This window comes from Harpia harpyja, chromosome 18 (genome assembly GCF_026419915.1).
Source record: "Harpia harpyja isolate bHarHar1 chromosome 18, bHarHar1 primary haplotype, whole genome shotgun sequence".
Lineage (NCBI taxonomy): Eukaryota > Metazoa > Chordata > Aves > Accipitriformes > Accipitridae > Harpia > Harpia harpyja.
The window spans coordinates 3,161,325-3,233,413 of NC_068957.1; the positions used below are offsets into that span (position 1 = coordinate 3,161,325).

General features: G+C 41.8%; 2 protein-coding genes across 4 annotated transcripts; one reads left to right on the forward strand and one right to left on the reverse strand.

Annotated features, from left to right (window-relative positions):
- Window positions 1-5,059: 5,059 nt before the first annotated feature.
- On the forward strand, window positions 5,060-23,571 carry LOC128153640 (uracil phosphoribosyltransferase homolog). Its single transcript, XM_052813110.1, has 7 exons — window positions 5,060-5,423; window positions 12,088-12,130; window positions 18,206-18,275; window positions 20,553-20,615; window positions 21,387-21,548; window positions 22,322-22,420; window positions 23,153-23,571. The coding sequence occupies exons 1-7, from the start codon at window positions 5,125-5,127 to the stop codon at window positions 23,257-23,259; spliced, it is 843 nt and encodes a 280-aa protein (XP_052669070.1). The 5' UTR covers window positions 5,060-5,124; the 3' UTR covers window positions 23,260-23,571.
- A 989-nt stretch (window positions 23,572-24,560) lies between these two features.
- ZDHHC15 (zinc finger DHHC-type palmitoyltransferase 15) lies at window positions 24,561-54,543 on the reverse strand. Of its 3 annotated transcripts, XM_052813107.1 has the most exons (12): window positions 54,379-54,543; window positions 50,818-50,844; window positions 48,283-48,377; window positions 46,669-46,789; window positions 45,740-45,809; window positions 45,396-45,428; window positions 44,166-44,286; window positions 42,704-42,836; window positions 41,398-41,524; window positions 39,819-39,928; window positions 33,541-33,623; window positions 24,561-32,418 (listed from the first exon to the last, which is right to left on the reverse strand). In XM_052813107.1, exons 1-11 carry the CDS (start codon window positions 54,494-54,496, stop codon window positions 33,580-33,582), a joined length of 999 nt encoding a protein of 332 aa, XP_052669067.1. In that variant the 5' UTR covers window positions 54,497-54,543; the 3' UTR covers window positions 24,561-32,418; window positions 33,541-33,579. The 3 variants fall into 3 exon arrangements, 2 of the variants coding, with proteins under 2 accessions (XP_052669067.1, XP_052669069.1); XM_052813109.1 differs by lacking the exons at window positions 24,561-32,418; window positions 33,541-33,623 and adding an exon at window positions 34,518-37,578; XR_008239044.1 differs by lacking the exons at window positions 24,561-32,418; window positions 33,541-33,623; window positions 39,819-39,928 and adding an exon at window positions 42,057-42,227 and having other exon boundaries at window positions 41,403-41,524.
- Between the last annotated feature and the right edge of the window lie 17,546 nt (window positions 54,544-72,089).

A 72,089-nucleotide genomic window follows, 5' to 3' on the forward strand; every position in this document is an offset into this window, starting at 1 on the left:
AGGTGCAGAATTTTAATATATGGACAGGAAACTCAGCAGAACGTAAACAGGGCTTCGAGAGCTTGTGCCTGCTTACTTCCCTGTGGGCATAGGGCATGTTTCTTGTGCCCAGGTGGGAAGCTGGGATGTTACTGGCTCTGTTGCACACAAAAAGTTAGTAGCAAACCCCCACTCTTTCTGCTTTGGTTACAGGAGGGGAAATGAACCAGATCATTTCTTTGTCTCTTCTTGCTTTTTATAGTAAGGTGTGACTTTTGTGTGTACAAGTTTGAGAACTCCAAGTAGGAGTTTTAGAGGATATCTTTCTTTCTAGGAACAAAGAATTTCCAGCTTTTATTTGTTCCTATCACTTGTTCTGTGTTGCTTTTCTTTCCAGGGTGAACTGACGAATGGACGTTCCAAATTTCATGTCCTTTTCCTTCTCTTTGTTGCGGTCATGTTCTTTGTAACATGGTGGCAACGGTAGGCATGATGCCCTGCCAGAACCAGGGGCTCGGCCCGCTGCCACAGGATGAGCAGCCTGTGGCAGTGACAGCAGCTGCCCCAGAGTATGGGGTCATGTTCTCTGAATGCTTATTTTTAACCAAGTACTGAAATTTCTGCATTCAAACTTTTAATTAGCTGACGCTGCATGGCCAGTAGTAAATGTCAGTATATCAGACCTCAACTGCCTCCTTCATAGTTAAATTTAATATTTCTGGTCCCCTGTGGACAAGAAAATATATTAAAGAGAATGGAAGCAAGATAAGACAGAGATGGGGACAGTTAAGGAAAGACGGGAAGACAAATCCATTTGTTCTACAGGCAAATACAACAATAAAAAAGCTTCTAAACGTTTTCTTCAGCATTGCCCTTCATCTCTGAAAGTCATTTCTTAGTACAGTACAGAAAGACTAACTGCATAGCGCAGACAAACTCTACTCATTATTAGTGCAATAATTGCTTATATACAAGTACCGAAACTGTCTAGTTGTAAAAGGTTACACCCTCTGTGGTTTCACTAGGTGTCAATAGTTACAAACGCGCTGCGATCCCTCAGCGTGCAGTCACCATCTCCACTGCCTTGCTGAATTCTAATGAGCTTCCACCTAATTTAACCACAGAAAAACATCTCTTCCACATCAACACCTATTACCAGCTCCAAAATTGGTTTGTGAAGCTTAGTAGAGATATGCCCATACTTTTTTAGCTGCTTGTAAAAATTGGATGTCACACCAGGCACTGTAAAATAGAGCAATAAGATGGTCTTGAGGACCATCAGATCATGCCCATACCAGGGAATTGTCTTAGTGTTCACCAAATACCTTGAAATAATTCCTAATGCAAGACAGAGAGAAGGTAAAAATGAAGGAAGAAACTACATACGGAAGTCCATATATTAACAACACAGTTACTATATTTAGAGGCAGGCATGAAGCGTTATATTAAGGACATGCTTATACCTAGCTATGCTTTAGGTCAGCTCTGAGATTTTTCTCCCCTTCCTCCAGCTATCCCACTCACAGATGGTGTCGTAGTTTTGTGGCTGAGATCCAGAAGTGAAACTCTTTTCTGGGATTTAGCTTTCATCAAAGGGCATCCTCAGTTAGGACATATATATATCCAAGCTGTCCCCAACTTTTTATTCAGACCTCTCTCTTCCAAGAATTTCCTGGGATTTGTAACTTTGGATTCATAACTTATTTTAACATTTCCTTTGAAGGCTTTAGCGTACCCCAACCCTATCTTTAGAAATGCTTTTCTCCTTGGATGGAGCGAGCTGGAACTGTCTTGTCCACACAATAAATGGGATTTCTTAATAGTTCTTCTGGTACTTCAACAGAAAGCATTCACAAACCCATTAGCAATTTACCTATTAGCAATGCTCCCTCCACTTGGGAGGGTTTCATATAAGCATGTAATTTGCCAGCTCTACTTCTTACCAGACTATAAATAAGCATGTGGCTTGTTACTATTTCTTGATCAGGATTAAATGCAGTCATAATCAAACATATTCAGGATGAGAATTGGTTTATAAGGAACGATATCAACCTTGGCTTTGAGGATTCTGTGATAAAAACTGATGCTTCAAAAGGCGTGAATTAATATACCTATGGGAATCATTTGAACCAATTTTTATAGTTTTTTATAAAACCTCTCGTTTTATTGCAGTTCATTCTGCCCTACATTTCACAGTTCACATCCAGCTGCAAGTGTTATTTTTTTGTCCATTCTGACTACATTTTCCCCCATTCATCTATTTTGAAATAAATAGAATAAATTAATTCCAGTTTATTGCCACTGAAATGTCTTGATTTAATGAGGTATAAAATACCTCCACACTGGAATTTCTGTGCTTCTGCACTACACCCTGATGTATCGTTCTTACATGAAAATACTATCTAAGTACCCAATTCCAGTATCTTTCATTAGGCAGATGATGCTTTCAAAGTGTTGAGGCAACACGAGCAAATTAGTCTTCACGCCAACACCCCATATGTCAGGGGTGTCTTCATTTTTTATCTTCATTTTGGCGTTGGGGACGCTGAGACATCCCCGCCACAGCTGTACAGCATGTTAGGGTATAACGTGCTATCGTTCAGTACACTGACCTTCTTCTCAAGCCCTGGTTTGCTGACTGCACAGCTCTTGGAAGGACTGGTGGCCGTACCCCAGAGTATATATACCCAAGGGCACCCCTCCAGTTAGTACAATATTAGTTTGCCACAGTATTTCAGCATTTAATATCTTAGTATTGGCAGCAGAGTATCTTATGGTGCTTTGGGAAACAGTGTGGAAAAAGCCCAGCTTAGATATCTTTTAGGATTCTATTCACAAGTCTCCTCTGTGGTGAGTTATTTCATTCCCAGTGTTTCTTCTACCGAGCTACTTCTGTCATCTTTTCTGAGTGCCAACTCTGGAGCACGCATTGATTTCTGTCTCCAAGGAGATCCTTTGCTTCTACAGCTAAATCTGCAGAGACACAGATTTTTTTCTTTTTTTTTTTTTTTTTTTTTCTTTGTGGCAAGCTACTTTAAGCAGTGTAAGTTTATAAAACTCGTCTGTTGGCTTTCTGTGTCTGTAGCGTGAGCTTTATTCTCCTGGTTAGGTCACTCAGAGAAGGGGATGTCATGTTTCTGACCACTATAGGTAGGTATATGGCCTCTTTTTCTTTCTGTGTCTCTCTCAGGGTTTGTGCAGTGCCTTGTACAGGTATCAAGAATCTGGTACCATGTGAATAAACTGGTATCAAAAGGAGAAAGGGAAGATCGGAACTGGAAAGAAGACTGAAATAGTAGGGGGAGGAAATAAAGCCGGCGGCATTGGAGAGTTGTTAAAGAAAGAACAGCAGGTAAAGGCAAACTTTGCAGGGAAAATATTAATATCAAATATATTAAGTAAGTACCTTATTACCCTTAAAAGTGTATAAAAATTAAAATGATATGCATTAGCACAGAAAATGGGAATTCTAAAGCTGATTTTTTGCTCAGTTCATGATAATGGAATATTAAAATGACTAATTATAAAATTTTCCATCAAATACCACATGGCCATTTGATATTGTAAGTATATACATATCTATGTAATGCCAGATTTTTCAGTGGAGGCAATTTTCTCACGTCTTAGCCATTTTAATTCTAAATGTCCTAAATGAGGGGATACCAACTATCCTATCACATTTCCATTGTGACAATGACATGCCAGGTATTTATCTTTAGCTTTCCCATATTTAATGGGATCCCATTACTTCCAGCACTCCTTCCTTCTATCAGCATTAATAATTTCTCACCCTTCTTAAATGTTTACAGCGTGGGCTATAGCCACCCCTTAGTTATCTGTAAACTAAGCTGCTAGCATTTCGCGCTTTTAATCCCTTTTTCAGAACTAATTGCCTCCTCTCCACCAGTCTGCTGATGTGTTTTTTCAGTGTTAGGTGAATGACAGAATGTTATTTTCAATATTCCATCAGAACACTAAACATTCCTCTTCGTATTTCATGAGAGGAATATGTTTATTTCTTATGCCGTTGGGGCTTGCTTCAGAACTTTGAAACTACGTTCGTCAAAAAATTAGTGCTGGTCTGTACTAAAGACAGCATGAACTGAATGATCAACCGCGTTTTTTCCATCTTCAATTTGAGGGTCTTATTGGAAGTATGTAACAGCTTCTATCGCTGATGCAGCGTACAGGCATATGGAGCCTGCTCTTCTCTCCCTGTTTAATGAAGACGAGACCGTAATAATACAGTTGTCTCAGAACGGTGTTGTGAGGTTTAACAATACGTGTTTGTCGAGTGATTTTGTAAGCCTCCATTAGAGAGGCACCAGAGCTGCGTCAAATATACTGCGCTACCGCAAGTCAGGGTTCTTTTATCCGCGCGCAGGATATTCCGTGTAGCGCACATCCAAAGAGCTCGACGGGGTGGAAATACTGGACACGTATCACACGGCTGAGAGCCTGTGCTGCAGGGCTGAGCTATCCGGGATGTCTCTGCGTACACACACGCACACAAAGCTGACAACTGGGCATTTGTATTCAGGAGAGATTCACAGTTTCGTAATCGGACTTCCTCACATCCTACCTCTTCTTCTCCCTGAACCTGCACTAATCTTACATCTATTAGTCTTTCCACTATCTTGAAAAAAACAGTATCCCTCATAAAACAATCAAAACCCAACCAAACAGATAAAAACCTTGCAGCAGACCTTTCGTGCCATGAGGCGGGGCGTCATTCAGCCCCTCGCCGAGTGGGCCCTGCAGCCGACAGCGGGTCTTCGCCGAAAACTCGCCGGAAAGCCGGAGGAGGCAGAGGGCGAGGCTCCCCCCGCGGAGCGCTGGCTGCCGGCGGACCCCGACAGGCCGTTACCGCCTCACAGAGAGAGAGAGAGAGAGGCGCGAAGCGCGGGAAAGCTGCCGCGGCGCGACGTCACCCCTCCGGGAAGCACCGATAGGCCCGCCGCGCCGCGCCCCGCCTCCCCTGCCTGCCCTCCCGCCGCGGCTTTGAGCGGCGGCGCCCTCAGCCAATAGAGCGACGGCGGGCCGGCGCGTTCCCTCCCCCCTCCCCCCCGCCGCGGCGGCGGCGGCGCAAGCGGAGCCGGCGCGGCGCGTGGCGGCAACGGTCGGCGGGCGCGCGCGCCCCGGCGCATGGAGGCGATGCCCTGCCAGAACCAGCGGCTCGGCCCGCGGCCGCAGGACGAGCAGCCGCCGGCGGCGACGACAGCGACAGCGGGCGGCGGCTCCCGGTTGATCCGCTTCGCGGAGCCCGGTGAGGACAGCGGCTGCCCTAGCCCGGACAGCAGCAGCAGCAGCAACGGGCTTTCAGCGGCGGCGGCGGGGCCGACGATCCCCGCGGGGGAGGGCGGCGCGCCGCCGATCGGGCCGCAGCTGAAGCTGCTGCCCATGAACGACCAGCTCCGGGAGCTCCAGACGATCATCAGGGACAAGTGAGCGGCCGGCGGGCCCGGGGAGGCCGCGGGGCGGCGGGAAGCGTGGCCTGAGGAGGAGCCGGGGCGGGGCGGCGGCTGAGGTGCCGGGGCGGGGGGGGGGGGGGTGGTTGATCTTCCCTCAGGGAGCCGCCGTTTCGCCGATCCCGCTCGGCGCAGTCTCCTGAGGGGATGCGGCCGCCGCTGCCCGTGGCTCTCCCGGCGCGGCGAGCCCGGCAGCGGGGTGGCCGAGCCCGGGGTGCGGCGGGCGGGTGTCTCGTCGGGGCGTGCTCCCGTGCCGGGCTTAACGCCGGCGGTTCGGGGCGCTGCCGCCATTGCTGCTGACGTGTGGCCGGAGGGGAAGGGGGGGGGGGGTGCGCCGCCGCTGCGCCCGGCCCGCCCCTCGCCTCAGCGGCCGGCAGCGCGCCGGGGGGCTTCGGTAGCCGGGGCCGTCGGTGACAAAGAGGGGAATTCGGCGGGTTTTAAAAACCTCTTCGAGATTTTTTTTTTTTTTTTGCGCTCCCTGATGGGGGGGGGGGGGGGCGTTGCGTACCCCCACGGCGTGGACGGCTCGGAGCTCGCTTGCCACATCATCTTCAACATACAAAAAGGAGGGTAAAACCCTTGAGAAAGGCAGCTGTAGCTCATTGTCCCACCGTCGTGCCCCGGGAGGAGCTGGGTCTCCTTACCGGCGTCTGGATGTGGTGTACGGTACGCAGGATGGGGCAGGGATCCCTTCCCAGTCTCTGTAGGTAGTTGTGAGCACTGTGTTCCACATCGCATTAGCAGGAAACTTGCCTGCTCGCAGCGGCAGGCCGGCCTGTACCAGTTTCTGAACCCTACATCAAATAAGCATGTGCAAACGTCCCACAATGTTGAGCGCTGACGAGATCGCCGTTGTGCTGCCTTACCAGCCTTAAAAGTACGTTAACATCCCTGTGCCCCCCTCCCCTCGCAGACGTTCAGTGAGCTACTGAAGGAATAGCGACTGGATCTGTAGCGTTCTTGTAGAAGTGGATTAAGACAACAACGCAGGTATAGGAGCACAGCCTGGATTTAAAGGTTGGCAAAGGACAGGTGCTAGGTTTGGGAATAAGTGGCAGGGAAATCACACAAGTTTGCTGAAGATGGGGACTGCCATGGTAAGGAAAACATAAGGGCTAAGTCTTTGCAGTCGGTATTAGCGGGGGGCGGGCAGGTGTTAAGGATTTTGGGACAAGGATGGCCAGAAGAAAACAGATCACAAGGGCAGCCTGAGAGAGCTAGAAATAAGAAAAAGATTGGAGAAAAGTGGGATGAGCTGAAATGAAAGTGAACTGGAATCAGATGTTTGAGGAGCAGGGACTGGAACAAATTAGGCAAAAAGAATAGTTTTGGAACAAGAAGTCGGGGATAGCGTAGAGACTAGACCATGGTGGGCTGGGAGGAATGGGAGAGGGACTGTGTTAAGGAGGGAGGCAGGCAAGGAGACAACAGTTTGTTTACTTAGGGCACACTACCTGCAAAGGAGACTGCCTTTTTTGAAGGCATTATTTTCCATTGTTGTCACTTTGTGTCACCAAGAGTCCTTGCTGCCACGGTATCTTGTGAGACATGAAAGCGTTATTCCAGTCTTACAAATCTTAGGCTGAAGTGCAGAAATCCATGCAAAATTGTGCCCCACTGCTGAACATCCAACGTGAGACACTTAAGACCAAATGTTTTATTATGCCTTACATAGCGTCTCAGATGTTGAAACCACACCTTCCACTGATCACATTTGTAGCTTTGATTGTTCAGCACTTGGAAGGTGATATTGTAAGGTATTAAATTTAGCATGCAACATATGACAAACATAAGTAGCTGCCATCTATTAAAAGCACAACTTGCCTCCTGTGATGGAAGAACCACCAGCAGCACAGAGGTGTGAAATCAAGTTTATCGACAGAGTGATCAGGTTCTGAATAAAACCTCTTCCTGCAATGCATTGGCTTGCTAACATCTGCAATAACTAACGCATAGCACGGATAGAGTTCTTCCCCTTGTTTCGTATCTGCTGATCTGTGTAGTCTACGTTTTGCTATTTCCTGGTTCTCAAGTGCTTAACTTTGTAGCTAGTAACACAAATACATTTTTATGTAGAACTAATCATATTCTCTCAAAGATAATACCTACATTAATTTTATTAGCTTACATGAGCCTTGTTACCTTAAACTAGTTTTTTTTTTAATCTTCAAAGCATTGTGGAAAAACATAATCTCATTGCAGGCAGAAGCACACAGAGGTGGTGCAGTCTTGATGTAAGGAGGGCAATTGTGGCAAGACCACACAAAAGATCTCTGCAGGTGAGAATGTCTGCCTGGCAGCTTCCCTGCAGAGCAGAAAGGGAAGTTGTGAGTGGGCTAAGCAGAGAGAGAGAGGGGGAGGAAATCTAGACTAGGCTTGGTGATGGCCTATAAAAGGTTTTGAGGTTAGTGAAAAGGAAATAGCATATAGTTTTGATATCTAGGTGAATGCTAGCAATGTGGTTACTGTACCCAGCTAGGCTTTTTTATTACTATGTTGTTGTAAGTATCTTGCAAATGTTGATTAAGTTTCTGGTTATAGTGAGCTTATCCAGAAACCAGAAGCTGATATTTTAACTTTGAAGAGTGTTTTTTTTAGAGTTGCATCAGCTTCATTGCACAAGACTTTGGTAAGGGGAAGTACAGAATAAGACTTGTAAATAATGAATTAGTCATAACAGCTGCAGTGATAGCAAACCATGCTTTATTCTGAGCGTGACACTGCCCTGGCAGTGGAGATGTAATTGTCACTTCCAAGCTCCCTTCCCAACCAGTGATGAAAACTGGACAACAGCCTGCTCAGAAAGGCAGGTGTAGGCTTTGTACGTAAGGACAGTAGGGAAACGTTATTTTTACATTCTGTCCCAGAAAGTCAGCTGCATCTCAGTAAATAAGAGACCTTGGACTGGCCTATTTTAGTGCCTGTCATTCAGAAAGATGCTAAAACATGCTCAGCTGCAAAGGTGAGAGGATCTTTTCATAGAATCATTTAGGTTGGAAAAGACCTTTGAGATCATTGAGTCCAACCATCAACCATTTTAACGCACTGGTTAGAAACTATTGCAGTAACCTTTCCCTGGGCAGATATAATCTGCCTTAAGACAACTGTATGACCACTGTAGCATTCAAACCAAGTGCTAACAGAAACTCCTCCTCCTCAGAAGTATTGTATTTGTGAATAAGCAGCTATATGGCTAAGAGGAGCTACTGGTCAAAAAAATCCGATTTAAACTGACAAAAGGGTATGTTCACATACACTGCTTGGGGAAGAGGGAGAAGCTGTGTCATCTACAGGGCAATTAGATACCTATCACTTAATCTTTCTTTCTGGATTAAAAAAAGAACAGGTAACACCAGAGCTGCCTTAACTCAAGGAGGATATTTGGGTTACTTAATGCTGCAGAAGATGGATGTTCCAGGTACAGCAATCACCTGAAAAGTGCAGAAATTAAAAGGCAAGCTACTGGGCGGAGAGAAACAGAACAAAGGTAGGGAAAAAACCAGTCAATTTAGAACTGTTACTGTGAAGTAAGGAAGGGATAGATACTCCCAGTGCAATGCAAGTTAGAATCAGGCATGCTTTCATGGAGCTAAGGGTGATCAGGCCAGATGCAGAGGACCTTGGGGACTCTGTGTGAGCTGCTGAGAAAAGTGGAAGGCTCTTTCCTTGTTCCTGAGAGGATTCAGAGAAAGACATCACAGCCTTTCAATTGGAATAACTGTCCAGTTTATAAAAGAAAAACCCACCTTCATGTGGTAACCACATCTGGTTATCATGTCCTGTGGTGGGTTCAGAGACAGCTGGCTGAATCAGTAATGGCCATCTGATAGACTAAAATGGCCATGTATTTCTTTTGCTTCATTAAAGTTAACAGGAACAAGGTCTGTGTGCCAGAATCGGGGAGATGGATAGATCACCTCAACTTGAGGGTGCATGGGTTTGCTTGTTTTTTTCCTCAGGCTTGTTCAGTTTTCCATCTAGTGAATGCTTAACAGGTGGGCAGATGCCTTTTACAGTGTGTGTGTTGGATATGAATTTTGAGTCCTCTAATAGGATGTGAACTGATGCATTTAAGTATTGAACGTTTGGGAACAAACAGTTAGAGCCTCTTTCTACGGAGGGTGTGATTGCAAAGTCATTTCTGGCCTGCACAGATTAGAACCAGGGATCTGGAAGCTGAAATAAGTAGTGCAGCAATTTGTAATGTAGAGCTGTGGTTTCTGTAGAAGCAAACTCATTAGCTCAGATTGGTAGTGTCATTTTAACTCCTGATTTAACAATAGACATAATTTAAATACAGGTATTTAAAGGTTATTGTGTCTGTTATGCGAGATCATTCTGTTGTGTTCTGCTAAAGCTTCTTATTCCCTAGGGAACTGAGTGAACAATATGGAAATGAAGACACTAAAGCGGTAGGACACACGCAGTCCTGACTGCTATACAGAGTAGGATGATTCAGGAGTGTGTAACTCGCCTGTGATGAGTAAAGATGACTACTGCAGGCAAGAAGGCTGGGATCCCTTTCACATACCACCCCCCCAGCCCAGGCACTGAAAAAAATCAAGTACTGAAGTACATTAAGTACTGAAGTGCTGCAGGTAGAACATGGTCCCGTTTCCCAGCTACATCATCTCCCCCTAATTGCAACAGTGGTGCCTTAAGTTTTCTTATAAAGGGCTTTTACAAATTCTGTTTAGGGAAGCGGCTTTTTTTCAGTCTTGCCTTCACAGTACCCTGGGTGTTTTTCAAGAATTTCTTCTATAAGGTAACTAGAGAAACAGGAATTACTAATGCATGTCAGACCATGACCCACAGAGCCTACAGCCGTATCAGTGGTTGTAACTAGTACCAAGTGCTAAAGCAGGAAGAAACCGTGCAGTTAGCTTGTGTTATGGTACGTTCCCAAAAAACATTTCTTCTCCCCTCTTAAGACATGCACGTGACTTTAATTGTACACCAGCCATGCTTCCATACCTTCAGAAACAAAATGAAACTAATTTATATTGTTTAACACAATGTTCATATTGTTAGCTGTGTGCTACAACAGTCAGGTTTTAATGCCTCACTTTTTCAGATGTTGTCTTGTTACTTGATTAAAAAGGTGGAAAAGTTGCCAGTCTGCCATCCATCATTACTTTCTATGCTTCTATCTGGTATTTAAGGTGAACAGTTACAGTGTTTTCACAGAAGCTTTTTTTTCTGGCCCCTAGCAATTCTCACATGATGTGGGGCTTGAAATCTGGTCACAGCTTTCCAGCTGCCGGTGTACAAGAGGTCTGTCATTTTCAGTATTACTATTATTTGTCTCTCATTTTTATGCACTGTTGTTTTCTGTTGTCCTCCTCCCCTCAAAAAACCAGGCATAACTGACTAAGGGTGTTCAGTGAACTGTGCATAAAAACATCTGTGTCTCTCTGTAAGGACAGAGTAGTTAATATAAAGCCTAGTAATCTGTATTAATAACTCATAGTATTCACTCTAAGCACGTATGCTTTGCAGTCAAAACCGCAGTCTTGACGTTGTTGGGTTTGTCTTAGCACCCATTCATGAAATAAGGCTATATTTCCTGAAACATCATAGTCTGGAAGATTAAAACTGCTTTTTTTAGTGGCTAAGTTACCAGTTGCACAGGAAATAAGCAGACAAACCTCTTGACTTTCACTCATGTAAATGTAAGACGTTGCAGAATCTTGGGGATTAAATGCAAAACTCTCCTTATGGTATTTAAGGAGACATCCAGAGTATCATGGTTTGAAAATGAGAGAGGGGTATGCCTGCTGTGATTAATAGAAAATTTCATTTAAAAGTACCTGCTTATGATGTTGATGCTTTGACTCCTTAATTGGAAATTTGTCCTACTCCTGTGTAGTGAGAGTTGGCCTTGACATGGGAAGCAAGGTGTTAAAAACTGCTTTTAAAATTGAGGCTTTTAACATGGCATATTTACACGGTATGTAGCAGGAGGAAGTGAGCTTAGTCTGTCTTCTGAATGGGCCAAAAGCCATGCAGTCACAGGAGCAAAAAGTTGCACCCAGGCTAATAAAATGGCAGAGAGGTGTTTTCATGGGAATACTTGTTAGTTCCTGCTCATTTTAGTCTCAGGTTCACTAATCTAGTCACACTATGGATGAACTGCAGATAAGGTATATATATATATCCTGCTTATCAGGTGCGTTAACTCGGTCTCAAGGCTAGGGATCTGCATTGTCATTGTCCCATGGTTTCTGATTGACTTAAGAATGGGCGGAGCAAAAGTCTCTTGCTCAGAGCTGTAGGGAATGTACCAGCTTGGTGCACATCTAAGCTTGTGAGGTGTTTTGGAACTGAGCAGGAACGGTAGTACAATGGAAAACCTACAGAATATCATCCTTATGTTTTCATGCTCTAATTGCTACTGGTACAGCGCAGCAATGTTGCTATTAGTAAGAAGCAAACCTCTGTGTTAGCTCACTGCATCTCAATCTTTGCTACCAAGCAGGAAACCCATGAAGCAGAATCTCTGTGGGATAAATTTTGTATATGGTAGGAGACTTTTCTCTGAACTGCCTTTAGAATATATTGTCCTTGAATTAATAGTATATTTAAGCAATGTTCTTAAAATCACTCTCCAATTTAAAATATAAATTATTACCTTTTTCAGGAAATCCAGTAGAGGAGACTTCGTATTTTCTGCTGATCGTCTGGTAGGTGAAGAATTTCTTCTTCTTGATATTCTTCTTTGTAACTCTTCCATAAAATGGGTCTTTCATGATAGAATAATGGTGGTGCGAGAGCAACTTTTCTACCCAAAGAAAGTTGCTGTTTGACAGCAACTTTCTGTATAGGGCCTTCTGTTCTCTATTATGGTCTGCTTTCATCTCAGAGGGTTCCAGAAACCATGTTGTTATTAAACACAACTACTTCAGGACAAAGCGTGGTAGTAATAAGAGAATACTGTTTAAAAACAGATGCACAGAGGCTAGAGATAATTCAGTTTTACTTTGAAACAGTACTTTTGATCTTGTGAACAGAGCTGTACAATTTCTTATAGTCTAGATCTTAACAATTGCTTGCATGCAGAAGTGCCTCCTGGCACTTATTGTGTATTAGATTAGTAGCTCTCAGTGCACCCACACTGGGAATATGTTTTTAGCCATATGGTAGTTACTAGCAGGGACAAAGCAATTTGAAGTTTTCACACGTTTTAGTAAGTCAGAACAAAGACTGTTGGGAAAGCAACCTTTATCTCATTTAAATTACATGCTTAAAGAAAACCACACCACTCATGCCCACACATGCACTTCCTTGTATTCATGAGGGTGTTTGCTGTTTGCAAAGCCACACTGATTAACAAGGAAAGTCTGTCTTTCCCCCTCTAGCAAAGACGAGTCCCACGACCATTCAATTACCAGCACCATTTGCTACAGCAGGCAGGTTTCCTGTGATGAGCCCAGTCTTAATCCATGCCTGATCCAGGCTTGCTCAGGGCTTAGATATGACCACAACCTAAGATTGTGACTGCAGTGCTTTTTATCTTTGCAGCTTTTCCACTTTCCCCCTTGCTTTTCCCTTCTTGAGGATGTTTCTTGCATTCCCATTCACCGAGAACAGTAAAGGCCCAAGCCAACAAATCCTATCACTCATAACTCGTAGATCAAGTGACTGACTGGAGTGCCACCTTTGCCAATAGTACTTCATAACGGACAGGCAGAAAGTCACAGCCCCAACTTCATTCCGTGGAGCAGTTCTCAGCAGATACCGTTTAAATAGATACATGTCCTTTATAGTTCATTGGACGGGTAGGAACAGCCCAGGACACATCCACCATCTGTGATAGATTAGCTCAGCTATGTGCCGTTCTTCCTGCCGTTTGTAGTTTCAGGTTCTTCACGTGCTTAAATATGCAAGTAAGATTCAGGAAGCCAACAAAGGTCAACACCAGCAATCCCACACATTTACAAGGGTATAGGGCTCCAGTGCCGGGGTCAGGCCCCTTCCTCACCAGTACTACTTTCACAGGAAGGGTTTCTGGTTAACATTCTCATTTTACCTTGTATTAGGTTCCCATCACGCTGCACCCTTTAAGGAGCATTCATTCCTGCCAACTTCTTTGAATTAAAGAGAAGCAGTGTGTTCCGAATCTGTATTTTAAGAAAGAGATAAACAATGGCTATTCTAATACTGACAGGAAAACCCTTAACGGTCTTGACTGTACCTTATTGTCATTAATTAGTGCAAAGGACGTCTCCCACTTACCTTCTCACTTTACTTGGAGGTCCTGTGCCATTCTGAGGGAAGCACTGATTTTTTGCCCTCATTGCTGAAAACTGCAGCTTCCAGGCAGTGACTTAAATTCAGGCCCTTGTACCAGCAGCATCTTCTATTGGCTGGCCAGCACTTGCACAGATAGGGAGCTGCTCTTCACAGAAACGCCTCTGTTTGCTGGTTGTGCAGATGTTTGCTACAGAACCTGCTAGTCTGTTTTCCATTTTGTAGGAGGAATTTTATGCAAAATAATGTGTAGGACTATCTCATTTTCTGTATGCTATTCCTAGGTGTGGTGAAGAACAGTTACAGTTTCATGTGGGAGGTGGTCTCTACTAAACTTGGTGGGGTGCAAACATAGTTAAGACTTGCTATGTTTTCCAGCCAGTTAGCAAACAGAGCTTAATGGCATGATGCAATACATGAAGAGAAGAAACATATGCATGAGATTGTAGGGTAACAAAATACATCTTGCTGCAGATTAAAAATGAGAATGAAGTTAAGTTTGCTACTAGCTTGGCAGTTGTTAGTGGCAGTATATCATAAGGTCACCATAGGAAGAGGTCTTAAGGAGGGATTCTAAAGCTGATGAATTTCTGGTGGTACAGTTTTTACTTCTGTCGGTTTGTTTCACACAAAAGAAATGCTCGAAGATACAGGCGGTAAAGGTTAGCAGGGAGTTTCTGAAAGCCACTGCCAGTGCTGTGATCCTGAAGCTGAAAGATGTGGGGTTAAAGTCACGAGGATGAAGACAAACTGTCTTGTGTTTGTGAAGGAGGAGAGGCAGCTGTGGGAAGTCAGCCTGTAACACAGGAGACGATCAATCATTATGACTTGTGGTAGTAGACATCTGGACAGGTAGACCTCAAAGTGGTAGTGAGACCAATTTGAGAAACACCGGCAGGCAACTCCTGTCAGTGCAAGAGGCTCACACTGAACCCTTGTATGAGTGCTGCCCAGCACCCAGGCACTGTGGAAGCATTTAATTGATGTCACCTTGCAGGACTGCTGTAGAACTAGTGAGATGCTCACAAAGCCCACAGCAGTTTTACTGAGACCACCTGAGATTTTTTTTTTCCAAGGCCTGCTCAGTAGGAGGTACACAGTAAGCTAGGTCCAGCTCTGTGAAGTTAAGCTGGTGCTGCACACCAGCTGAGCAGTGTCTTGTGGGCTAAGAGACCAGGCAAGTAACAGGAAGAGGAGCCATCTCCCAGAGGTGTCGAGGACATTGCACGTCTAGAGTTTTGGCAGGGACCAAGCAAAATTGACTTGCAGCCTGGATTCAGGCAGGTGTTTGTCATTTACAGCACTGACCTACAGCCTCAGTTCACAAGTACAGTGGTGCTTTTCAGCAGAAGGTAGATTTTGTGGTTTGACTGGAGGTCTGAGGTTGTGGAATTAATTAGTTTCTCAGCCCTAACAGCAACTCCCTGCATAACACTGAACAGGTCACTTCACCTTTCTGCCCACCTACCTCTCTTTCAGGGGGGTGATAACACATACTTCAAAAGTGGTTTGAAATCCTGAGGTGCAGAGAGCTGTATAGATACAAAGTATGGCTGACAGCCCCACTACTCTGCCTTCCCTTCAGCTTCCAAGAAAAGCTACAACATAATGGGTTAGAGGATCCCTCTAGGAATTACGGTGATCTTGGAAATTAGGGTGATGCATGGCTATCACATAAAATACAGTTAGACTACTGTCTTCCCACAAACAGGGGAAGATAATAATGGTCACTCCAGAATTTACTTGAATTCTGGTTTCTTGGCATTTAAATGCTTCACCTTTTTCCAAACTACAGGCAGGCAGAAGAGTTGTAACATGCAACTGCTGAGGATCACGGATGCCTCTTGGGGGGGCTCTGAAAGGGCTCCCATTTTTCCAGTTTTTTCTGGTCAGAGCAGCACTACCTCTCACAGCACCCTGGCTGGTTTCCTTACTTAGTGATTACACCTCTTCTAAATGAGAGTACTGTCAGCCTGCTTTCTGTAGTTGCCTGTATCCAAATTTCTCTGTTCATGGATTTTGAGGAACTGGTCAAACCTGATTTCTTCAGTAGTGTTTGAGTGTGGTAAGGAGACTTTATTCATGTGCTTAATTGGCTGAGAAAAGGTAGATTTCACTAACATTTTCATTTCCTTGAAATGTTTATGTGGTAGTTAGCTAAAACGCCTTGGACGTCTATTAACTGGGGTGTTTTTTTGCTAACAGTTCTAACAGATCTTGTACTAATGAAGGTTCGAAGCAAACAGGATTTCCCTTTGCTTACTGCAAAGGCTCTGGGGCAAATCTTAAACGTAGAACTGTAATAAATGAGCATGTTGACATATAATTTTGTATATCAGCATTAAATGCTTAATCTAAAACTTCAGCATAACTCTGTAAGCCTTAACAGTTTAATTAGGCCTGCTAAAATTTAACATCCCTTTTAGCTTTTTTTTTTTTCCCCCCAATTAAAAATAGACTTTATTTTTGTTTATTGATAACTTTAATTCATGGTTTTAATTTCTGGTCAGACTCTTCTACCTTGGGACCAAAGCTTTACTTCCCTGCTTCATGTGGGGCCATAATGATACCTGTTTTAGCTTCCAAGCAATGACAACCAACTCTCTGGGAGAGAAGCAGAGCTGCTGGTTCTCGGGGCCAGAAAGTAAAGCGGTGGAAATGATAATCCCTGAGCGTGGGAGCAGCAGAAAGCGTAGTGCAAAAACAAATGTTTTATCAACACCGACAAGTTTACAGAAGAATCCTTCCCAGCCTCTGCATAAAACATTGATACATGTAGTAAAACTAAGGAGATTATTTGACTATAGACCTTCACTGGTTTACTCTAAACTTTTGGCAGATAATGTAGAGCGATGCTAACCCTGTCAACGTGACAGCAGTATGAAGAAATGTGTGTCTTCCAAACCTGGCTCATACGTTGGCTTTCTTTGGTGAAATAACTTTAAAAAAATAAAATTGTCTACAAATGTCCCAGAAACCTAAAATTAAATCAAGGATTTCTTGGTTTGTTTATGTGAGAAGATGTGTCTTTCAGTAGAACACTGGTGCTGTCAGTCTCAGGATTAAAGTGACTGAGTCAAAAACCCACTTGCAGAGAGACAGGAGGAAGAAGAGGAGGAAGGTAGTAGAGGTGGCTTCTTTATGTATGCTTCCTAGAGCCACCAGACATGCAATGAGTCAACAGAAGGACCTGCTTCCCATATGCAGTTTTGCTGCAGTGGAAATACTACCGTGTGAATTGCTTTTTCTGTCTTTTGCTCCCGTTATACGTCAGTTGCACCATTTGACCCCTTCACTGATTTAGTCTGACCACCACCTCTGAATATGGCCGCCACAAACCCAACTCTAGGAAAAAATTGTTGTACTAAAATGACTAAAAATATCTTCAAAGAGGGATTGTAAATCTAGGGGACTGTTTCTAATTTCTAGTAGAGGCTGCCTGTATGCTAGGAACTAGGGCAGAATGGAAGAACAGAAAAAAATCTTCCAGTCTGCTCTGGCTTGTTTCTGAAATAAGAAACGTCTGAAGTGAGCAGTATACTTGCTCGGTCCCAGGAGCAATCACCTCATTTCTGCCATCCTACAGTGACTTTTGCTTAACAGGTTTCATCTTTGGCTTGGCAGTAGCTTTCCTTGAGCCGCCCTGGCCTGTGAATCTTTGGCTCACTAGCAGAGAGAATTTCTACATCTTTAATACCCAGAGCATCTTTTATGGACAATCATTCTGGGTTCAGATGAATACATTTCGGTAACTTTGCCTGCAGTACAGCTGCAGGGCCAGCACCAGGGGAGAGCTGGAGGTTTTCTGGCCACTTGAGGCTGGAGGGGTGTGTGGCTTACTAGCTGCATCTCCAGTAGAGATGTCCCTGCTGAACTGGGATGTCTGTACTGTGTGAAAGCACAGGCGCTTGGCAGAGCATCCCATAGTAACCACAGCTGGCAAGTGCCAGAAGAAGGTGGCGATAAAGAGATTTCTGTATCTCCTGACTTGTCTTTGGGCACTTACTTGGTGGTGTGTTTACATTGCTGCAGCTTCTGTGGCTGTTCTGGCAGCCCCACTGCCATTGAGTCATAGAAATACAGATGTGAAAATAGACCTCAGAGCCTAGCTGGTGGGGAACTGAGAGAGGGTGAATTTTCCCTTTTTCTCACTAGTATTTTCTGTCAGCAAAGTGAAGTTGCATTGGTACTTCACTCATTTGTTGAGAAAAATTGGTCTGGGATGCCTGTGCCTGCCAGATATAAATGAAGTCAGTTTTATGATTGCCGATGACACACCCTCCCCCCCTTCCCCCAATTTTGTTTTGTAATGCCTTCATTTGATTTGTGGACAAAATGTAGGCATTGCCCCCCAAAAGTGTCTAAATTAAATCCCTAACTGCTATTAAAGAGACCCTTTTAGACCCTTCAGGCTGTTAAATGTTACTTGTAAAAACTACTAACATTTGGTATCTTATCTCCATAGATAACAAATCTCTTTAAGCTGACTGATCTCTTTGGTTCTACAGATCAGACTTGTGGTTGAAGAGGGACTGAATCAACTGCCATACACAGAATGTACCGTCACCACTCCAACAGGTATGTGGGAAATTACTCCTGCCCTAGGTAGGACTGGAAGTGGAAGCTTACCTAATATAAAAGAATACGGAACTGTTACAACAATCATAGAATATCTCGAGCTGGAAGGGACCCATAAGGGTCATCGAGTCCAACTCCCTGCTCCTCTCAGGTCTACCTAAAATTGAGCCATGTGACTAAGAGCATCGTCCAGACGCTCCTTGAACTCTGTCTGACAGGCTTGGTGCCGTGACCACTTCCCTGGGAAGCCCGAGGCTGAAACCATTTTAACATTCAGGGTAGAGTACAGAGTTAGGGTCCCTTCCGGTATTTAAAAAGCTAGAAGGTGCGTAACACCACAATTGAGCAAAACATACAGTCACATAGTTGTTATTTTACTAAGGTTTTCGATTGGTCTTGCAAAACCATGATGAAAACTTATCAGTGTATGTGTAAGATCAATTTACTTGCCCATACTGCAATGTTGAATTAAAATGGATGACATTTCACATGCCCATTAAAGAAAAAGTACTTGGCACAAGCAGTTTTGCAGTGCCAGCCTAAATCTGTCTCTGCTTGCAACTGGGGGCCAGCTGGGAGTGATGATAAGCAGGAAATAAAAAGTGGCTGTGTTGACACTAGAGGAAACCCACTGCAGTAATTTTGGTTTGCTCCCATTAACTGTAAAGATACGTGAGGTTGCATGCATTACTCGGAGGTAGCAGCTTACTGCATCAGCAACTTCTTGGGAACCGCTCAAGTACATGCTGTGAACCCACAGCACACCTGTAAGACATACACCAGGCGAGTCCTCTTCCCCCTGAGAATTTCACTGGCATTTCTGCAGGGTGAGCGCTGCTCTGTACATTCACACCCCTTCCCCTCTGACCTTTGCAGTAAACCATTCGTATGTCTTTTAATTAGAGAAAAGATGGACTGAAAACACTCAATTCTGAAACCAGACAGAGTTTAGGAAGGCACTCAGGAGGCACCATCACTTACCTTTGCTCCTTTCTAAATAAAACAGCAGCTACTTTACTTCTTGAGCATTGGCATCACATCCGTTCCAGGTCAGTCGGTGACAGATTGATGACCGTCTTCTCTCTGTGTTACACAATTTGACTAGCAGGTCTCCTGCAAGTAACATCCCTTGGAAGCTCTACAGTTCTGTTTGAGAGGGCCACTGCCCTGGCCATGGGCAAAGAGAGTCTCAGACCTTGCCCTCTGAGCACACGTCGCCTTGGTGAAAAGACTTTGTTTCCTGCCCTTACTCCTAGCCAGGCTGTAGGTGGTCTCACTGTCTGAAACTGTCCTAGCTCTGCAGTCAGTGTGTTTGCCCTTTCGCTCCAACACCTGTGCCCAGCAAGGGAGCTAAAATGGCCTCAGCCGAGTTCTTCCAGTAGGAAGCGTCCCTTGAGAACTCAAATGCTCCTGCATGAATTCCAGCTTACCTATACGGAGTTCTTTCCGTCCGAGCATTTCTAAGATGCCACAAGCACAGGTGATTTATGCTCTTCCAGGCTCAGAGGCAGAACACCTCTCAAAGGACATCAGTGAAACACCCTATTCTTTCTCCTTTAAGGGAGACTGGACCTTTTTCAGTCAGGCAGGGGAATAGGCAACACCTGTGAGGAACATCACCACGTGTTCTTGTTCTTCCCAGCAGTGGTGCTGGTCAAGGTCGTTACGAGCTTCTGGGGTTAGCCCTGAAGAACTATGACTAGGACAATATTGCTTTGCTGTCTTTATGTTTGAATTAACAAGAGACCTGAGCTCACAGTACTGATGATTGTATCTCTCTCATGTACGTACCACTGCCCACCTTTTTCTTTCAGTGATGAAGAATACAGTGACAGTAGCATTGTAGCAGCATTCTAACTCTTCCACTTGCAGCCCTGGACTGCATTTACCAGGCTTCTTAGGGGACATACTGTTTACCTTTATTTTGCGTAGTGTCCTTCATTTAAAATAATCACAGAATACCTGAGTTATAAAATGCATACTTTGAAAGGCTCACTTCTCTGCCACTTTCAAAGGTAAAAAAAGCACGAGTTCTTTACAAATTACAATTTTGGCCCTATTCCCATTGCTAGTTTGAGGGCTGCAGGATATGGTGTGCAGATTGGTTCATGCCACCTGTTGAGAGGTGTGGAGCTTGCTGTTGTCCCCTGGGTATCTGGGGGATCTCGGTTCCATTCACACCAATGTCACTTAAAACACCGTCCCTCAAAGGGGCATTAAGATGGGGCAGAAGAGAGCAATCACTGCCACTGACATCTGGTTTCTTTCCTCTCACAGGGCACAAGTATGAAGGAGTGAGATTTGAAAAGGGAAACTGCGGAGTCAGCATAATGAGAAGCGGTAGGCAGTTTCTGGTTGTTGAATGAGCATGAATTAAACGTTTTGGAAACCTGTAAGCAACTTCCTTTCAAAAATGTGCAACAGCACTTCTCTATGGCAAAGTTTTACGCAAACCTGCCAGCTGTTATTCCTTCTTAGGTATCCTTGGTCACAGAATGTCAACTAATATGTTTCGTTAACTTTTTAGGAGACACCTAGCTGCAACAGATTTCATCTGGCCTTTTCTCTAGCAGCTGTTAACGGAGAGGGGCCAGGCCAACTGTCCGACCTTGTTTGCCGCTAACTACTTCTGCTCAGAGGCAGGTCTCCAAATAAACCCCGCTCAGCGGTGGCAGAGTCGCTGTTATTTTGCCCAGTGCTGCAGAAACCTTTGTATCTGTGGTGTAAAGTCCTGTGGCTCCACAGCTTCCCGCACTACGTTTTGCACTGCGGTGTCTCTGGGCAGAGCTCGAAGATGTTCTCCCAACCCTGTACGTCTGTTTTGACGTTTCCAGCTCTTGCCTTCGAGAGATTAGCACTGGTGTGTGGCAACACTAATACCCAGGAGCTAAGTAACACCAAGCAGACTCATTTTTCTCTCTAAACCGAGAAAAAAGGAAAATAGCTTCAAGTGTTTTTAACACTTAGAACAGAGAAAAAAAAAAAATCTTCTTTTTAGAACTCTCCACCAATACAGTATTGGGACTATCTATTTAATTGTAGCATCTTGCAATTGTGCCGTTTCCTAGCGTGTAACAATCTGTTGTTGGTTTTTTCGCTGCTCCTTTTGAGGCGAGGCAATGGAACAAGGTTTACGAGACTGCTGTAGATCAATCCGCATAGGAAAAATCCTGATACAGAGCGACGAGGAGACTCAAAGAGCGAAAGTGTACTATGCTAAGTTTCCACCAGACATTTACAGGAGAAAAGTTCTTCTTATGTACCCAATACTAAGTAAGTGCCTTTCATCATCATGTACAGTTAGACTCATCTGGACAGTGAGTGCGCTGAATTTAAAGGAAAATTTCCAGATTTCAGGGGCTTTGATTAGGTTTTTTCCTTGGTTTAGGTGACATAGTAGGGAAATTATCAGCCTGTGCCAGAATACATATTAGTCAGCCTGCACCAGCATGAATGCAGAGCAAATCATTTGGGCATGCCTGTGTTTGTGAGAAAGGTTGAAGCATTAAGACTTGATATAAATTCAATTTTTTTAAATTTTTCCATGAGAAAATACTCAAACAGTATTTTTCTCATGCTATTAAAAGACATTTTTGGATTAATATTATAATCCTAGAAGTAAATTACTTCAAATACAGTTAATATTACCAAAAAAAATTATAATCTGGAAAGCGTGGTAAGGAATTTGTCAGGATGAAGTAACTTTTCCAGTCTAAGATTTAATTCTGGTTCTAGACATGGAGCTCGATTGCCATTTTACTATTTTAGATGAGCTTTTTTGCCTCAGGGCTTTAATAAAATCCACCGACTCCAGTGCTTAAAACCTGGCAGAGTTGGCTGTCTCAGAGTAGAGTTGAAGTTCCTTCATCAGGAGACCAGAGTTTTCTACAATTAATCCATGCAGAGGTGATAGTTTTCCGGTGGGAAAGGACAGTCCCATCATTCAGTCACCCACCAGTGTTAACATGGATAGTCTCGGATGGCCTAGGGCAGGTTCTTCAACCAGGGGAAAAGAAAAAAAAAAATCTCACTTTTTCCCCTTTTAGGTACTGGTAATACTGTCATTGAGGCTGTCAAAGTTCTTGTAGAACATGGCGTACAACCAAGTGTCATTATCCTGCTAAGCCTATTCTCCACACCGCACGGTAAGTTGAGGGGGGGCGAGGGGGACAGAAGAGCAAGCACAGGTATGTTTACTGGGGAAGCGTTACATTAGTCACACACTTCAGACAGCAGCGAAGAGCTGTTCCTTGGCAAATAACGATAGCAGCATCACTTTCCTCAGAAGAAAGGTGTTTGGGGGGGGGGGGGGGGTTGGCTGAACTGTAAAACTGAGGGTGAACAGCGACATGTTTGGTGTGGGCACTGGAGTGGGCTAGCAGAAAGTAAAAGGCCTGTTACACCTAATGGCAAAACTGCAAATGGTAAAGTATTCCTAAAAGCGGGAATTGGCAGCGCTGCCAGGTACACAAAATGCTTCAGTGGCTCACAGCGCAATGCCAGTCCTGCTGTTGCTCTGGACTGTAGCAGCCCACGGATGGTGTTGAGTCAGTCCGCCAACAGAAATCACTATCAAAAAAGTCAACTGAACTGCAGAGAGTTACCCCTGGCAGTCTGCAACCACTTTGGTGATTAGATTGGGAGTATACGTGTATGGTAAAGAAAAGAAAAATCCAAATAAGAAAACCCAAAGAAGCAATCCACTAAATTCAGGAAGTTTCTCCTCAGAGACAGTCAGCTAAGGCAGAAACGTGAAGCGGAGATGGAAGAACAGAGCCTGACTTATCTATGGAATTCTGCTAATCGTGATTTAACATGTGGTGCTGAAATACAGCTGCTGTGCTGTAGTCATTATTGCCTTTGCCCTCTCTCAAAAGGTGCCAAATCGATCATCCAGGAATTCCCAGAGATCACCATTTTAACTACAGAAGTTCATCCTGTTGCACCAACACACTTTGGACAGAAGTATTTTGGAACAGACTGACACACTTGGAACAAACGGATATGACTATATGAGGTTTTTTTTCTACATTTTATTATTGTTGAGTTGGTTGAGGGCATGTTTAAAAATCTTTTTGGCCAAAGGGGGAAATACTTGACTTAGATTAGATCTGGTCAGTTACTGCCTGAACACCGAATCGGGTACAGTAACAAAGCAGTCTGTCGTTACAAAGTCAAGCATCTCAACGTTGGGGTTGTATAAACTGCTACACTCTCTGCTTAAGTTAACTTATTTATTCTTCTATAGACTGTCTTGTGGCTGCTTGCAAGAGCGAAATAAAACAACTAAATCACAGAGGTGTGTACTTCATTTCTGATGGTAATGTTTACATCACGCCAGGTCAGCTGGTACAGCCACTCCTAATGCTTCCAAAACGATGGGTGGACTTGGAACTCGCTGTAATTCTTAGCAGCCACATTGAATTTTTGGCAGAATTTTCAGTCTTTGGATGGTGGCCAAGAACTAAAGAGAAAACTCTTTGAATTTTGCTCTGTATAGATTATTTTCAAATAGTAAAACATCTGCAGTAGTCTTGCTCAATGGTACCAAATAAAGAAGTGTCCTATTGCAGTGCGCATGCCCTGGAAAACTGGGTGGGAATTGAGGGTGGGAGCAGCACTGTTTACAGAAATTCTACTCGTACAGTACTTAAGTTTCGCCTCTTAAAACTTCTGTGGTTGAATTGGTATTGCTTTCAAAAGAAAGGAAAGCCGTGGCAAAAAGTTGAACTCGATTTCTAGCTCTGTTCGCAGAGCAACAGGGCTTAAAGCCAAAAGACAAATACGGCCCTCACAGCTTAGCGCCCTTTCAAAATACTCAATGCAGTAATTGTATCGATCAGATTAAACATAAATCTGCAGCCAAATATTTTCTTTGGCTTCAAATCCCCTCGCACCAAGTACACAATACCCAACTCTTAAACTAGCTAGTATCTTACCTTACTATAACTTTGGGAAGATTTATATATAAAGACAATATAGCCCATTATTATTTTTTAAATATATCCATATTTTAAAAAGTGCAGGATTACAGAATGTCATCGTGAGTAGAGTGCTTCATACCTCTCATCAGATGAGCAGAATGCAAAGGCCTGGGCTGCCCCGAGCAATACCTCCTAAGACAAGGGGCACCATTTCATGAATCCTTGTTTTTGACACAGATAAAGAACATTCCCCACTCCAAGCAGTAATGTCAATTAATTATAGTTGTGTAAGGCTTCCAGAGAGAGAATGTTTAGCCTGAGCATAGGCTAAGTCATAGGAAATCACCATTCACAAGTATGATAAATTAGCCAAAAATGGTTTTAATGCAGTCCTTGCCTGCAGTACAGTATAAACCGTGCAGGCTTTCTGGTATAAATCATAATAGAAAACGATAGAAGCAGAACATACAGGATATTCAGCTGTAGAAACCATACAAACACTTGGAAAATGCTAGTGAAACGTACACAAAGCATTCATAACAAAGTCAGAATGTTTGTTGGACAGTAAAAACGAGTATCCAAAGCTTTTGTAAAAATCCATTTGATATCAAAAGTCTCAACGCTAGCAGCAGCATTAAACCCGACTAAATATCCCAAATGTTGTCAGCAGACCGTTTGTGACCTTCCTATTAAATTAAGTGGTGAGGAATCAGTATTGAACAACGTGGCTCCAAGTGGCACGTCCTTAGCTGAACAGTGTTGATTGTATGTAAGATACTTACCCACAGCAGGCCATATCGGTTATCTAAAGAGCAGCTGAACCTAATCACCAATTGATACAATGAAATTTATTTTACTATTTCCAGTGATTTAGCAGTTACTGGCGCAGAGCCCACCAAGCCAGTCTTCCTTGATAGGAAAAGGGCGTTGCACTGCGGTGGTTTATAGTGAAGGGAATTCTGACCCAGTCGAAGAGGTAGCGTATTGGTTCCTGAACGGAGCTTTCCGAGCCCAGCACAGCTCTTGCAGTTAAATGTTCTGCTCCACCCAAGTTTTCCTGCCTGGACAGTACACCAGTGAGTGAAACCCACTCGCTTTACTTTGAAGCAAGGTAAAAAAACTCCTTCCAATGCTGAATGCTAACATACAGATAGCTCTGCAGTTACCTGATCCTGAGGTTTAATTAGGTTTTATCTTTGAGGGACCTATTTTCACAGCAAACATACGTGAGTTACTTTCAGATGGAAAACAGCTGGACAGATAGAATAATTTATAAAATAACACGACCTTTTCTATTTTATAGAAGCAGTTAGAAATTTCCTACTCCAACAAAGCAATTTGGAATTACTCTGGAATAGCTCCTGCTTAGACTGTTGGTGAGTACAGCAGGAAGCTACACGCTCATGTAATTACTGCAGAAGAATGCCCACACGTGGAGTTAATTCAGAAGGGCACAACAGGTTCCACCTACCTCCTCACACAAGCTCTTAGTCACAAAAATCGTACCTCCTCCTCAGGGTAGGCCACCTCTGCACCAGCCCAGGCGGTTCATTACATCACCAGGGTACCAGATGCTGATATAAGGAATTTCTTTCTCCTACACATCCTGGAGGCTCCTGCATCCTCCAGAAAAAGGCAGGGAAAAAAGTAAAAAATACACCAACACTTTGAAGAATCCACTGGATTTTCATTTCTCTTACGAAAGGAAGTGCTGGTCCGGGGAGGAGCAGCACACACCTTCCCCAGTTTAGAAAGGAGATAGGGAGGACATTTTGTTCATTTGTTTCCAGGCTTCCTGTGGGATTTAGCCCAAGGTTTAGCTCAAGAAAAGTTCAAGTCTAACAAGTACTGAAAGAACAGGAATGCCTTCAGGTAAAATACCCACGTGTTGTATGAGCTGTTTGATACTAGTATTTGATGCAAGCAGGCATTTCTTCTTAAGCAAAGATAATCCCTTTGTCATTTTTGTTGGGTTTTTTGGGTGGTGGTTTTTTTTTTTTTTACTCCTTAACATAACTCTTCTAGTTTTTTTTAACAGTGGCTGTTAGCCACTAAAGTTTTACAAATGCTGCTGTAAATCTTAAAACTTCATACAGAAAATAAATATTTTAAGCAGCATGAAAGCATAACCAACTTACAGGCTCATATTTGAAATGTAAACTTAAATTTTATTTCACAAGGTTTACATTCCAAACTGAAGCTAGAAAATGAAGAAGTAAGATTTTTAGGAAAGACAGAAAAGCGATGCAGGAAGTTGGATCCCACTGCTCTGAGCAAAGCAAGCTGAGCCTGAATGATGAGAATCACAAACCAATACCTGACAAACATTAAGATCAGTTACAAATAAAATAACGTGGCACAACTGCTTAAAATGACACTTACTCACCTTCATAGTATTCAAAAAAACGGTACAAACAGCTGAAAGCTGATAATATTTCAACTATATATTCAGGAGGAAGAGGAAGGACTCACACTCAAAGGGAGATGGAAAAAGGACAAGAAGAATAAAACTGCATAACAGTGGGTATGATCTCAATGTTAATTACCAGAAAAGGAAATAAAGCATTAAGCAGGAAGAGTACATGGTGATGCCGCAACCTTGCCATGCTTGTTGCTGCCAAGCTGTTTGACAGACCATTACTTTTCATGAAAAAAGCCACTCTACCATGCAAATGCTTTAACTGATAGTTTCAGAATGAGTTTAATTTTGCAAGTGTTCTGTAACAAAACAGAAGCTGATAGAATTGGAAAAATAGCAATAAAATCAAGGTATTTTCAAGTACTATGGATCAATTTCAAAAATCTGTACCACAGGAGTCACTGAAATGAAAATGTGACCCTTTGAGTTAATTAATTCTGGCTTAATAAACAAGGTCAACAGTACCTCCTTAGCCTGCTAATTTGACACTCCGTGAATGAGCAGCTATGCAAACAGTAAATCTGTTCTGCGGGCGTAATGACTACGTGGGAGGCAGCAGGTCCCTGAATACATCTTAGCACATCATTCTTTATATGCAACGTCGGGGAAGAAAAGGTAAATCCTTTTTTTTTTTCTCCCCCGACACTTTACATTCATATTATGTTACAGACTTTACGCGTCACGTTTGGTAACTAAGACTTAAGTTGTGCTTTCAGTCCACACCAGCACAGAGAACTAAAAAACTACAGCTAGTATAGATTTTGCTGAATCACATTTCTGGTTTGTTCCAGGAAGTAAACATTCATTGCTGTAGTGCTGTTAGGAAGCTTCCCGGTTCTTCTCAATGACAGTACACTACGTGCGCTAGGTACAGCCTACTAAAAACATACAGTTCTGCTTCCGGTTCAAAGGAATACAATCTTATTCTGCTGCAAAAACATACTGTAGCAATTCAGCAAGAGACAAAATTGCAGTGCACTGAGGCTTACAGAAATCCTAATTCCTTGGGCAGGACTCACTGGCCAAGGAGAGGACTTCCCACAATACTATCCATAGAAACATCAATATGATGTTTTCTCTATTTTTTTTTTTTTTTTTTTTTAAAAAGAGTACAGTGTACCTGAATGTCAGTGGGAGAGAAGGGGGAGAGGCGAGGAGGTGGCTGTTAGTTATTTTGGAGCATTAATCTAGGAGTACGGGGAGGAGACAGTGGCAGGTATCACAGTAAAATCCAGCAAGAGCGTTCGTTCGTTCTTTCGCACAGTGACATCCACTTGGACAAGTCACTTGTAGCTGAGAAAGTCCTCGCTCTCATGAAGGACGTGAAATGCATTTGTAAAACGCTGAAACGCAAACAACAAACGGGCCAAAGGCAAGGTAGAACATGCTGTACTGGGGTTGAACTCTCACGCTTCTGTGCCCTGATTTAAGCTAACAAAACCATGGTTGTGCTCCACACTTTCAGATGCTCCCAGTGAGTCTCTGACACCTGCAACGCTGGTTGTCACTCAAGCCATATATATTACTACCTGATGACTGTTGGTAGAATTACAGACAGCATCTGGTGGTCCTATTCCAGCTTCCACGGTCTCATCGAAATAACCCCGACAGTAACTGGCACCACGGCTGGCAGTGGGAGGCCTGGTCTGCGCTGCAGAGCAGCCTCGTGGCCGTGGGAAGAGCGCTCTCTCGCCGGCGGTCAGATCCACCTCCCTTGGCTACATTAAGCTAAGCCAACAAAACCTTTTTCTCCAAATACAGGTGCTTCTACACCTCGGGCTCTACTGGCAGTATGAGATGCGCTAAGGACAAAAGCTGTTTCTGACCCTGACCTGAAAACCACTTCTTTTCTGCTTTATTCTGTAGCATAGATCTGATGCTAAGCCAGAGAAAACAGACCCCTGGATGGGGTTGAGACAGTTGCCTTGCTGCTTCCACGCTGCACCAGGCTGCAGGTCAACAGCTTAACGAGCACTGCAGTCACACAACTTACACCAGCATCAGAACTGAAATTCAAGCCTTAGGAGTTTACTGAATTTTTTGGGTGCAGCTGGATTTACAGCACCTAACTAGGTAGAGACTGACAGTAAATGTCATGAGGTGGCAATCCTAGTGGGAACATTTACACGGCTCCTGGCCGCACGGCAGGCTCAGGAGCATATCTGAAACGCTTGTGCACCAATGCAGGCGGTATGAGAAACAAAATGGGAGGAACTGGAAGCATTTGTCAGCTCCCAGAGCTATGGTATCACTGGTGTTGGTGAGACTTGGTGGAAGGAGTCCCTGGGATGGAGGGCTACAGGCTGTTGGGGAGGGGCACCGGGACAGGCGAGGTGGGGGTGTCACACTGGATGTAAGGGAGCGGTTTGATTGCAGAGCCCTTAGAATTTGTGATGATGTGGTGGAGAGCCTCTGGGTGAAGATTAGGGAGGTGGAAAACAAAGGAGATTTAGTGGGTGTACGCCTTAAAGAGCTATTCGCATGTTAAAAAAATCTACCACACACTCAGCTGAATACTTCATCTCTTTCGTTACCTGCAGCAGTGACTACAGCCAGCCTGAGGAATTTCTGTTTTCCAGTGCATTTACCTAGCGTATTTGACAGAACTTTACACATCCTGCATTTATCACGTTCTTTGTATGCAACTTTCTTTCAGAAGCTAAGGAAAAAAAGTCAACTTAAAAAGTAAATAGCAGCCCAGCTTTAAAACCACAGGTAGCAGTGTGTGCACTCAAATTACTGCTTTTACGCTGCCCAGCTCTCTAGTTAACAGCCTTTTTAAAGGCCAAAAATACTAACTGGAAAAGCTGTATCCTCCTTAGTAGGCCATCTGCAATTATGTTTGTGGCATCAGCTGCAATAATGCACTGAGCAAAAAGGTCTCAGCAGCAGTATTTTGAGAAACACTAAGTTTCCCCAGAGGGATCTGACTGTTCATTTACATGCTGCCTTGAAGAACTCGGGCACATGAAGTCTTCAGCAAACGCCGCACGGATGCCGTACTCCTGGACACCCACCTTCCACTGCAGCTTTCTGCACTCAGCTTTAATCCTGGGACGCAGAGGAACCTGCCCGACTATTCCGTGGCACTGGAATGCAGCATGAACGGTACCAATACAGGCGTAGCGTAAGGATATCTCCCTTAAGTAAGCAGAGGAGAACAAAATGGAGCTTGTTCAGTCACTCAGACACGGGGTTTTTCCACATTTTGTTCTGCCTCATTTTTACACAGCTTTTGTATTTCTTTCACGTTTCATTCTGAAGCTTTCAAAAATATGACATGTGAATATTGATTTGAAGTGCTTCCGAAGCTATCAGACTATTTATTGTTTCCACCTGGACAAGAGTTTGTTATAACCAAGTGAGGCTGAGCTGCTTTTAAGGAAAGGGAAAAATCACCATACCTAATTACAGGAAAAGTTACTGAATAAGAGCCTTTAAAAGCTGTTTCTAAACCTGAGCTGGATAGCTGCGTTATCGTAAAGATATCTGTTTTAGTAATAATTAGAAGACAATATCTACCTAACGAACAGTGCTGCAGCTGGACAGCAGGCAGGGATCCTGCCTGCAGATCTTGTAGGCAGCTCTTCTGCTGCTGCTGCTGCTTGGCAGAGAAACGACACTGGAAGGATGACATGGCTGGAAACAGAACCAAATCCAGAAAGGATACAAGAACCTGCTCAGAAAACTGTAAATCCACACGGCTTCAGACACAGCTCTGATACTCCTGTCTTAACAGGTATCCTCTCTTCAGCTGACAGAATGAAACAGAAAGTCACCAAATCATCCTCCTGTTTTTATATACAAGGAATTTAGAGTTTCAAAAGGCACCAATAGCACCTCTGTTGGTGCTAAATTCCTATACATTTCCTATTGTGTTTAGCTGCCATCTTCCTCTCAAGATCCCCCTCCAGAACAGATTTTGCCAGAAATTAGGTGATTAATTCTACTGCCATCTTTCATCAAACACAGCTTAAGGCCCACCACAAGATTTACATTAGGAATGCAGGTTTAGATTGATAGGAAAAATAGGTTCAGCACTCGACAACGGTTTGAGGACAGAACCCCCCCAGCAGACGTGGTTGAAGTGGTTGAAGTGGTTGAAGCAGGACCATTCACTGTGTCCAGTACCGCCCTGAGGAGAAGAGAGGGTAACCTCCGCTAAGCCTGGGAGAGCCCACCCTGAGTCCTAACGACTAAACTTCAGCAGTAAGACATTCTACAGAGGTCACTGCCTGCTCGACATCCAACTACAGAGGCTGATGTATAAAATATCTGTTGGCAGGGCACAGTTTGTACCAGGTAGTTAAACATCTGCTCTTATAGACAGAAAATCTCTGAGAGACTCTCTTCTGTCTCACAAACACACTTCCACTGGTAGCAGCAGCAGAGTAAACAGAGGGAAAAAAGGATTTAGTATGTAGGCAAGGCCTTTGTCACCAAACAGATACTTATCAGGTAATTTCTCATGACATGCACAACTGCTTCTGTAGTCACTGTCAACACAAGTGGGCTGATAAACAAACACAAAAACGGGATAGAAAATGGTAACAAATGATCTTAAAGGCAGTATACTAATACTTTAAGCATGCACCTAATTCAAACATGAGTGATGGAGTTGCCAGGTCTGAACCATGCAGATAAAAAAAAGACTCAGGTCTAGAAAAATGCATATAATCCTGCCAGCAAATTCTCAGTTCCATTCCACAGAATAAAAACAGCGATACATTCCTTTGACTGCAAATGGAGCAAAATGAAGAAAAAATCTGATCACCTCTTTGTGCTGAAAAACCTTTAAACCACCAGTCAATACATTTACTTAGGAAGAAGTTTGAAAAAATTCAATACGTCAATTGTCTCTTCAGCATTATGGGACTAAAACCACCTTTGTGGAGCGTAAACTCCAAACGCTACTGTTGGAGCTAAACTTTCAGTGCACATTTCCAACTCGTGTTTTGAATTTACATCTTCCTTCCTGACTCCATAAACACACAAACTTCCATCAAACACTGATCCAGGAATGAGTTGATACTTTAGCCCTACGAATTAATGCAAACTGTCTAAAGTTCCCTTTTGCATTTTAGGTGCCTGCAAGTAGGATTGGGCTTAAAGGGCACTAAAACTCTAAGACAATTACACCATCCTAAAAAAATTTTTACAAAAATCTATGGCCACAATATTCTTGAATCTTGATACTGGCAATGTGAATATTTTATTTTCACATACAGCTGCACATGTATATATGCATGTTCAGCACTTTTTCTTTCAACACACTTGCATCCAACTATCGATTTAGTGCCAAATTTAAGTGGGTCTGTCTCTCATCGAGTTGCACCGACTCAGACAGAACTTTAAACACGTTAGAAAATGCCACTTGTCAGAGAAGGGTGGAGAATCAGTCTGAAAATAAATACCATCCCCAAGAATATTATGGCTTGGAAGAATTTCAAGAACTCAAGTCCCTGATGTTTGCAAAATGAAAAGGCCTTTGGAAATGCGCTCGCATCAATATTTTTACCTATTTTGAATAAAAAATATATATTATTTATAAAATAAAGAGAGCAGGCCAAAGAAGATTGGCCAGAATCACTCTATAAAACTGTTCTGTTCACTCTGTAACTTAAACTTATAAAGCCTTGAAACATCTGGATAGCAGGATTTCTGGAGAAGCACTCTAGAATGCAGATTCCAATCAGACAATACTTCATGATGTTTTCTCATGTTGAAGATCCTCTTGTTTTCTGCCCCCCAAAGCTGAAGTCCATGCCAAGAGAAGGGGTGTTGACTCCTGAGAGGAAAACTGAAATTTAAATAAAGAAAAATGTGCAACTATAAGCACTGATCTAATGAGCTGTCTAATCTTGACTTGAAGCATCATTTTAAAGCCATGCAGAGCAACAGAGAAAATGATGGTTTTTCACTCCCTCAACAGAATGGCAGTATGCGGTTCTCACTGCCTATCAACAGAAAAAATAGTTTGGGGTTTTTCTTCTCAGTGGAAGAAAATGGAATCGCATCGACAATATGCAGGAAGCCCCTTTATAAAAATCTTGTTGCCCTATTCGTGTGCAGAACTAGGCAATGGATTACAGTGCTTTGCCATACAATACAGTTATTCAACACCCACAGAAAGCAGAGGGGCAAATTCCATCTGACTAGTCCACCTACTGCAAGTGGGACAGCAGAGGATACTGCTTGAATCTTGGTCAATTCCACTCCTCCGTGAAAATGTTTCAGGGAGACTAAAGAGGACACAGCCTGCAGCTTACTGCAACAGTACGTGTGCGGGGTATCTCCCCACTGGTACAAGAGTCAGAAGAGATTATAGACCAGTGAACATTCTGGTAGCAGCATCTTCCCCAAACTGTATCGTCTGTTGTTGTACCCAAGTTTCTCCAGGGTGGGAGAAAAAAAAAAATAGATAAGAGAGTAGCAGCTGATGTGGGCGTTACAAGTTACTTCCATTTATTCCTAACTGCAACTTGGCTGTTCTCAACTTCAGTTTCTTTTAAGACTGCATCTGCACCTTCCCACACCTTTCATGAATCACTGAACAGACTTCCAATCTTGTAATTGTACAAGTTAGTGGCAAGAGTCATTCCTGCCACATTTACCAGAGGAGCTGCAGGGTTTGTATCCTCCCGTACCAACAGTGCCTTTGGCTCCTGTGTTACCTGTGTCAGCATCCAGCCCAGGGCTACTGGATAGCCACTGTTTTCTTTTAGGTTCTCTTAAGCCAATGTATTTCGGGACAAGATTGAGAAATATTGGTGAAATACTACCATGCACAGATGCATCAACACAATACTCTGGTGAGAGGGTCTCTGCCCTTTTCTGTGGGCTCAAAAAACCTGTCCAATGTTACCAACCAATTTCCCTGCAGAGCACCTGTTTTGAAAGTAATGAAGAAAGAAATACTGACCTTTCTGAACAAGCTTTATACCGCTGCATTTTCAAACTGCTATGTCTCCCTTTCTATGGCAAGGGATGAAGCTTCACCAGAATCTATACAATGAAAAACAAAGTAGTTAGAGGTAAGCAAGTCTGGTTTTTCTCACTGAGAATGTATTTTTCACTAAGTATGGGAGTGTGTTTTTAAGAATCATTCCAAATAAAAAGAGACAACCACGTGTCAGAGATAGCTGAACAGCAGTTCTTAAACTGAGATTACTCTATTATTGGCTTTATCTATTTCATAACTGTGTCACAAGCTTTACAGCCACAAAGACAATAAAGATCCTTCTGTTTTAATGGAACATTTCAGGCCTTTCTGGTTAGAAAATTATACTGGTTTACTTCTATTGTGTAAGATGGAACCTGAAAACTCGAAGCTTAGAGCACTTCATTTGCTGATGCCTTGCAAAAATGAAAAGCAGTGGTGAGAAAATAAGAAAGAGTAAAACATCATTTGTGCCGACAACGCCATCTCCTAAAACCCTTCTGTCAGATGGAAGTGAGGGTACCAAAGCTTAATGAACCAAGAAATCATGTTCTCTGGATACCATTGGGTTAATGCAGCCATGGTAGAAATACATGTTAATACATTTCATGCACTCATGGTAAGTTTATTCCTAAACATTTTCACTTGCAAAATAAAAATATCATTTTTCTATGGAGACACACAGTTTCAGCCCAAATCTTGGAAAACTGAAAGCTGTGAAGGTCAGACTTAAGCCATATATAAACAGCATAGAAATTTCGACTTTAAACCTATGTAGAGAGGTTGAGGCAGTTGGGCTTGTTTGTTCTGATGAAGAGGAAGCTCGAGGTCAATCTAACAGCAGTCTACAACTACGTGGAGACTGTTTAAAATGACAGGTGGCCTGAACACAGCTCATACCTCACATTCAGCAGAAACAGCATCCTGCTGAGCGTAGGCAACAACAACATTTTGCTCTACTGTAGAACTATATTATTACAGTAAGTAATACCCAAGAAACTCAAAGCAATTTATATGCATAAATCTACCTTCATAGCCTGCCTGAGAGGTAGGAAGGTTATCATGCTGTATTTCTCCCCACCTGCAAAACATGGTTAAGTGAAACACACTGTCCTATAAATAAAATAAAAATCCGTGGCAACCATATGAATAAGATCCATTTCCCAAATTCATACTTCTAGACCTCTTCCTATGCCTGCCAAAAAGAGGATTTCAAAACTGTGTTGCTCTGTAGACATCTTGCACTGATCTTGTGCTGTTTGGTTTTAAGATCCAGAGCTCATTGTAAGACACAATGGTCAAAATGCAAGAACGGCATCAAGCAGTGTCAAATATCAATTTGCCACAGAACTTTCTTTAATTTTCTCCAAATTAATTTTCTCTGAAGGTAAAGAAAGAAAAACAAAAAGCTAACAGTTCCCCCTTGCCACTCAATGATACATAACACAACAAATAAATTTGCCTAGGCCTCTTGTTTCCTTATTATGCATAAAAAGAATCAGTGCTATTTCCATTATCAAGTTATTTTCATATTTATTAGCACAGACATCTATTTTACCATGCAAAATGTAATTCAGATGGGAAGTTCCAGAGAACAGCCCTTTATTCTGCATACCTTTAGGAAAGCATATGATCTGAATGTCAAAGAGAACTGATAAAAGGATATATAAGACCTGCTGGGTCTGGGACATTAGTCTCACTGAAATTTCGCTACCAAGTTTTTATGGAATATCTTTTTTCATGTAACTGACTTAGCAGCTGCAGTTCTGATCCACACACAAAACCGTATTGGTTTTACTAAATATATTCACTAATTAATTTAGTCAAACTGACACAGATTCCTGCACAGGTACCCCTCCATTGTTTCAAAACTGATTATAAGGCAGTCATTGATGCAGGGTTTAGCACTGCTTTAACTTAATCTTCTTCTGTCAGACACAATTTAACCATTTATATCATGCCTAAAATCCAGAGATGCAAACCCAGTCTTTTGTCTCGGCTTACTGTATTGGCCAAAACACTGTTGTACTGTCTGAGTAATCTCTGCTCACTTCTGACATCTAAGTAGCTTTTTAAATTTCTCGATGGATAGAAATTCAATCCCTACAGTCACAAATGACTTGTCTACTCAAAGGACTGCTATGCCAAATTAGCTGGTATCTCAGGACATGAAGCTCCTTTAATTAGACTCCTACTGGTTTGAATTTAAATTCAAATCGCATGCCTTCAGACACCTGAAGCTTCATCACACCAACAGAGATATCAGCTTCCACCTATTACTCAGGATACGCTGGTTTCTGCTGGAAAGATGTTACTTAGTACAGATGACAAATTTTTGAAGGCGAGAACAATTTGGGAAAGATTTGATTCATACTCAAGCCTTTTGTACAAGTTTAAATGAAACACATGATTAAATTAATAAATCAGTCTAAGAGATGAGATGTTGCTATAAATGTACAGAAATGGTTGTCCTGTCCTAGGCTCCACAAGACAAAGAGTGCAAGCATTGACAGTACTGACACACCCACGACCAACATGTCAAATACATTCTAGATGAGTTCTTTGAAAAAAAATGATAAACTTATAAGCTGCCAGCATGTGATTTGGGGTAGCTCTGGCTAGACAGATTAAACAGATGCCTGTGAATAAGGGATGAGCATTAATAAATCTGAAAAAAATTCAAATTACCATGAATTTGGAAGCAAGTGTTTTCAGTCTCTGGCTAAGAAATGAAACAAAAGGTTCCCCACAATTTTTTTCTCCCTACATGAAACAATTAAAAGCCTTAGCAAGGCCAGGATTAAGAGAAAAAAAAAAAACAACAAACCACCCAGAGGGGCACATTTAAACATCCGTATCACAGAAAAAAGGACAACCCTGTGGATAAGACGACTGAGAAGATGGCCTGTTACACTCCTGGGACCTAGATGAAGCTTCCTCATCTTGCTTTCAGTTGGGCCTGCCCTCTCCTCATGAATCTCCCAGTCCCTTAATGCTCATCTCCCCCAGTACTCACGAGAGCAAGCTGATTTTGCAGCTGTGGGGGCTTAAAAATGCCCCGCTTTATGCAGGCACAGAATAATCAGGGTAGAAGCAACAGACTGCAATAATGCAGTCAGGCACAATAACAGTACACAAAGAAACATTTCATCAAGCTCCTCATTTTTTCGTTATTTCTGTGGTGTTTCTCTCTTCTGCATGACCCTGGAGTGAGGGACTCAGCTGATGAGCAGACCCCTCATCACTCCTGCTACGTAACACAAGTGCATGAGCAATTACAGGTGAAACTCCAGGAGGCGAGAGACCCCACTTACATACAAGAGGGCAGTTGTTATTCTGACCTTGGTGCAGCTGGCAGGGCCATCTCCTGAGACTGCAGGATTGAAAAATGTAAACTCTCACATTTCCTCAACTCCTGCTTTGCCTGCTGACCCAGTTATAGGAAAAAGAACAAACCTGATACCTTTTCTTCTACAATTCCCGCCCCCCCAACATCTTTTATATTAATCAAAATGATACACAGACATTTGTTACCTGTGCCGGCAGAATGGTACAGTCAAGGGCTTAGAGCAAAATGCTCCACAAGACAGATTTATGCTGTATCACAAAACTACTTACTCAAAAATATTCTACATGTGTTATACGGTTGGACTCAATGATCGTAAAGGTCTTTTCCAATCTAAATGATTCTATGCTTGCTGAATCAACTGTGACCCTACCTGGTGGTCACGGAAAGCCACAGAACTTGCAGAGCGCAAGATTCAGGCAACCCTGCCTGTTGTGGAGCTTTCTGATGAAAGCTCTGCGTGTCACTCGGCTCACAAAACTAGATCAGCGTCAGGGCTGAAAGCTCTGTTACAAGTGTCTGCTACTCTCAGTCCTGCAGCACCGGCCACAGAAGCATCCAGGGAAGGGTGTTAGCTTCCTCCCCTCCCAACCACACACACTCCTCCCCGTCTCCATGTAGGATTTCATCTTGCAAAATTCAGATGTTCAGACTGAGCCGAGAGGAGGATTTGCCTGTTTGTAAGAAAAATAAAGGGAAGTGGATTTCCCCCAATGTTTGCTCTAGCAGCCGAATTCCAGTTCCACATCACTGATTTGTAGACATACAAAGGACACAATCTCCTTATCTAGGGCATTCTTTTATTTGTAGTTCCCACCTTTACCTCACAGCCGCTGCAAAAAAATTAACGCTTCTCCAGTCATGGACCAAGATCCACATACTAACAGCTAGCCATCTGCTCACAGCGGGTGTTCAGCCTGTTTTTTCACTTTTGTCTGTAACCTTGTATAGGCTCAGTTTGGCTTTTACATTACAGTAAGGGGTTCTAATTTTACCAATATTACAGTTCTACAGCTTCTTGGAATATGATTACAAACTATTTTTTCACTGAGAAAGACTAGTAGAGAGAATAGAATAGAATATTTCAGTTGGAAGGGACCTACAACAATCATATAGTCCAACTGCCTATGTCATCATTTTATAAGCACTACAAATTGTGGGACTTCATATAAACTCCAGATTCAGATCCTGGGGTCTGATCTGGCCCAAAATCATCTCACTGTCAAATGTGTTCATACTTAAGAATTAATTTTTTATTCAGGGAATTTATACTTTGTAAAAGTTGGAAGAAGTTCTGACTCTTTCCTAAAGGAGTTACTTTACGCATCATAAACAATACACAGAGATGCCATATTTTGTTATTTTTAAAGCCAATTTGTGTTACCTTATAATTGCCAAAATGTATAGAACAAAACAGGAAGAACAGGTAGTTTTCTAACACAAAAATACAAACTAATTAAAGCAGTTATTCTGAAGAGAAGCTGAAATGAGCCTCTTCAGTCCTATTGACAAAATCCTGGAGAGTATATTTTCCCAGCTGTATGCGAAGTGTGCCTTGGAAAAAACACAGACTGTTTATTTTGCAGTGGAATAACTTGAACAAACAGCTGCAGGTAAGACGTAACCAGAGACTGAACAGCAAATACTGTGCTGTTAGGATTAAAGAGCTCACTGCACAGTACATTGCACACGTCTAAGAACGTTCACATCAGAAGTTTCTTTACCCCCTTTAACCAAGACTACAGTCTCCCTCACAGGTTCCCAAACATACATTGTGCACATGTGAACTAAAACGTATACCCTCAAAAGGGAACATTATCAGCAAAGTTTCTGAAAACTATTCTGAGGCAATAAAGAGCGCGACTATGGAAATCATGTCTCTGAACAATAAGGCAGTGATATTTGGTTCTCCAAGTATACTTGCTTGATCCACTAATTATAGTAACCTGAGAATTCATTAACACTTTCACCATTCCTTAAAGGGAAAAGAAGAGTGAGATTATCACATTTCTTTTACAGGGAACCTGTGTAATGGAATCCTTGCTCCACAGGGAAAAATAGGAGCCCCTTGCTTAACCTACTGACAGAATTTCTGAACCCTCAAACATGGTAACTGGGGAATTCAACATGAGCCCTGATATTCTAATACATACTGTATTCTACAAAGACCAAAGCTTGGAAGTAAATATACCAGGAAAAAAAATCAAGTTCAAACAGAGAAATGTAACAGTAAAGAATCATTAAACTAATTTTGGATCCATCTAATAAAAATCATCAAAGAACAGATATATATATAAAGTCTTTTTTCCAATAGGACATCCATAGCATAAAAGGTATATTCAGAAACTGATCAAATCTATTGTACAAACATGCCAGTTCACCTAGAATTGCTCTCAGCACAGATATTTCTTCTACGGAGATTAGTGCATAGCTAGGCAAGCACCGAAACCAAATGAACTTCTTTACTCCTGTAATAAAGCTAACAAAGTATAAAGTAGCTTCCTAAATGTATCACTGCATTCAGGTGTTTGCATGCATGTTTTCACAAACTCTCAGAGGATAAATGCGCTTTAAAAAAAATCTTAAGTATTTTCATTTTTACAGGCACAACTTTATGTCTCCAATAACTGTGCGGCATGCAGCAACATTTACATGTAAATACACTCAGTTTGTGGAAATTTCAATTTTTCTCTGCAACTTGTAACAACCTCTCAATTGATTTACTTGCAAGTAGAAAGCTACTAAAAAAAAAAAAGTTGACTCCAAAGTCGGACTTATTTTTAGTCTGTGTTCATTAGTCAAGTCAGAGCTGCCCAGTGACTCAGCGCAATTTTTTTTTTTTATTAGCTCTTATAATTCATCCATTAATCACTGTAGGTCAAGACACAACTGATTTCCTTTAGCGTTACCTTACCATGAGGCTCTTCATCTATTCCATCATCTTCCCACTGCTCTTCATTTGCTAGGAGAGGATTCTGAGCCTCACACAAAGCTCTCATTGGGAAAAAATGTCCATCGCCCTGGCTACGTGGAAAAAGGCAGAGAAAGACACTGTAAAAAGCAGCAAGTGACTCTGAAGGATGATAATTTCTACACATTTTATCTGCAAACAAAGTTTTCTGCTGCCTGTATTTCCAATGTTTACTTAAGATTATTTTTAAGTTTTGAAAAATACTGTGTTTATTTTTTGTGGCAGCTCAGATACCAAGTTTTACTAGCAAGTAGTTTTGGTCCTCAGTTCATTCAAGCTCTCTAGAGAATAAAAGTTCAAACCTACAGCCTGGAATTAAGTAATGTTTAACAGAATTTAAATGTCATTTGGATACAGGAAAAAAACCAGAAAAACATTAACTTATGGACAGCTGGAAGTGAGGGGGAGCTAAGGAAAACATTTATGTAGAAGGAACAACTTAAACCTTATAGGTATAAATTTTATCAGTTTATACCATAGATTCTTCAGGGCAGAAATTACACTTCTGTGTTTGAATGACACTCAATAGAAAATAGCCCCAATCTTAGTTAGATGTTACTGAAAGAGAAAGACAAGGCTCACTTTCCGGTGACCTAAACCTGTACATAAAATGGGAATGCCCCCCCCCCCCCAAAAAAAAACCCACTCTGCAAAGATCTAAAGTTGAAAAAGCTTTTTTTGCTTTACTACTGCCCAAATGGAAACGTGTATCTGGATATCACACAAGAGTTTGAGAGTACATTCAAATTCATATAATGTAAACTAATAAAGTTAAAAACTAGATGTTCTAGCTTGGTCTGCACCATACTGCATTCCTTAACATCCAGCAGCATAGACAGAGGAACGGTAAACTAGCTGAAGTGCCTTTTTCCTCTGGTGAGTCATCCTTATGCAAGGAAAATAACCTGAGTGTTCTCCCTCGGATGACTATACACACTGGTAATGCGCCTCTGACTGGCACTTCGATGCTGCCTTTCATTAACAGAAAGGCTTTCTTATACTTAAGAGTGGAAAACAGATGGCAGTGGGGATGCAACTGGGCTTTAGACTTACACATTGCTACTTGAAAAAGTTGTGAATTGCTGTACTGGTGAGTTATTTTAAATTGTGCCCAATGACTAAAGGAATTAAATTCCAGTGTACTTTACTGCTGGTCTACTAAGTGCTAAAACAACATTTTCCCCTACATTAAGAAACATAAACTCTGTTTCAGGCAGAGGATTCTGACAGATGAAGAAAACAGCATCTTTGAAGTGAACACGCATCCACACATGCGCCACAGGAGTCCAAGAAGAGTACAAACACCCTGTGCAGCGTATTTAGCCCTCAAAACTTTTCCCTTCCAGACTTCTGGTGAACAGGAGTAACGCAGATGATGTTAGTTGGTGCATTTACAATGACGCACAATAGCAGTCAGCCAAGCCACACAATAATAGGCGTAACACACGAGGCTGTAGCAGATATTTAGAAGTCAGTCCCTTCAGTTAATTTTATCAGCTTTTAGCACTGACTTATTACTTACCTAGAGGCAATAGGTAGTAACCAGAGCTTTTTTTCTTCTCCAAACACTTGCTGAAGATTCTTTACAAAGCCAAGATTGAATCCATTTTTATCTGGGCCATTCTGAAACACTGGAGCTGAGAAAGCCTCTACACACAGATGCAATTTCAGTGAAAAAAAAATTAAAATCAATGCCAAATACTCTGAAACAGGATTTTGCATGTTGTAGCCATCTAAACACAACATGATTTAACAGATTATGAACTAGCGTTACAAAGATACAAAGTTTGAAAATAATAGTTTTTTCATTTTGCAAGCCTGTAAAGACTTTCAAAGTGAAGGCAGGAATTTGGTCTTGCAACTGAACCATATGGAACAGTCAAACTGAACTACAAACGCTTTGTTTAATCTAGAGAACAGAGTTATAAGATCTTTGCGTAAGACTTGTTGAAATTCAGTGTGTAGAAATTTCTAAGTAAAAATCTGCAGAATTAAGTAGGTTGGTCTTCAATACGTATTTCAGAAGTGGCACTGGCGATTGAAATTGCCTCATTCATTAATGATATAATGAACACGCATTAGGAACAAACATATGCAAATAGATCCTCTGTTATGGTGAGACAAAATTAAGAAAAGAGAGGGGAGGAGAACCTAGAGTGCACTAGAAACAATTTTATCTACCTTCTAAGCTGCTGCAGAGGTCTGATGTTTTGGGATAGATGAGCTTCAGTGCCCCACGAAATGAGTTTTAAAGTTAGTAACTACAAAAATCTGAGTATTTGCTTAAACTCTTGATAGTGTGTGTTTTGTTATAAAACTTCATCCAAAAGGCTTTGAAAATTGAACATTTATCTGAGGAAAGACAGAAATCACTCGACAAAATCATACTGTTTCAGATTTTCATTTCATTGGATTTACAGTCATAACTTCTTTGCCTTTGTCAATGAAGATGGACGCTGTTTTTCCCAACCTTACTAAGCTGTTTTAGGATGCGCTCCAGCATATGAGCACAAAGAACCATTATTCCTGAAAAGCTGCACTCATTTCACAGCAAATGTAGTTATACATATGCATAACATTTTTATAATTGGACTTTTACACTTTAAGGCTCTCGTTTCCCTAACAAAGCTTTTGTCACACCAGCTAATAAATGCAGCTCATCTGAAGTGACAAATTTCTGCAGCATTGTGCCAAGATCTTAAATCTTCCTCCCCTCATAAGCCAGCAGGCATGTATAGAATGCAAATGCCTTTTTTTTTTTCCTTTTTTTCTTCTTGCAGCACTTTTGGTGTGTCTTACTTAAAGAAAAAAAGACACAAGAGACTTACCTAAAGTAGATCTGTTTCTACTAACGAGCCAACAATGGTAGCCAAACAGAAACATAAGGCTTACGAAGAACATGACCGCCACAAAGAGAAGGAAAAGGACATGAAATTTGGAACGTCCATTCGTCAATTCACCCTGGAAAGAAAAGCAACACAGAACAAGTGATAGGAACAAATAAAAGCTGGAAATTCTTTGTTCCTAGAAAGAAAGATATTCTCTAAAACTCCTACTTGGAGTTCTCAAACTTGTACACACAAAAGTCACACCTTACTATAAAAAGCAAGAAGAGACAAAGAAATGATCTGGTTCATTTCCCCTCCTGTAACCAAAGCAGAGAGAGTGGGGGTTTGCTACTAACTTTTTGTGTGCAACAGAGCCAGTAACATCCCAGCTTCCCACCTGGGCACAAGAAACATGCCCTATGCCCACAGGGAAGTAAGCAGGCACAAGCTCTCGAAGCCCTGTTTACGTTCTGCTGAGTTTCCTGTCCATATATTAAAATTCTGCACCTCTTGCAATATAAGGCATGCCAAGAAAACCTGGCCTCCATAGCTATAGCAATCAGGGAGCGTTAGAACTGAGCATAGGTGGTTTGGAAAAGTTTCAAAGCCAAGTGGGATCTTACAAGCAGAAGAAATACTTATTTCCTTCTACAGCAGAAGAGTCAAGTGCCAGAGATCCTCATAAGCAGACATCTACAGATTGGCTGTGGGAACCTCAAAGTAAGAAAATTACTTCTCGGCCTTTGCCCATCCCGTATATGCAGCCACAGAGCTCAAGGCTCTGTGCCTTTCTGAGCATAAGGAACAATTCCCACTAGTGTCCCATGAGCATCTCAGGAGGCATTTTACGTAAGTGATTAGCCATTAAAACAACGGACATTTAATAAATTAATGCACAGCAAAGTTAAGTTACTTAAACACAGTCATACAGAGTTAGCAGCAGAGGGGACATAAAAAACTAGAGACAAAAGGCCAGCCTCTTACTGGAACTGTCAGTTGGCATTGCTTGCATATGAATGATAATCGATAACTGAATAAGAAGCATACTTTATTTCAGTCAACTTTTGAATTGAGAAAGGAGTCATGTGGGGATTAGAAAATGAAGAAGGCTTTTTGACCTTTTTTTTTTTTCTTTTCAGTAGGTATGTACAGATCAATGCCAGGATGTTATACTTTGATACCAAGGATTCTGAGATACGTACATGCAAACACAAGAACAGGAAAATGATATAACTTCATTGCCAGAAGCTAGCTCTGCAATTTGAAATTCCTGAAGTCTGTTAGCTTCTCGCTTTGTGCGTTTCAGACATAAAATGGGGGTTAAACTCAAAAAAGGGCACAGGAAAATACCTTAGGGAAGAAATGCAGACCCTCCATTGACTGAAAGCAAAAATGTAACAAGAGTGACTAAATCCCACCAGACTCATAGGATATGGAAAAGTAACCAGATTTCATGACTTACTGTCCAATACTTAATGAAATACTTGAAGACTGTTGCAGCAATATACAAGCAATACAACAAAGAATAGGCTAAGAACAGTAGAAAGAATTTGTAGTTAGAAAATCCAATGCAGTTATTCACCCTAGAGAACAAAAGCAAAGTTGAAATCAGGATATGTACAGCACACACTTGTAACACAATGAGTACTACAGTTCTTTTTTGGTTTTATTAAGCCTCTTGATTATGTATATATTTCGTCAATAAATAGCTCCCCTTAGTGGTCAAAATTAAATATAACTAAAGTATCTTTGCTCTTCACTTGAAGACTTCTTGCTATACCAAGTAAAAGGACAGTTCATGTTTTTGGAATCTGTTTTACAGTTGGTACCACTGGTAAATCTGTCACAGAGGCAGGCTCTAATTACGCAATGTCTGTTTCTTGTCTGCAAAGGTAATCAGATCTGGGATTTCTGTGTCACTTGATTCATTTGCAAAACTCAGGAGCCAGATTCACCACTGCTTGTTTGTTTACATACAAACCAAATAAACCCCAATTTGATTATAATTCTCCATGCACAGGGCAATTCTAAAAAGGAACAAGGGAATGCAGAAAAAAATAGTAGGTGTTTGTCTCAAAACCGAGGTTTGAAAAATCCTCTACAGTTTAGGATTACCAGGGAGGTTCAGGTGGGGAAATGTTTGTGATGCTTCTGATTTCTGAAATCTTGCTTTTTTTTTTTTTAAAAAAAAAAAGGAGGAGTTTAAGAAATGTAGTGGCAGCAATTCTCAAAAAGTATAAAGCTTAATTCATCCACACACCATTCTACACAAACTGTCTCTGACCATGCACAGGTGGCAGGCACCATTTCAGAAACAATCTGCGTGCAAATATTATTATTGAAAGCGACTACCAACTGCATGCTAAAACGATTATGTACCCAAAATTAAAGGCTAAGCTGAAGTCCCTTTACAATTTGAATAATAGTCGAAGAGTGAATTAGCAGTTTGGTTTTAAATTATATTGATATAACAGCTTTTTTACACATAGTTTATGGAACAAACATGAATGATCTGTCTTTCAAAATATCAAACATTTCAGGCAATTTCAAAGTGTGATTATTTTATAAATTTCCCAACATAAAGAGATGCATGGTTTAAAATGAAAGAGGTGTACAGATGCTATCCTGTAGAAGAAAGGTATTTAAACAGCCTTTCTTTTCAGAAAACTACAAACCAGTATCTAGGACATACCATGGACAGTGATGATCCATTTTTAGCACGCATCTGCAAAAGGATGAAAAAGAAAAATGGAAGACCAGTTAATGGTTGATCAGTTACTTTTCACTATACGGCATGCTTTCTAGCAACTTAACGCTGATACACTTGTAGGTGTGGGAACTACAAACCCTTCAGGGCCACAAGTAGCAGAAATGCAAATGCTAATGCTGTCACACACGAACCTGTGCTGTTGACTGCAGCTGGAACAGAGATACTTGGGTACCTTTAGCTGTAACAAGACACACAAAGGACCAGCCCATTCACATAACTTAGCGGTGACTATATTCACTTCAGTGAAAAACAGTCTGGTAACTTACATAGCACAAACGGTACAATGGTGACAACGATCAGGTTTAATTAGCTGGCATCTATCACAGAATCGAATACCTGAAATTAAAGACACATTAATACCAAATAATAGAAAAGTCTTTTTTTTTTCAGATGTTAGTTAGTATTCCCCTCATTTCCTAACTATTCATATTCTTTCCTCTATCACTTCAAAAGATGAGGGCATTTGCCACTGATTTTTGCTGCCAGGTCATAATCAGCTAAGCAATACTCATAGTTCTTCTGGAGACGTGCAGATGTGGGGAACAACCCTCACAGCAAAGCATACAGCCAGCTTAAAAGCAATAAAACAAAATTGTACACTTCCCTCTGGCTTCCACATTTACTCAGACTTTACATACTCTCCATTTTGATAATTGCCTATAGAGCAGTTCTTTACTTCAGAATTCCTTGGCTTGTCTGACAGAAATGAACAGGTCAGAGCCTCCAATACGAATACGATTTCTTTTACGCCTTGAAAGCAGTGCAGTATGCATTTAATCACAGAACAAGATCCAGATATCTGTTCACAGAATTATGCCCTGCATCTCTAAGCTAGGCTCCCTTTTAAGTAAAAACGACTACAGATTTTGTCATTCTATTACTATTACTAAATGCAGACAACACAAGTAGGCGTTTGAACTGTAAATACCCTATAGAGACTAACATACTGCTTCTCAAAGGCAGCACCTGGTACTCCACTCCCTGAAGATCAATGGAAGAGTTCAAGGCTTTTTTGTTTTCCCAAACACAAAACATGAGAGAAAAGGCATTAAAATTATTCGTACAAGAGTTACTCAGTGCATGCAGTGGCATTAGGAACGCCCTGTTGGTCGGCAGTATCATCTGGGCTGCCAGCACATGCTACTTTTGCGTGCTTGATTAGATTGAGAGAAACAAAGCTCTCTGCTTAGCTGACCTCCATTCCCCGTCCTCGTGTACACCGGCAACTTCCTTGCAATTTCGGCAAGAATTTGCCTCTGCACCTCTGGCCTTTCTTCGTTTTCATAGCGTTCTTTGTCGGCATAGGACATATGGTACTAGAAGCAGAAGTCATGAGAGGAGCAGTTACCCACGGGTAGCAGAGATAGTATTTCAAGTACAGGCAAGCTTGGAAATGTTTTTACCTCCCACTCCTTCTAATGAGCTTAATCTAACGTGAAAATGTGTTTGTTAAGAAGACAAAGAGAGATAGTAAGTGCTGGACAGCCAGAATACCATGTGATACATCAACAAGAAACACAAAAGTGAAAACAACATACTGGAGTTGCTACTACTGCTGCCTTAGATCACTATTTTTCATGAATAACATTGCTAACCATGATGAGGACACTTCAGGCACTTCCCTTGTGAGCAAGAACCTCTCCCCAGCCACAATTTTATATTTCTAAAACTGGGATTAGTTGTTATTTATAAACTTACATTCTTGTAATTAGGATCAGTTTATGGCCATATATATTTGGAGTGCCACACAGACATCATCCTCATTCTATTGCTCCAAACATAGTGTTTTATTAGTATTTCATAAAGAGATAAAACAAAATGCAAAAATAATCTACCAATCCGAGCAACATGCAAAAGTAAATATTTGGTAGAAAAAGAATTGAAACAAATGTCTGCCTCTGTCCTGTGCTCAAACCACTAAGTCATACTCTTGTCCTAAAATAAGCCACCGACGTCAAGAAAACAATACCAAACCCTTAACTAAACTAACTAAACTAACTTACTCATGAAACGATCTACTTTCATCACAGCAAACCCCTGTTTCTCTTTACCATAGTGTATTGTTACATTCATCTTTCATGATGCTGCTGGCCAGGGAAGTACAAGGACTGGGGCTACCAGAGCTACACGTATACCTAGCACCAAATCAAAAGCCATATGCTATGCACATCGCCACAGTCCTCACTGCCACAGACACGCGACATCAGAATCTCAGCATGTTTAAAGGGAAAACGATTCTTCTATCCCTCACTATCACAAGACAGAGCCTGACAAATGAAGCAAACTTAACGACTGCAAAGAGGCCTACTCCAGCAGGCAAAGGGCTCCCAGCAGAGTAGGCAGTGCTGGATTTTGGTGGGACACAGAATGTTCACATATGCACCACAACAATCTGGCTCGAGAGATCAAGAAACCCGACTACCATTACAAGTCCCCCTAGGTTAAGGAAGGTCCTCAGGATTTGGCTTGCGACTTGTTAAATGCTCAGAGTCAATGACACTATAAATATGGAAGTTAATAATCATCAATCCTATTATTCTCAACATGAAAAATCCTACCGGCTCCTGGAACACCTGAAAAGGCAGCTTTGAAAGTTAACACCATCTTTGATTTAAACCATGCTCTTTGAGGAGCTAAAGGATTCTCAGAATGGTAAATTACTCAGTTTTTACAGACAAGTCCAGGTCACTTTCCATCTCTTTAGGAAATCCCATCAGCTGTCCAGATTAACTAGATTGAAGGATTTTTGAGTTCTCTCTAGCATCACTGCTTTCATTTTGCAATGAATGAAAAGCGCTTGTACTCTTACCTTTTTGCCTGGCTGCACCGGGAGAGTGAAAATAGACTTCCAGTATGTCCACACAAAGAGCACAAAGAGAATGTGGAATATTGTAAGATAGGCCACTAAAAAAAAAAAAAAACCACAAAACAAAAAACAGAAGCAGAACAATGACTTCTTAAGCAAAAGTTTCATTCATGATAGGCATAATACCAATCTTTCACAACAATGAAAAAAAAAATAAAGGAAAAGAACATTTACAGTACCAACCAGTATTACAATACAGCTAAACCTTACGGTCAAAGGGGCAGTAGAATTTCAGAGGTCTGTGGCTGCAGTGAGCTGTTACCTATCTCACAAGCCTCCCCTTCTCCACCTGATCCGACTCCGTGGGTGAGGAAGAACACAGCTGTCACCACAGGGCAGGGGACAACCCTGTATCACTGGGAATGACAGGATTCCTGTCTCTTCCCCATATCCTAGGCACAGGCAAAGCAGAACTGGCTGGTGCTGAGCAGCATAAAGGTTAATACTGCAATACTCCAGCATCTCTGAAATTTGGGTTCAGCTGCTACTAAATGCACTTAGAATCACAGTACCATATTATCAGTGCACTGTCCACTCATGCAATGCATTCTTCACCACTTGCAAGAGTTGAGAGAAATAACATGCTCTAGCAGAGCTTTAAATCCCCAGGAAAAAATCAAATCTCTTATTAAACATCTTTTAGATTTGCCACAGTTGATACAATAAAACAAATCAGGAAAACATCCCTCAAATTGAGCAAAACTGGGTCTTGTGATTACTGAGAAAGAATTGTAATCCACTAGACACAACATTATCACGTGAAATCCAGCATGTGTCAGAGTAATCTTATTTCAATATGCAAAATTTATTTCAAAGCCTTTGGGCATAAGCAGGCATACTGTGGTTCAGAAAGGCAAAGAACAGCTATTCTTCAGCTACACAAGCTATTTGATTGTTCTTTCTTTAATCCTTGACTCATTAAGACATTATCAAACAGTTACAAGACAGTTTTATTTAAACACACCTTTTAATCATAACATCTACCTCATTTTCCCTGATTCATTTAAGCTTCAAATGCTAGCAAACTAAGATTAAAGTAACTACTACTAGTGGAAAGAGAAGTCTAAAATCCAAACACTTCCTAACTTCCCAGGCAAGACTGATCGTGTGAAAATGTAATTGGTAAAAAGGCCAAACACAGCTCTGAGATTTTCTAATGAGATGGCAAATGATCTGATAGGCCTCACAAGAATGTGATGGACTGTGAGACTGATCTGTGAGTCAATGATAATTCATTATTATGCTCTTAAGTTTGTTTGAGATGTTATCCTTATCCTACATGCAGGTGGACCTCAGTCATTTTTAAATTAATATGTAAGGAGATAAATCTTGCAACAGGTTTAATTTTGTTGATAAAGCAATACAGCAGCATGTTAGAGGAAGCTGACCTGGAGATGCACTAATAGATTAGGCAACTAATAACTTTCTTCTGCTGAATAATCATTAACATCATGCTTTCTATAGTTTCTCTGTAACAGTTTCAAATATTAGGACAGCTCTGTAGTGGAAAGAGAATTTACTTGATGCAGCAATCTGGAGGATCTTTAAAGCATCAGCTGCCATTGTTCTTCCTGGAACAATTTGCCAGCTGAAAACCGCTACACTTACTCCTATCCTTCATAACCCTGGAAGAAGAAATGAAGGTAAGAGGCCATCTGTATTAGCCATATGCCTCCAAAGCACCTCCAGGAAAGAAGAGGAGGAATACTAAAACGGCCACTAACCCCTTATTCTTAGAACATGACTGTGGCCTCCAACAATGCACCAGTGGAAACGGTCTCATCAGGTGATCCTGCTGCTCTGCCCTACTCATTCAGCGACCTCACGATCCTGCATCTGGGACCTCAGAACAATGTCTGTCAGCCTGTGCTACCAAATGAATCCGAGAAGTGTTCAAGCCAAATCATAATGAGACAGCAACCTTTGCTCTAACTCATCTGTGGTAGGAACTGAAAGTTACTGTGTTACCACTCAATATACCGTTAGTGGTCAACAGAACCAAGCAGAAAATCTTTTGCGAAAGCCTCCTTACAAAAAACATTAAAAATAGCTTTCACCCAAAGATCAAATAGAACAGTGATCAAAAATAGGTGGGCCACAGAACAGAACTAGTCTTTTCTGTTTAGCTTGTAAAATCAGCTCTGAAAACGTAAAACACAAAGGGAGAAAAGATGCGTGGGTGTATACAGACAGATATACATAGTTTTTTTCTGAAAGAGTGAAAGGGATCAAAGCCTTTTCATGTTTTTCTGCTCATACCGCAACTAAACAGGGGCATTTCCCAATACATCCAAAAGTTACAGCATGTCTAACAATGCATGCTGTATACTTCATGAACGTGTAGTTATGGGAAGGAAACACTGAAAGGGTATGTTAGTTTAAAAAAATTGTCACAGTATTTTTGCTATTTTAACTAGATCATTTGTGAATCTTTTTACACAAGGACTGAATGTCAAATAGTAAATTGAACGCACATACCTTTTTCCACAGGGTTGCTCAGAGTCACTGAAAAAGAAAAAACATATGTCTACAGAGCAAATAGGATTCCCAGAAAAGTTTGGGGCAAATAATGTTTCTATTTGAAATACAGCCATTTTAGGGAAAAAAGTTCAAATTCAACAGACGAAAAGAGAGCCCACAGTTTAGCATCAAATCAAAATCATCCATAACAATTCCTTGTTTACTCACGCAAATGACACCCACAACAAGATGTTCAATAACTGTTACTCATGCTGTATTTTCCCTTGTTATATAAAATATATTTTGCATATTTGTACATTAGAAATATGACAAAAATAATCCACCGGTGACAGTGATGTGACAAGATTACCAGGGCTCCTCTAGCAACTGTCCAAGCAGCATCTCTATGCGTATACTTATAAGCATGTACTTGTAGCCTGCTTTGTACTAGGCTCTAGGTGGTCTTGATCCTCCACAGTAAACAAAGCCCCAATGCATTTCTGCATCAGCATAAATAAAAAATTACAAATTGTCTCAGCTTTGGCCTAGTCAGCAACAAAGGATACACTGTAATGACTCAATTATTTATACAATTCCTACTAGCAGAGTTTTTACAACCCCTCCTTACTTAACCATAATCATAGGAACAGTGCCTACTAACAGAACCACTTAGAGCAACCAGCAAAGCGTACATTGCTCAATGTCTACTTCTGCTGATTATTTTAAAACCCATTTATTATTTTAAAAGCCATCATCCAAGTTTAACAGAAAAGATAAAGACATCTTTCTTTAACTGAAAATAGAGTAGTTCCATGGTATCCTGATAGAATGCTGCTTGGAAGACAAAGATGGTTCATGGGATGGGAGCCCCTTATATTGAGTCCATAGCCTTGAATCTAATGGTTGCAACTGAAATGTGTTGCTCCTTGGAGGAACAGAGGAATGAAAGGAAACTAGTGGCTGCAGATCACCTCCCAGAGACACAGCAATCTTACAAAAAGAAGATCATATTGTTGGAAGACTCAGAGATTTGAGAGATTGCACATACCAGCAGTGACCCCTTCAGTAACTCTGCTGGGCTGTATAGAAAAATAAGTGATTGAGGGATTGGAGCCATTTATTTCTAGCCTACAGCCACCACCTGGAAGGAGACTCTACTCTTCACGACTCACTCTACCATCTTACTTGAATAACAAACTTGGAAAACGTCAATCAGAGTAGGAACGAAGAAGTCCTGCTTTTACTAACGAAAGTAGCTTTTCTTAAACCTGTGCTAACAAACAGTTTTGATCTGCAAGCTCTACAATACGCAACAATGTAGATGAAAAAAGAGACCAAATATTTGCTGTGTCTCTGTGCACTCAATTTCAGATGAACAAGACGGTTAGGAAACCCTTAGTTTTTCCTTTGATTTGCTGCAAATCAAGCTATGAAGGGTACATCGGTTTTTCACAAATACTGCTTTGTTCCCTCCTGAAGTACGTCGCACTTGCAGCACAGCCTTTCTAAGGATTTTACTTGAGAAAAGAGCAAACTCCTAAATAAAGATTATATAAAAGGTTTTATCACAGGACACTGGGTCATTGTTCTCATTGTGGCAGCAACCACCAACCGGACGTGAAATCATGGCCTCCTCTCAAGTATGACTTGTTGGCCATACCAGTCGTTGAAAGTTTAAAAGCCAGCATCATGAGATACTTTCAGGACATCACCCCCATGCTACTTTCAATCCTCAGAAGCCTGCACAACTAAAGATGAAAATCAAGTGTCCAAACAGAGCATCTACTATTTACATGCTTGCAACAGCTCAAATGGCAATACACACTGGAAACCTGAAAAAAAGAAGCCAACACACAAAGCCTTGCTGTGCTAGCAATCTGGAAGAGAAATAATGTCCCGAGAGCCGGTTTTCAAGTAACTGCATATGCCAACAGTTAATGTTCAAATCCTAAAATAATTAATTTAGTCATTTCAACTTCTGTATAGCCTCCTCCACACACAAATAAAATGCATGAGAGAGAAAGATGGGGCAAAAAAATAGACGGGTGTGGGCAAAGGAGCGATTTTAAGTTGTGATTCTAGGCAGCGAGATGAGCTCCTGCCAGCTTAATGAGCATTTGCAGAGTAACACAGGCCCAATCCAAACCCCACTTAAATCAGCAGAGTCTTTTCTAATAGCTGCACTGAGACTTGGAATTAACCACTGTTAAATGTTACTGAATTTGCACAGCACTGCAAACAAAGCATATTTCAAAAGACTGACAGCATTTCAGGAAAACACTCTAAATTTTTTGTCACATGGTCTAATTGACAGTTACACGCACCTTGGAGATATCATTCCATGTGAATTCTTGAAAGAAACAGCCCACAATCTCAGAGATGGAATAAAATGTCATGAAGCATTTGGGGGTTTTGCCTAGCTGCCAATTAAAACAGATCAAAGAAGCTGCATTTCATTTTAGTCCCCATCGAGAAAAAACAGTAGGTCTTACTGCACTGGCAACCCTAACAAAAATCTGATTTAAATTTGCTGTGCAGTACCGGAAGGCAGCTCTTTTCACAGAAACGTCTCAAACTACCGCCCTGAGAACTTTGGCTTCCTTTATCTGGCTTACCCTGCCCTGGAGAGAAAGAGCCACGCACTCCTCCTCACAATTTCAAAAGCCCAAGCTACCTGCTTTTCTCTCCACCTCCACCAGACGTAGCAACCCTTTCGTCTAGTAACAGGTTTTGGCACAGGCATTAAACCAGAACATAGTAACCACAAGAAAGTTTGCAACTTACTATAGAGTTAACTTGCTACATTAAACTATACAATTAGTAGCCAGTACCAAAAATTTCCTTTCTAAAATTTCGTGTTTTGCATGCTACTGTAACAAGTTGACTCATGAGTGTGATTTAACGTAACCTGTTTTTTTCCTTTTCAGCATATAAAAAAAAAAAAAGACTGCAACACAGGGCATATACTGATTTTTGTCACTGCTTAAACCAGAAATCACACCTAAACATTATCAGATGGCAACAGCATGGACTTTCACCGTGGGTATAAATCTCCCAGTCTTGACAAACGCCCCTTTCCCTGGCTGACACGAGGACACACGGGCTCACGACTAAGCACAAGAACCCTCAACACCCAGCCAGCCCAGCTGGGGTCCAAATCTTAGGGAAAAACAGGCCAGCACGCCACAAAACCCCCACCGATTAATCCCACAACGGACTCGACTAGTAACGAAGTGTTTCTTCGTGTCCACCTGGCCGCTCTTGGGTGTGCCTGCTGCAATTAGAGGCGTGATTAGAGCACCTGCAAACGCTCTCGCCCGGGCTGCGGCCCCCGCGGGGTCTGCTGCGGGCAGCGCCCGAGGGAGCCCGCCCAGCGCCAGCCGGCACCGCCGCAGCCAGGAGGCGAAAAACGAAGAATTCCTCCGGCCAAAGGGGACCCTCACAGACCCAACCCCGGGAGGGCAGCGCCGTCCCCGGGGCAGGCGGGCTCCCGCCGGGGGACCCGGCCCACGGAGACCGGCGCTGAGGCGAGGCGAGGCCCGGGGCCCCGCTAACCGCCCCCCCCCCCGCCCCGCTCACCCAGACACAGCTCGCAGACGTAGGCGTAGTAGGACCAGAGGACGACGAGGGCGATGATGAGGACGGGCAGCCAGGCGAACGCCCGCTGACAGCACCGCAGCCCCCGCGACAGAGCCATCTTTTACCTCAGCCCGGCCGCATCGGGAATCGGCTGCGCGGGGCTGAGCGGGCGGAGGGAGGGAGGGAAGGCGTTCGGCGCTCGGCTGAGCGGCCTGGCGGGCAGCCGCGGGGTTGGGCGCGGCGCGGCGCTGCGGCGCCCCCTGGCGGGGCGGGCGCCGCCGTGAGCAGGCCGCGGCCACCCGCCCCTCCGCAAAGGCGGCGAGCTGCGGTCTGAGCCCCGGCGGGTGGCCGGCCGTGGAAAGCTGCCGCAGGGCTTGGCTCTCCCCGGGTGGTTAGGCGCTTCCGAATCTACTTCCGACCCAGGCTCCCAGGAGGCGATGGCAGGGCCGCCTCGTCCCCTCCCTGCCACCGTTGGATGAAGCGGAACGAGCTGCTCTTCTGAGACAGATCTGTCTACGGGAAATAGATTTAAGATGCTCCTAGAATTCCCAGTTACGTAGGCACAAGCCACGTTACTCGCCCTAATTTAAGCCCATTGGCGGCGTTGGGGCTCCAACAGCCGTCCCTGGCACCGTGGTACTCGGCCGTCCTTGGCCCTGCTAGAAATTCCCCACGGAGAGCCCACGGGAGACGGTTCTTCCACGGTAGCGTCCCTGGGGCAGTTCACGTGTCTGATGTCCGACACCCTGGTAACATGGCATTTATTGTAAAAAAAGAAGAAGAAGAAAAAAAAAAAGACCACCCCACTCGCCCAGTCTGCTCCACAACCCCCTTTGAATTCCCATAGGAATCCCCCTCATTTCCACATTCGGTAATGTGGTTTGAGTTAAGACTTCAGTTAATTAATCCCCTATATTGCCTCTGTTAAGGAAATTAGTTTTCTCATCAAGAGAGCAATTTATCTAACAGAATGTATTTCTGATAAAACTCCGATGTAATCTGCCACACTTTCCGGTCACCTCTTTGTTCACCAGTTTGTCCCCTCAGAATTTGTTCTAAAACTTTCCTTCTTGTTGGTATCAAACTTGCAGGCTGTACTGCCTCTAGCAACTTTTCTTTCTTTTTGAGCATAGGTACCACATTTGCCATTCTCCTGCCTAAATCCCTGGATTCAGACATCACCTACAAATCCTTAGACCGCACTTGTAACACTGTATTTAGTTCTTTCAATATTTTAAGATGGAGATGATCCACAACCTTTGATTTTTCTCAAAAAATTTGTTCAGTAATGAGGCGACAGCTGTCTTAACCTCTTCTCTACCCTGCTCGCAGTCTATAGGGTCACTGTTCTCCTCTTCTTCAGGCTACTGAACTCTTCCTTTAATACAAAACCTGAACTTTTTGGCACTTGTTTTAATTTTCTGTGTGTGGTCCAGCTTAACCAAGCTTTTGGATAGTCCCTGCTGTAGCAAAAGTGCTCTGCAGATATCATAACATATGTTGGCCTCAGCTGCATGTAACCCTAAACATGAAATCTCAGACATCTGACTTAGATTGTGAAATCCACAGTCTGTATTTTATATATATATATATCAGTTGATGGAAAGAGAAATGCCCTCTTCTGTGGCATTCAGGGAGGGGATTCAGGACACGTACACTTGAAGTTTTGGGGATTTGGAAGAGGAAGATGAGAATGCCCACTTGCTTTCTCCTCCTTCCCCACACTGGGTAGAGCTGAGAAGCCAACATTTTTGCCAGCAATACGTTTTACAAACAGCAAGACTTAAAAATCATTCTTGTGAGCTAAATCGCTACCTGAAGCAACTCACAAAATCTCCTCTCCTAAAATCTCAAAACTGCTAATCATATAGATGGGAGGCGCAGCACATCCATGATACGTTTTTCCTGTGTGTGTGTATATAGAGCAGGAAGGCAACCTCTCCGACAGACAGCAAGAGAACACTGTAAAAGTGAGCAGACATTTTCAGATAATGCCTCTGTAAATAAAGTTAAGACTATTTTTTTTGTTCAACAGCCAGTTTTTCTATGTGTTCTAAGATCCACATGGATTATCTTCAAAATTCTTTTGTTTCATGGGCTTCCAGGGGAGACTTAGTCATATAAACATGAGCTCATCTGAGGTAAGAGATTCCCAAATACAGCTCTTTAAAACAAAAATAATCATGCGACCTTGAAATCTTGTGATTCTTATAATGTATTTTTTGCACTTGTGGTTCAAATGGTAGCTCCCCATTTGAAATTGCCAGCTGGAGTTAGATATAACTGGTATAAAGTAGCTTGTGCCCTTTTCAGAAATCAAGACTACGGATGTTATTTAAAATAAATGTTGAATCTAAAGTTGAGCTTCAGCCAATTTTACAAAGTAAAGAAAGTCCTCTCTGGATGTGCAGCCTCACTGGGCTCCACAGCAACTACAACAATTGCAAGTAGCCCGACTTGAGAGAGTGGTTTAGGAAGACGTGGGATTATCCTAAGTAATATCTCTATCTTTAAGTTTCGTTCTGACCATGAGCGGTTTCCTACTAATACACATCACACACAGCTCTTTAAAAAAAGAAGCAAACTTCTGCAGAGTTCAGAAAGGTGTGATTTCATCCACATGTGTAACTAGACTGTTTAAAACTACTGTCAAAGACTGCAGCACTAAGGCAGGCAGGTAAGAAAATCAAGTGCTAGCAGCTTTAGGGTAATTGAAATAAGGGTCATCATCATCGGCTTTTTCTCGAAAAACATAACTTTTTGGGTGCTCAAGGAAAGGAGGGTGGTGGTGACTCACCAGGGCCATCGAGACTCTGGCCATCAGGAAACACGTCATTACAAAGAGCTGTAGTCTGAAGACCAGAGTAAGACTGACAACAGCTGAGATGGCACTGGCTTTGTCATTGGTCCAAAAAATAGCTGAAATACATCAGGAAACAATATAAACTCAGAAAACAAATGCCAGTTTTTACAACAATTTACCTATTGCAGAAAACCCCAAAGGACCATATGTCTTTCATATGAGAAAAAACTCTTAAAAAAATTACATGTACTAGAAAATGCTTAATTGTATTGTCCTGTAAAATAACACAACTGGAAAACATGGTTTATATTTCCAGTGTTGAACGTGAAACTGTGCACAGACTACAGTATGCATTTCGAAATTATATTCTAATCCAGAAAATCAAAGTTGCGCAAGTTACTTTCCCCACTGTTCATTTCAAAATCTTGCTAAGCTTGTAATATATGCAAGCCCTGAAGGTATGCGGAAAGATAGCTACAAAGCAGTCATAAACAGTAAATGAGCCAAACCTTGTGACGACCTAACTTTCCAAACCACTTTTAACCTAGTGTGTGTAAAATAAAGGCGTAACCTTTTTTTTAATTGTCAGATATATTTATATCTGGGTAGGTTACACATGGTTTTGCTTATCAGTGACAGAGATATCCAAGAAGATGTGATAATCCGTGACCTAAAAAGGGAACCAAAAGCAAACCCAACTGGCAGCTGAGCGCCCTGGCTTCTGACCTCCCTGCTGATCTGAAAAAAGGATTGTGGGCCTAAAGGCTGGCCCGTTTTGTTATTTATTGTGGGAAAATACAGCAACTCTCCCTACCTTGATCATATCTTGGACCATCACATACCGTACTTGTAGATAAAGTAGATAAATCTTACAACACATGCTAAATCTAATCATATCAGATTTGGGCTTTGTATCAACAATGCTGCACCCCAGCTCACGCAGAGGAGTTAGACCAAGCTTTTTCAGAAAAATGAAAATTAAACAGCTGATTACAGAGGAAAAAAAGAGAGCTGGTTGAGAGACTGGCCATGCAGAGCTCCGTAACTACTGATGAATATCTTGGCTGTCATCCAGATTGTTGTGTGTAGTTATTGCAGCACGAAGCGCAGCTTGCACAGTTTTCAATGGCAGTGGCAGGTTTTGCTGTAGGTGGTGTTTTTCAGTAGCCTTCACGGTTAGTTTCAAACAGGCCAGAATTCAGCAATTTTGTTTGATTGCTGTTGTATCAGAAAGTTCAAAGGATGAGTGGGCCAAAGAATCAGGATTAGGGAATATTTCTAAAAGGAAAAGTACATGTAACTGCTCATCTTCAGACTTAACAAGAGATCCTATTATTTTTACTGGTGACTTCTCAGAGAGACTCATATTTTACAAAAGGTTTCCCTTCTCTTCCCATTTTTCCAGCTAAGTACTGGGACGTGGTGAAAGCGTAATGAGGATTGACTGGTACTAACCTATGAGCAAGCTGTATTTTTGTTATATTCAGTGAGAACTCTCCACTATGTGTGATAAGCTGCCACATTTACACATTAACACCTTCCCAGAAACCCCAGGAAAACCTATTTTTTGTTACTTTCAGCAGGACTTTGCCGCTCTGTACTGGGACTCTTGCACTTTACATGAGTTTCTGCACACGTACAATGGTCCTATCATACATTTATGCACATAATCTGTATACAACATCACGATACTATCTTGCAGTGGATAAAGTAAATTAAGGAAACCGCTACAGCATACTCACTTGATGTAAATCAGCAGAGCTCTAATGAAGTGAGTAGAGCTGTGTTTGTACATACCAGTTTTAAGATCTCTCTCTACAGCTCTGGGACAAAAGTTAGATTTAGAGAATTATCCTACCACTAATATTGAAAGCCAAGTGGATTGACTTTTCCCCCCATAGGTTTCCCAACTTTCTTTGTCCCACACGGTAGTACCTGCCTTGCCTTTGACTGTAAGCTGCATGCCTGGTGTCGTTGCTCTTTAGTCATCACCTGCCTCCTGCTCTCTCAGATTTCCCAGTCGTCCCATCCCCCACTTTAAAGTTTTTTCGTAACTTAATGTGGAAATATGGGCAGGGTATTTGGAGTACGTGGCGAGGTCTGTCAGCACAGATTGCAAGTAAAGCTGTTCAAAATATTACAAAACTTTTAATTGTCAGCAAGTGAAAAAGTGGCCATTTGCAGCAAAATTGGTCTCATTATTACAAATGCAGTCATTTGTCAGGATACAGGAACATACGGTGAGCAAGTGCTTGCACCATTAGAGGGTGCTGGAGTCCACACAATACTAATCTGCATTCCAGTCCATCCAGCTCAAGAACTGATCATTCTCCGTAGGGACAGGAGACTAACCTATACGAGTGCTCGTAACTACAGAAAGATGAATCACTGGGGATGAAAAACCATAATCTTGTTTTGTCACATTTATAGCCTTGCCCAAATATTATTCGAAATATTTCCCCACAACTATTGTCTTCGTATACTCCAGAGAGATTGGAAATCTGATCAAATGCACTTACAGTACAGATTTAGGTAAAAAGTCACATGAAATACCATGAATGTGACATTTTCTATTTTCTGACTTCTTCATTTTGCACTCTAAATAACATCCTTTTAATTAGACGGTTGATATATATCTTCCCATACCTTTTAAAGGCAAAACATGAAAACAAATTTCATTCTATATACCTACAGTAAACCTGTTTTCCCCATCCCTCTCCCTCTCCTGCAATTATCAAGTGAATCCTGAACTTTTGTCACAGGCGTTTGCTATTTGACACTGGACTAACTACATTAGTTGGCAGTACCTAAGTCTACTAACCTAACGGATGGGCCTTTTTCTCTTGCCTCTGCAAAGCAGAGGGGGGCCTTCCTCATACAGCACCCTTGGAGAAGAATAGATGGGGAGAGAAATGTGCTACATCCAGGGAGACGCTTCTGTGATGTCTTAAATCTCTGTATCTTTTCAGCAAACAGAGTCCTTGCCCCATGCGGCACCCTCAAAAGAGGGGATGGGATGCTGGGGACAAACCCTGGGTAAGAACTGTTGCTACAGTGGTTAAAGCAATCCCACGTGCAGCGTGTGCTGCTGCTGCTTCGGGGCTACGCAAACCCCGTCTTCGAAATGTGCATGCTCGTGATAGTTGCAGCACAGAAAATTTCACGAGGGGAATACAAATAAGAGAAAATGCTGCTTTTCAGCGGTTCAAATCAGCTAGGCATCACAGCAGCTCTCTAAAACAAAACAGGAACATTTCCCAAGCCAAAAGGCATCACCAACCCAGAGCCCTGCTGCACAGAGTGAATATGCTCAGAAGGTTTCAAAAGAGCATCCCATGGCCTCTTCTAATGGCTTGGCCCACGTGATCCTGGCTAGCAGCCCTACGCATCCGAGCCCAATTCTGTCCTCTGACATGCAGATAGATGTGGGAACGATGTCTGACAGATGGGATCTCTGATAGAAGTATGGTCTTTTTGATCCCTGGTTCTTATGTGGATCCAGTTCTTACGCTTATGGGAGTACTGTAGCAGGATCCACAGTTTCTGCTTTCTAAAATAGCTATATTCTGTGATTACTTTTTTTTTTTAGATCTATGTCTTTTTCTATCACTTTCCAATATCTTTTTTTCCTCTCACACTACTGAACTTTGAGATCAGACAAACACACTTCTAGCCAATTCATTATTTCCTTATCTTTTAAAACAACATATTGAGGAGCTTTGAGTCCTCTGACCATGATGAAGCTTCAGCAAAGCTCAGTTTTTTTAACTTAAGTCTACACCATCTTTCAAGAATGAGATGTACACAATTATGGGATTCTTTAGAGTTTTGTTTAAAACCATAAAAATAAGTATGTAGTCTCAGGGATGCACAGAAGAGAATGACATTTTTGTAATGTCACCAGATTTTGCAAATTGGATTTTGCAAATCAATTTACTTCATTTTCTTTGTACCTGGTGGACATGATTTCAGAGCTGAACAGCAGTGCTGAGTGTAGGCAGGCAGCATATGCCATGTGTAATTTTTTAATTTCCTGGTAGCAGCAATTCTTACAGGCACGATAGCAGGTTTGTTTATTTTTTGTTCTTCATCAGAACTTTTATTAACATTCTGTTAGATCTCTTCACTGCACCTGGTTTGTTAGTGACTGAGTATAATGGCATCTTTGCCCTGGGCTCTTGGAGACGGTGCATATGGATGGGGAAGGCAACAGATAATATGGATGCAAATTTCAAATTACTGGTTTCATCCCTGAGGCACTTAAAGAGGACAAACCTCAAGGAAATAGAGAGAACAGCATGACTGTGCTTTTAGTTCCTGCTGAAGGTATAGACTTGAAAACACTCTTCATGGTCCTTGCGGTATTTTCCTTTGCAAAATAACGGAACATAAATTTATTTCAGACAGGAGTACCTGTACTCTCCTGACAAAAGCTTAGTCCAGTGGCAGATCATCAAGAGCACTATATTTATCAGCCAGTGCTTGAAGAAGAGCCTGTCACTTGCACAGGCTCAAGATACCAGAAATCCAACGTGATGGTCTTTCTGATGAGCACCCATTAACGATCACTGGCACAGAACACACACTGATTTGGACTAATCACTGCAAGGAGCAGTCTTTAATGAACTGAGAGGGAGGCATTTTCAACATTCAAGTCAATGTTCTCTTGCCTACAGAACCACTCATATGGAAAAAGCAACTGTCATCTTCCATTTATGTAATTTTGTCTATCTTACTGGAGCTTTCTTTTTTCTTTTTTTCTTTTAAACAGTTTGATACTGATAAAACCCCTACATATCCCACAGAACAGATCTGGTGTGACCCCAGCAGCGCCCTGGTATCCAAACTCTGAAAGTAACACACAAACTGAACCTGCTGAGCTGGAAACATTTATCAGGTTTTGCACTTCCTAAGACAGAGAGTCATCTTGAGCAGTACATGCTTCTTCAGCTAACTGCCTCGAATCTTCCACCGCATTCAAACACATGGTAAATACCAGTGCTGTACAAGTCTCTCAAACATACTGCTACCTCCTCCACAAACTGCCAAGAGAGGCTTTGTAAGAAAAATGAGCTTCATTTTTAGGTATTTTTTAAAATCAGTGCCATAATTACTGACTTGATGTATTTTCTTACTCTTTTCTCCACTGATGCATACCCATCTCCTGGAAGATGCTTCAGTCTCATTTACATCTGCTGTTTCTTCTAAACTTCAGAACCTGTGTCAGTCTGGTAATTAGTTTGAAGACAGAATTAGTTAAATTGGATTGCTAGAATGAATTCCATAATACCCTGGGAAGTCTGATATTTGTAATCAGCTATGTAACTGTTGCTAGGATACTGCAATTGTTTATTTTTTGGAAGAAAGATCTATTAAAATATTTGCCTTTCTAAAATGACAAATCCAAGATATACAAAAGTTTAGTTGGTCCCATGAACAATTTTTCGGTGCTGTCATATATAAGTAATATGTTAACCCTTGACTCAGAAAATGTATGGAAAACCCCCTAAAGAATGTACTAATCTATCTATCAGATAGATTCCTAAAAAGAAGAATGTTATAGCTGATGAATGTTTACTTCCATGATCTTTTTCCTCTGTTAGCCTCTGAGCTGCATATACCCAGAAAGCACTGCACACACGGAGGACAATAAACATCTATTAAGTATCTTAGATTTAGTTTGTACGTCTGACAGTAACAGATCATCCTCTAATATATATAATAATATATATAACACTGAAACACAAAGGGCTCAGTGATGAAGCTTGTACCACCTTAACTACAATGACTGGACCAAATTTCAGTTTTTACCCTCAGGTTCTTTTTCTCAGTTTCCTACCTGTGGCCCCACAGAAAATACTGAATAGTTCTACTCCCTCTCCAGAGCTCAACTTCAATTACTTTTAGAAGGTCTCCTCATCCTTAACTGTCATTTATCCAAGTTATAATTATTTAATCCTTTAATCTCTTTTCAAAAGTCAATCATGAGCTCTTCCCTACTGTTTTTCTTTTCACAATGTTCAGCCACCTCAGCCATGACAGACAGACTCCAGCACGATTGTGATAAAGGCAGGGAATCATTTTCTAGTGGTAATCATCTAGAGACAGGTCTTCTCAGCTGTCCTTAACAGACTGAGTTCACTGCATTGCTCTCTCTACATAGTACTCTAATGGATAAAATTGGAAATTTTACTATGTTTTAGAGATAATGTCCATTCTCTTCACTATTATTTTGCCTTCAATTCCAGTCTACATTTCCTTTGCTTTCATTATCTGATAAAGACTTCGGGGTAGAGAAGCTGGGGGTATAGAGAAGTCTGTAACTGATGAGATGTAATTAAAGCAATCAGAAGAAAAGACCGTGTTATCCACGTGGCTTTATTCCTAAACTTATTTTCAACTGCCAAAATGTTGGTGAAAGTCTGGTTGCACTGAAATTGATTTCCAAAGTCATCATCTAATTCTTCACCTCTGTTTCTCTATCAATTTTTTTTTCCTGTTGATATTCCATTAATCAGATAGTAAAGAAGATTTGGTGGGTATTGTGTAATTCAAATTGTTCTCTATTCCTAGCAGAGACTATTTCTCTCTTCTAATCTGGCATGTAATCGATTTTAGCTTCAGCCTGAGTAACAGCAAATTCTATTCACTGGGATACAACTGAGTGTACCAGTGATGAATGTTCTGTTCACATTGTTATGAATCTCCAATAAATTAATTTCATATAAAACTAGGACACTTTAAAATACCTGCAATTGTCACTTTTAGTCTTCAATGTACAAAAAAAAAAAAAAAAAAAAAGCGCAGTGACTGCTGCTGCTGGTTAAACCCGCCTTTGACAGTCCATGTCCGTTTTCTCTCGCCTTATGCAAGCTTCAGCCAGTCTAGATCCTGATTGCTAAGGATGTAATGGGTGTTGTGAATTATAGGTGATGACCCTGAGAAAAATGCGATTTATTGTCAATTGTCCATTATAATCTGTGGGAAAAACAAAATACTTTTCTTGAAATGCTGTGTGAAAAACAAGTTTTGGCCCAAAATTTTCGGAACATAATATAACCACTAGATTCGCTCTTCTCTTGTAATGCCGATGAGCCCCAAGAGTACTCATAAATATTGGCAGACTGAAGTAGGTAGTATTTTGCCAGCTTTTTTCCTGCTAAATTGTAGTTAGTGTTTTTAACATAGTGATACATAACAACGCCCTTAATGCTGTTCCTTGGAACTTCGTCCTGAAATTCTGTTTCAACTCACTTAGGTCCTAGGACATGTAGATCAGCTAGTGATATTGCTGCCAAAAAATAGTTAATGAATTTGCTGATAGACCCCAAGAAAGGGGGCGGGGGGGCGTCTGCATTTCAAACAGCTGCATTTCAACTGTAGCAGGAGGAAGAAAACTAATTTTTGTACTTCCAAGTTTTATTCACTTTTGTTCCACATGTATCAGTGAGACTTTCATTTAAATGTAGTGTTCAAGGTATCCTATTTCTAAAATTCTTATAAAACCAGGTTTTGTGTCTGCGCCAAGCTCTCTTCATACTAAGATGTATGTAGAAGACGACAGCTGAAACACACTGTAGACATATCCTCCTAAGACTTCACATGAGGCTAGGAGCCTGTTGCTTTTCTTTCAATAATTAGCTCAGAGCCAGTTCATTATTATGTTGAGATCTAAAATGTCATTTCAACTCGATTGGTATTTGCCTCTTTAGCTGGACACTCTCTAGATTAACACCGTCACATTATTTCAACAGAAGTCTTGTGAATGAAGAAATGAAATGGAAGTGGGGATATACAACTCATTTATCACCATGGCTATGTTATATACAACTTCTGGTCTGCTGTTTTCCCAGTAATGCAGTTTTATTTGTCAAGTCTGTTCCTGACGTTTGTATCAGTGGACAGTTTGCTGCTTTACAGTTCCTGCTAGGATACCAACATATTTTGGAATACTTGTAAAGAACCGTATAGAGAGTCAGTGGCTACATTTCATCAGGGACAACAGATAAATTATTAGCGCGTTAAGTGTAATTAAGTTTGTGAGATGCTAGCTACTGTGGAAATGGCACAGTATCACAGCTGAGACCTGGGCACCAAACAGACCTGCCTGGATCCTTAGCACGTTGAATCACAGGTTGTATGTTTAAAGTATCGGACTTCTCATGGTTGCTGTTTTGTTCAGGACAACAGCCCACACATGGAATATTATCCTGTTTTTCAACCTTCTAGTTTGGTCAAAGTTCTTTCTCCTAACAAAACCTTTTCATCCCCAAATTGAAACCATGGCTAGTGCAGCCTTCTGAACTACTAATGAGATGTGGCTGTGGGAATCCTCAAGACCAGTAAGTTTGAATCTTAAAAGATATTTGTGTTTATGTAGTGGAAATATGAGAAAGCATATTTTGACTAATGGTATCACCCTAGAGAGAAACATACTTGTTATAAATATGTTCCATTGCAATTGCTGGAAATCTAACAAAATTGCCATAAACAGGACTTACATCAATGTTTCTGCTTGACCTTTCTGGGAGAATAAAAGTACCTTCTGGGAATGCAAAACAAATGAATTTTTTTGAAACAAAATGAGTAACACAGCCCTTCCTCTTTATAAAATGGAGCCCTGATATAGCTGCTGCTGCTTAGTAACAGTTCCTCAAAACGATTCATAAAAGCACCAGATGTAAAGGTGCGCACGTGTGTTTCTTAACTCCAGGCTCTGATGCAAAACTCAGAAACACTCATGCTGTGGGTATAAGAATTTGAGATTTTAGATGAATAGCATTTTCAAAATGAAAACCATATCCTTCTAGACATGGATAAGCTATGCAATCAACTCCCCTGACATTCTTGTTTCTGCCAGTTGATCTGTTGTTGGAATTGCGATAGCTGTTGCATACCATTTCCTGGTGCTTCCTGACAACAGCTAGCGCTCTTCTACATTTTCCCCTTAGGAGAAAGAGATCCTGTCTAGCACAGAAAACATGCTAGAAATAGCGTGATAAAAACCACAAGTTTTGAGAACTTGGTTAACCTACAAAAATACTATCAGCACCACTGAAGTTGAATATATTTAATAGGACCAGAAGGGTACCGAGACGCTTAACGTAAATAATAGTTAGTGTTTCTGCTCATAATTAAATACTATAGATAAATGTAAATGCAGAACTGAACTAGCACTAAGAAAATTGCATTTTTTCCCTTCAGACGTTATTCCAAATGACCTGCTAATTTGAATTATCGCAATCCCAATTAAAGTATTTTATAATATCTTATACAAATAGCTAAAAAGACTATTTAGTACTGCTACTAAACCCCATTTTTTTACACATTCCTAGTAGCAGATGCAGTATGTTCACATAAGGAATACTATTAGCCTAAAAGTGTAACAAAGCTCCTAGAAACATCCTCATCTCTTGCAGCCAGTGACTGCTGAAGCAGTTTGACCCCTTACCCAGCTCCTCAAGTCGGTGAAGTAAGAAACTTGAATCCCTCATTGCAACATACAGTTCCCTCATACAGTTTCTTTTAAAGAGAAGAAATAATTTAAAGCCAATTAGAATTCCTGGTGCATTTATTACCCAGCAATCACCAAAAAACCCAAACAAATATCACTATGTTTGTCTTGCAGAGCCTGATAAAGCAAAGTGAGGGACTCCCCACCCCACTCCCAAACCATCCTGAGCAGAACTCTGCTTTGGCAAGGCAGGTTTAAAACCAGTCAGGAGCCTTGCCAGCAAAAGTGCAGAACCAGTGCATTTTTAGATTGGCTCTTCTTCTGTGGCCTCTGCCAACTGGCTCCCATCACCACGGCAGAGCAGAGACTGAGCTCCTTTGCTTAACCCTCTGCTACAACCAGGCAGAGTCGAAAGGCTGACTCTCACCGTCTTGATACGTAAATCTCATCTTTCGTACAAAGTCATGGACTGGAGAGTGCCAGTTGCACAGCAGTATTTGTGCAATCGCTAGCAAATACACACTGTTCAGATTTTTGAAGGACATCAGTTGATAGAGCTATTCCTGCTCACCCCATCCTACAACTCTCCTCTCCGTCCTCTCTCTCCACACATGCACATGTTAAAATTAAGTGGGTCTTAACAGATCCATAAGTGGGATATACCCAAGTGTTTCCAATTTACCTCAGTGAACTTGAATGAAAAACATTTGAAAATGAAATTCTGGGTGAAATCTTACAGCATTGCTACAGCATATGGAGCTAATTTCAAATAGCACTTTGATAATGTCATGATCTGTTAGAAAGTGTTCACCTTATACCGAAGATATTATAAACTCAGTTGCCTCACTCAGTATATGTTCATCTTATGATCCATAAGAAAGCTATTTAGTGGATTGTGAAATACGAACTTTGGCCAGAGCTAATTTAGAAAGATTGTTATACTATGGATGGTGCAGCTTGTTTCTTCTATGAGTTTCATATTATTCAACTGTTCACAGCTAGTAAATTCACATCTAATAAGCTGCAAAAGTTATCAGATGAAACGCAGCCCATTGTAATCCCCACATGAAGTAAATAACTGATGAAAAATTAGTCCAGCATGTGTTAACAAATATTTTTGCAAACAACATCTGATAAAGGAATTGGCTTTATTAACAACTAACTTATTCACACAATGGAGAAAATGCAAAAATCTGTTCTATCTCTACAGGCCACAGCATTTCTCAAGTGCTTACCAGGAAAGAAAAAGACTTAACTGGAAACAAAAGCACATATAGACCACATCTCCTGGCAGGCACGTAACTTGGCACTGGGAATGCAGTGGTAGGAATACGCTGAAGTAGAAGGGATTGGCAGGATGTGAAACACAGGCAAAAAGGCACTTGTGCTAATGAAAGCCTTGTTGTAGGGCTGCTGTAAGATGCACTGACAACACCGAGGAGGCCGTATTCGTAAGTTCAGACAAACTATTCATTGCTCTGCATTTAAGGTCGAAGAAAGTAGGAAATTTACACCCCACTTCTTGAGACAAAACAAGGGCCAGTGACTCCTACCGTGAGTCCAACTAACTTCTGCTTCTGCTAAACCCAAACAGGCAGTAGTATCACCCAAAGGGCTGGTCCAGCAACCAGGGCAAATGCCAACGCAAGCACACGTTTGTGCTCGTTTTGGGCCTTCCCCTCTGCGACTGGCAGGCAGGCGCGTGGTCTGAACCTGGCTATGACAGATTCACGCTCCTCAGAAAATCCCCAGTTTGTAGGCAGTTCTCAAGAGCCTCTTGACCCCATATGCAATACAGGGTGAAAGAGTCTAAAAATCCTCGGGTTCTCCCTGGAACAGTAAGTTTTCAGGCACTATAAATTCAAATTTGGAGCACTCTCAGAAATCTACTTCTTTGCAGTGCACCAAATTGAAGTCCGTTGCTGAATTTGTTTTAGAAGTCTGTTTGCTGCGTAATACTTAAGACATCACCCGAGGTCCCCAATGTAACAGCAAGCCTACTGCGGTTTCCCTTCAACGAGTTTCCAATAAACAGTACATGAGCAAACAGTAACAACCAGGAGCTTACACAATGGTTCTGGTATGATGCACCAGAAAGGATGCTCAAGAGTAGAACTGATAAATCAAACAAACTATTCAGAAGAGCAGGAAGCTCAAGCAGTTGTTTGGGGCTAAAGGTGTTATAGAAACATCCTCCGTACGTAGCGATTGCTCCAAGCACTGAGAAGTCCACCGAGTGACTTAAGTGAAAGGCACCAGGTACAAGTAGAGCCAGGTAAATGTGCTGACCTGAGAATGAGCACTAAACTAAACAGAAATCTCATTTCACTAAGTGCTGAGTCCTGGGAACTTCACTTCGTTTTTCTCTTGCTTTCACAAACTTCCGCTATTGTTAGAGACAGCTGGAATAAGAATTAAGAAAGGTCTTTCAAGATTCAACCCTCAGAAAATCCATGTTAAGCCTTGTACTAGGGACAACCTCATACACCAGAGATGGTAGGATTTTTGTGCAGTTGTGACAGAATTTCTTCTTTCCCCGTCCTTAAGTCAGTCCCTTACCCTGCAGCAATACTTCTCCCCAACAGGCCAGAGGTTTCTCAGGTACTAGCAGGAACATCCCCTTTCCTTTGCCTCATTTCTCCTTTACTCCAGCAGCAATTCCTCTGCCTCTGAAGTCTGTCATCTTTTCTTGCCAGAGAAAAAGGAATGACAAAAGCATTCAAAGAAAAAGAAAAACAGAGAAATCCCAAGCCTCATGTGTGACATAAAGAAAACGATTCACATGATCTTTATTTTTGTAACCCTTGTCCTCCTCTCACCCCCATGCCTGTTGTTATCACTCAGCATGTTATTGTTATTACTTGAAATTTGTTTTTAAAAGTGCCTATCCAGTGCTGGAGGTGCTTGAATACACATTGAAAATATACAAAACATATGTTTAACTTAGACCCCATGTTCCCCGAGGAAGGGCTGGTATCCTCTGTAGAGCACTCAGCACACTTAGGGCATGAACAAATTATGAACAATAATAATAAAGAATAACTCGTGCCTATTTATCTGTTTGGTCTATGAAACTGATCTGTCAATGACCCTGAAAACTCTCGGTGACACACACTGCGGTTGAGTTAAAACCAAGCTGCTCTTTCCATTATTTTTTTTCCGAATAGCTTGAGTCAAAATCCCAGGGTAGGTGACACAGAGCGACCCTCCTGCTTTTGATGTGAATGGGAAAGGATTTGTCTTTTTATATCAAAGCTAGCTGGGAAGAGGAGGTGGGTGGCCATGAAAGGGAAAAGCCATGAAATTATCTCCATTGGTTTATAAGAAACAGCCATTCGATGGGATTTTGGGAGGGGGAAACCTTCTGAAAAATGTGCTTGTGTGATTCCTCTAGAGGCCAGCACATCTGAGCCAAGCGCTCGTATCAAGTGGGGGGGGCAGGAGAAGTTCTTCACTTAATTGAGAACACACTTGTTTGCAGAGTTCAATGTCGGGAACTCCAACATTGTTTTTAAAAGACAGAGTATTGTGTAGGTGTCGGAATTCAGAAGAGGCAAAACAAAAACGGATGGAAAAAGGCAGCTGTGATGATTTAACTCTCTGAACACCTTCGGCCGTTTCCCTTCCTGTGCCCCACCAACTGGGATCTCGCTCTTCTCTCTTGGCTGCTGCTAAGAGAAGCAAGCCCGTCTCCTCTGACCCTCTCCCTGCTCGCCTCTCTAGCATGTTCTTCCCCCAGCAGCCTCCTCCTGCCTCCACCCGCTTTCCTGCATCCAGCCCTTCTTCCCTCCTGCCTCCCGCAGCCACTTCCCCGGCTGCGGCTGCCGCCGCCGCGCCGAAGCAAAGCCGCCGGCATGACATACCCGTTCCTCCTTGTGCTGGTCCTGCCTTGAGAGAGGAGGCAGGGATCGGCGGCACCGAAAGGGCTTGTGGCAGAACTGAGGGTCAGAAAAAGAGACGGTTTCTGGCGGGTGACGTTCAGGTCATCAGCGGCACGCTACCTTAGCGGGCGGGAGCCAGCCTGCCCCAGACAGCAATCTTTGGCACCGCAAGATACTTAAAATTTATGTAGTTCTCATGAGTTAACTGAGGAATGAGCTATGCTTCACACAGTCAAACCCAAATGGCATCTTCTTGCAGCACAGAGCCCATAGCCTACGTCTCTGATGTTCTACCTTAGGGGTCTTCTGAACACAGGAGTAAAAGGACACACTTCCACTGACTATCCTATCTGCTAATTCTAATAGAATACAAAACCAAAAGAGACATCACAAAAAATCAAAAAATCCTTTACAAATCCTGATAATTTTTCATTACTAGGGCAAAGGTTCTATATATTAGTGGGAGTCCTGTCAAAATACAAACGATCTGTAGAAAGAGGCTGAAGGTAATTAGCATCCTCACGTGTTTCAGAATTCGATTGCTGCTGGTCTGATGCAATGACAGTTTTGTACTCCTGCTTTGAGATTGACAAATTAAGACAAGGCAGTTCTGCATAACTCAAATCAGGTTAAATTTACCTAAATATCACCCTTATCTGCTAGTGGATGCCTTGGCCCTTTTAAATGCATTGCAAAACCGGAACAGAGTAAAACCATTGTAAGGGATGAGTCTTTTTCTCAAAGGTTATAATATTCCTAGTCCTAATCAATAAACTAATTGACCTATGTCAAGGTGATGAACTAGGATTCATTTTAGTTGGAAATAACTAATTGTTATTTAAAGCCACTTATAATGCCTAGGTATGGCCAGCTATAATGACTAGGTATGGTTGAAGCAACTGAACTGGTGTAGCAACCACCCTATAATTCTGATCAAAATATTCTATATAATATTTATTTTTCTAAAATATGTAATTTTGCCTGTTCAACAGTTACTTTCTTTTTAAACAAAGCAAGCTATCTTTCAACACAGCTGACCTGGCAGCAGAACAATGATATAGTACTTCTGACTTAAAAAAAGATAAGGAGAGACAAGCAGGTACCGATGTGGTAAAGGAGTGAGAATAAAAGACGCAAAGGAGAAAGCCAGATTCAGGTTGATGTGATGTATTCTTCTGCGTGAGTCTTTTTATCTCACCCTTTGTATCTTGGCTGCCTTTACGGTAACAAATGTGGCTTCTCCTTCCCATCATCGTATAGTTTAAATTGATGTACCACTTCTATTTTATCAGAGGAATTTTGCCAGGAGAGAGAAAACAGGAAAGAGAATGTTCTGAATTTGAAGATAATTAGCACAGTTTTACCTAATAAATTACAAGACTAAAGCTTTTGAAAGTCTCAGTTAAAAGGTGACCCAGCAGAATGCTAAGTGCTCAGTGGCAATTTTGCTTACAATAATACTGAAGGACAAGAATGTGTAAATTTCTCTGTGTTTTAATCACACTACTTAAATCACAACAGGTAACTGGAGTTGTATCATGAACAAATACCTCTGGCATAAACACATTTTCTT

Coding starts and splice junctions, on each gene's coding strand:
- LOC128153640 (XM_052813110.1), top strand. CDS start 5,125: ATGGAGGCGATGCCCTGCCAGAACCAGCGGCTCGGCCCGCGGCCGCAG. Junction 5,424..12,087: donor CAGACGATCATCAGGGACAA/GTGAGCGGCCGG, acceptor TACCTTTTTCAG/GAAATCCAGTAGAGGAGACT. Junction 21,549..22,321: donor TCTTATGTACCCAATACTAA/GTAAGTGCCTTT, acceptor TTCCCCTTTTAG/GTACTGGTAATACTGTCATT.
- ZDHHC15 (XM_052813107.1), bottom strand. CDS start 54,496: ATGGCTCTGTCGCGGGGGCTGCGGTGCTGTCAGCGGGCGTTCGCCTGG. Junction 44,287..45,395: donor ATGGATCATCACTGTCCATG/GTATGTCCTAGA, acceptor TTTGTTCTCTAG/GGTGAATAACTGCATTGGAT. Junction 42,837..44,165: donor ATTTCATTAAGTATTGGACA/GTAAGTCATGAA, acceptor TTTTCTTTCCAG/GGTGAATTGACGAATGGACG.